General features: G+C 40.6%; 9 protein-coding genes, 1 long non-coding RNA gene and 1 pseudogene across 18 annotated transcripts; 8 read left to right on the top strand and 3 right to left on the bottom strand.

Annotated features, from left to right (window-relative positions):
- Positions 1–340: 340 nt before the first annotated feature.
- On the top strand, positions 341–3,045 carry LOC121784524 (ABC transporter G family member STR-like). Its single transcript, XM_042182679.1, has 4 exons — positions 341–697; positions 782–961; positions 1,036–1,304; positions 1,392–3,045. Exons 1-4 carry the CDS (start codon positions 341–343, stop codon positions 3,043–3,045), a joined length of 2,460 nt encoding a protein of 819 aa, XP_042038613.1.
- A 401-nt stretch (positions 3,046–3,446) lies between these two features.
- Positions 3,447–8,011, bottom strand: LOC121783594 (protein TIFY 6B-like). Of its 4 annotated transcripts, XM_042181718.1 has the most exons (8): positions 7,702–7,718; positions 7,516–7,540; positions 6,577–6,770; positions 5,942–6,144; positions 5,043–5,133; positions 4,636–4,957; positions 4,501–4,561; positions 3,447–3,825 (listed from the first exon to the last, which is right to left on the bottom strand). In XM_042181718.1, the coding sequence occupies exons 3-8, from the start codon at positions 6,748–6,750 to the stop codon at positions 3,702–3,704; spliced, it is 975 nt and encodes a 324-aa protein (XP_042037652.1). In that variant the 5' UTR covers positions 6,751–6,770; positions 7,516–7,540; positions 7,702–7,718; the 3' UTR covers positions 3,447–3,701. The 4 variants fall into 4 exon arrangements, with proteins under 4 accessions (XP_042037652.1, XP_042037648.1, XP_042037649.1 ...); XM_042181714.1 differs by lacking the exon at positions 7,516–7,540 and having other exon boundaries at positions 7,702–8,011; XM_042181715.1 differs by lacking the exon at positions 7,516–7,540 and having other exon boundaries at positions 3,447–3,822; positions 7,702–8,010.
- Positions 5,145–5,792, top strand: LOC121783595. The gene is made up of 2 exons (XR_006046603.1): positions 5,145–5,535; positions 5,636–5,792. It is a non-coding gene; the product is annotated as an uncharacterized LOC121783595 (long non-coding RNA).
- A 16,313-nt stretch (positions 8,012–24,324) lies between the features above and the next one.
- Positions 24,325–29,010, top strand: LOC121783483 (probable NAD(P)H-dependent oxidoreductase 1). 3 transcript variants are annotated; one of them, XM_042181573.1, is made up of 4 exons: positions 24,325–24,508; positions 24,776–24,865; positions 28,346–28,527; positions 28,656–29,010. In XM_042181573.1, the coding sequence occupies exons 3-4, from the start codon at positions 28,363–28,365 to the stop codon at positions 28,893–28,895; spliced, it is 405 nt and encodes a 134-aa protein (XP_042037507.1). In that variant the 5' UTR covers positions 24,325–24,508; positions 24,776–24,865; positions 28,346–28,362; the 3' UTR covers positions 28,896–29,010. The 3 variants fall into 3 exon arrangements, with proteins under 3 accessions (XP_042037507.1, XP_042037505.1, XP_042037506.1); XM_042181571.1 differs by having other exon boundaries at positions 24,776–24,860; XM_042181572.1 differs by lacking the exon at positions 24,325–24,508 and having other exon boundaries at positions 24,584–24,860.
- Positions 25,316–26,155, top strand: LOC121785212 (protein REDOX 2-like). Its single transcript, XM_042183597.1, has 2 exons — positions 25,316–25,536; positions 25,894–26,155. The coding sequence occupies exons 1-2, from the start codon at positions 25,316–25,318 to the stop codon at positions 26,153–26,155; spliced, it is 483 nt and encodes a 160-aa protein (XP_042039531.1).
- A 71-nt stretch (positions 29,011–29,081) lies between the features above and the next one.
- LOC121783482 (probable arabinose 5-phosphate isomerase) lies at positions 29,082–31,968 on the bottom strand. The gene is made up of 3 exons (XM_042181570.1): positions 31,208–31,968; positions 30,580–30,803; positions 29,082–29,629 (listed from the first exon to the last, which is right to left on the bottom strand). Exons 1-3 carry the CDS (start codon positions 31,859–31,861, stop codon positions 29,473–29,475), a joined length of 1,035 nt encoding a protein of 344 aa, XP_042037504.1. The 5' UTR covers positions 31,862–31,968; the 3' UTR covers positions 29,082–29,472.
- A 4,358-nt stretch (positions 31,969–36,326) lies between these two features.
- LOC121783498 lies at positions 36,327–38,788 on the top strand. The gene is made up of 2 exons (XM_042181589.1): positions 36,327–36,706; positions 38,342–38,788. The coding sequence occupies exons 1-2, from the start codon at positions 36,650–36,652 to the stop codon at positions 38,693–38,695; spliced, it is 411 nt and encodes a 136-aa protein (XP_042037523.1). The 5' UTR covers positions 36,327–36,649; the 3' UTR covers positions 38,696–38,788.
- Positions 38,789–40,554: 1,766 nt separating this feature from the next.
- Positions 40,555–46,860, top strand: LOC121784641. Of its 4 annotated transcripts, none has more exons than XM_042182827.1 (9): positions 40,564–40,699; positions 41,134–41,176; positions 41,274–42,551; positions 43,083–44,424; positions 44,626–44,905; positions 45,271–45,378; positions 45,450–45,728; positions 45,833–45,976; positions 46,289–46,860. In XM_042182827.1, the coding sequence occupies exons 3-9, from the start codon at positions 41,333–41,335 to the stop codon at positions 46,475–46,477; spliced, it is 3,561 nt and encodes a 1,186-aa protein (XP_042038761.1). In that variant the 5' UTR covers positions 40,564–40,699; positions 41,134–41,176; positions 41,274–41,332; the 3' UTR covers positions 46,478–46,860. The 4 variants fall into 4 exon arrangements, 3 of the variants coding, with proteins under 3 accessions (XP_042038762.1, XP_042038761.1, XP_042038760.1); XM_042182826.1 differs by having other exon boundaries at positions 41,134–41,169; XM_042182828.1 differs by lacking the exon at positions 41,134–41,176 and having other exon boundaries at positions 40,555–40,699.
- A 529-nt stretch (positions 46,861–47,389) lies between these two features.
- Positions 47,390–49,057, top strand: LOC121783834 (pto-interacting protein 1-like). The gene is made up of 6 exons (XM_042182010.1): positions 47,390–47,651; positions 47,731–47,857; positions 47,930–48,191; positions 48,264–48,378; positions 48,505–48,573; positions 48,660–49,057. Exons 1-6 carry the CDS (start codon positions 47,424–47,426, stop codon positions 48,753–48,755), a joined length of 897 nt encoding a protein of 298 aa, XP_042037944.1. The 5' UTR covers positions 47,390–47,423; the 3' UTR covers positions 48,756–49,057.
- LOC121783833 lies at positions 48,997–51,572 on the bottom strand (annotated as a pseudogene).
- Positions 51,573–59,886: 8,314 nt separating this feature from the next.
- On the top strand, positions 59,887–63,189 carry LOC121784565 (putative late blight resistance protein homolog R1B-16). The gene is made up of 2 exons (XM_042182725.1): positions 59,887–60,276; positions 60,610–63,189. The coding sequence occupies exons 1-2, from the start codon at positions 60,223–60,225 to the stop codon at positions 62,869–62,871; spliced, it is 2,316 nt and encodes a 771-aa protein (XP_042038659.1). The 5' UTR covers positions 59,887–60,222; the 3' UTR covers positions 62,872–63,189.
- Positions 63,190–68,728: the final 5,539 nt, after the last annotated feature.

Consider the following 68,728-nt stretch of genomic DNA (forward strand, 5'->3'; position numbering starts at 1 on the left):
CAGAATATGCCTCAAACTACTTGTTCCATGTCACCAATCACCAAATGCAACTAAAAATAAACTACAGTTGAAACAAGAAGTAACTTAAACACAATAAAAAAAGACAAGCAAAAAAACTGTCTTTAGTTACACAAACAAACAATTCAAAAATGCATCTTCCTGCAACATCAAAGTAGGCCTTCGGAAACTCCAATGTTGTTGCATTGCAATGACAGCCTCACCATTATGCCTTCTCTTGCAACCTTCCAAAAACCATTTCTTTCAATTTCATCGTCCCACTTTCCCACCTCACATTTATATGAGCCCCTCTCTCTCCCCCTCTACCCCTCTCTCTCTCTCTATGGCGAGGTACGCGCGTGCGGACTCGAACAGGAGGCTCGAGACGCTGCTGGACTTGGACAAGACAGCAAAAGGGGGCAAGAACATCGCAAGGCATGCCACACGGAAGCTGGTACCCGGCCACGGCCTCGAGTTCACAAACCTGTCATACAGTGTGTTCAAGAAAATAAAAAAAGATGGGGTGTGGATCACCAAGGAGACCTACCTGCTCAACGACATCTCGGGGCAGGCGATGAAGGGCGAGATCATGGCCATCATGGGGCCCAGCGGGGCGGGGAAGTCGACGTTTCTTGACGCCTTAGCCGGCCGGATCGCGCAGGGCAGCCTCGAAGGCCATGTCAAGATAGATGGGAAAGCAGTAAGCCTCTCAAGATACATGTACATACCTTCACATCAAACACACTTTATACAATGTTGATTGTGTGTGTGTTTTTTTTTGTAGGTGACAGCAAGCTATATGAAGATGATCTCATCCTATGTGATGCAAGATGATCAGCTCTTTCCTATGCTTACTGTTTTTGAGACATTCATGTTTGCTGCAGAAGTGAGGCTTCCACCATCCGTCTCCACAGCTGAGAAGAAGAAGAGAGTTGTTGAGCTTGTTAATCAACTTGGTTTAACAGTGAGTAGTTGCTTCCTTTTGCCTTCACTTTGTCTCTCTGTCCCTTTCTCTCACATCACAACTGTTTATGGTAGAGTGCAATGCATACATACATAGGGAATGAAGGGACAAGAGGGGTTTCTGGTGGGGAGAAGAGAAGGGTGTCTATTGGTGTTGACATAATCCACAAGCCATCACTGCTGTTTCTTGATGAGCCCACCTCCGGCCTCGACTCCACGAGCGCCTACAGCGTCGTGGAGAAGGTGAAGGATATAGCCAGAGGAGGCAGCATAGTGCTCATGACAATCCATCAGCCATCCTTCAGAATCCAGATGCTTCTAGACAGGATCACAGTCCTTGCTAGGTAAAAAAAGACTCCTTTTTTAAAGAATTTGAGCTTTCTTTATTTGAACAAGGAAACAGATTAACTAACCAATGATATATACTACAGGGGGAGGCTAGTATACATGGGGAGCCCAACAGCACTACCTGGCTACCTAGCCGGCTTCCAACGCCCCGTTCCAGAAGGCGAAAACAGCATTGAGTATCTCCTCGATGTGATCAAAGAGTACGACGAATCAACTGTGGGGCTGGACCCTCTTGTGCTGTACCAACGCGATGGGATCAAGCCGGAGCAAGCCGCCACAACCCCACTTCCGAAGAGGATCAAAACACCACAGGCAACCCCGGCCCGTGGGAAGAGCTCGTGGTCGAAGCACATCAGCCTGCAGAGCAGCCAGTTCTCCCACGGAGGAGGCACAGCCATGACTCCTCGATCAGGGCCGTTCGATTACAACAGCAACCACGGTGATGATGACGATGATGATGAAGAAAACTTTGATGCCTCATTGGAGAGAAAGAGCAGAATAATGCCTCAAACACCACTCAACATGAATCAAAGTGGAGCTTATCCAAGGCTGGCCTCACATTTCTACAAAGACTTCTCTGTCTGGATCTACCAGGGCGTCACAGGCACTCCTCGACGCGCTCCCACGTGGACCCCGGCTCGCACCCCTGGCCAAACCCCAGCCAAAACACCACTCTCAAGCACAAGAAACATAAACTACCCACCTCCAAAAACACCTGTTTTCAGCACTTCTTTTGACTCATACACAACTTCTTACCAAGAATTCGACTTGGAGGAGGAGCCAGTCCTTGACGAGCCAGAGCACAGGCGCAAGTTCGCCAACCCATGGCTGCGCGAGGTGGCCGTGCTCTCCTGGCGCACGGCCCTCAACGTGATACGAACACCCGAGCTCTTCCTCTCAAGAGAGATTGTTTTAACAGTGATGGCTCTTGTTCTTGCCTCTCTCTTCAAGAAACTCCACAGCACAGAGTTCCTAACCATCAACCGCCTCCTAAACTTCTACATCTTCGCCATCTGCCTCGTCTTCTTCTCCTCCAACGACGCGGTCCCAACCTTCATCCAAGAGCGGTTCATCTTCATCCGCGAGACCTCCCACAACGCCTACCGCGCCTCCTCCTACGTCATCTCCTCCCTCATCGTCTACCTCCCGTTCTTCGCCATCCAAGGCTTCACATTTGCAGCCATCACCAAATACATCCTCCGCCTCCACGGCAGCATCATCTCCTTCTGGCTGATCCTCTACGCCTCCCTTATCACCACAAACGCCTACGTGATGCTGGTCAGCGCAGTGATGCCGAGCTACATCACTGGCTACGCGGTGGTCATAGCCACCACGGCCCTCTTCTTCCTCACCTGCGGCTTCTTCTTGAAATCTTCACAGATCCCCATCTACTGGAAATGGCTGCACTACATCTCTGCCATCAAGTACCCTTTCGAGGCACTGCTCATCAATGAGTTCAAAGGCACCAGGTGCTACCATGGCTTCGGAGAGGAGCTCCAACCCGGCCCCCTCGGAGAGATCAGGATCAGCGAGCTACACAATGTGACACGAGGGATCAACTGCACGACTCGTGAGAACGAGCTCATGTTGATCGGAGAGGATGTGTTGTTCACTATGGATATTGATCACATTGAGAGCATTTGGACTGATATAGGCATACTGCTCGCGTGGGGCGTGCTGTATCGCCTTTTCTTCTACGTCGTGCTCAGGTTCTACTCCAAGAATGAGAGGAAATGAATGAACTTCAGTTCAAACTTGAAGATCTCCTCATTTGTTTTGCTGTAAACTTTCTATATAAAGCTAATTTTACTTCCTAAAAAGGATGGATAATGTTGGATTTTGGAATCAAGTGTCTTCAATCCTTTAAATGGATACTGAAAACTAAAACGCAAACAACATTGGCTAAGAGATTCTTGATCACTCACTGCAACTGAAGAATCTCCCATCTGAAACAACCATTCAACCTGAACTGTTACAGTAGTTGTTATGGATGAATGTCCATTTTTTCCCTTGATAAAATATGCATGTTTTTAATCATGTATTGTTGTAATGTATCTATATAATTTCAGGTTTGTGGGTCACTGAAGATAATACTCCATAATGAATTTTAGCAAAATCCCCTATCAGACTCAAGGGAGTGTAAAACAATAATAATACTTCTATTCTTGATGCAAAAGTTAATCTTTATATAGTGTGACTACTACATTTTTGCAACAAATTCAACACAAAAATGGACTGCAAGTCTACAACAATGTATAACAGAACAAAAAAGAGGACATACAAATTCATAGTAAACAAAGGTTTACCACAAACTGAAGCTTAGAAATGTTTTTATCTTGCATCTTAATTATCTCTATAACTTATTTGAGGCTTCTGCTAATAAAACCACCCTCTCAGTTTGTTGCTGGAACTGGACAAGTCCCGGGAGACTTCACCGACAAGCTCTTCGTGCCTGTTCCGGCAGCACAGTAATCCCCAGATTGACATTCACCATAAGGTGAAGCACTGATCACCCTGCTATGGTCAGAGCAAGTCTTTTTAGACATAGATAATTTTGCAATATTTGAAACGAAAATTGCGGATTATGAACACTGAGCTGAGCAGAAGAACGCGTCTTATGTCCAGTATGGAGGGGATCTTTTGCAGTTAAATTTCAAAGACGTATGCACAAAGAAAGTACATCTCCAATCATGAAAACGGACTAGTAGAGTTGGACACTGATACAGATTTAAAGGAAAAACGCAGGTTTTGAACAATGATCTATGCACAAGTGTGCTTTATGTTGAGTATGGAATAAAGATTCGAAAGGAATGGAAATTTTGTAGTTAGTATAAAAGGCGTATGCACAAAGTAAGCGCGTCTCCTATCATGAAAACAGAGTAGTAGACTCAGACACTGATACAGATTTCAAAGAAAAATGTGGATTTAGAACATTGAGCTAAGCGGAAAAATGCTATTAAGTTGAGTATGGAATGAAGATGGGAAAGGAATGGAAGTTGTGTAGTTAATATAAAAGACGTATGCACAAAGAAAGCGTGTATTCTATGTGACAACGGACTAGTAGACTTAATCATGGAATACCAAAATCATGGTGTTCTCAAGTAAGATTAAGGTAACATTGCTTGAAGAAGAAATGAAATCTCATTTCAAATGAGGTATGTGTAAAGAAAGTCATAAGAGCTAGAAATTTACCTCTCCTTGCGCTTCTCCAGGAACCGGGCTAGAGATTTTCTGCGAAACTGAGGAACAGTGTCTGACAACAACATGAATGTCTATGAGGAATGTAAAAGTAAGAAAATACAGAAGCAGAAGCAAAAGCAAAAGTACCTGGTGACAGAAAGCTTGCAGATCCTAGAGGAGTAACAGATTTCAGAGGTTCAGCATTGATAGGAGGCGACATACGAGCTCCAGATGGCTTAGCAGCAGTCGTCTCAGTCCTAATACCAGCCCGGCCAGCAGACTGGGAGACGCTAATAGGGGTCATTGGGACAGGGCTAGAACGATGTGGAGTAGCTGCGTAAGGCTGGCTTATGGTTAGCCTGTCGGGAGCTGAAGGTCTAGGCACGGCCACCTGAACCGGAGCTGCAGGAGGCATCGCCTTAGGAGTCACCAAAGGTGCATTTCTGGCTAATAGCATAATAGCCTGAGCCTATATCCATTTGATGAACGGAGTTACAGCAAATGGACTGACACACACTAAGCCTCAATACAAAGAAAACGCGTATATAGTGTACCTTCTCGGGAGAAATGTTGTCGTAGGCACAGACTGAGCCGTTGTAGAAGATAGTTAGCTGTGCGGGCGCGTTGGAGATCTTGGGCGAGCTCCTGCACGACAAGAGTTGATTTTAGCCTCATAGTTAAAATCTATATAACACGGATACTTCACTTTGTTGCCGTATCGCGTATCGGATACGTATCCGATACCGATACGCGACGGATACGCGACGGATACGTATCCTGGGCGTATCCGCGGGATGGGCCGTATTGGGCCGGGAAACCTCAGATTCGATACGTATCTCGGTGGATACGGCCCAGTTTAAAGCCCATCTAAAGGAGCCGGCCCGATAGAATTAACGGGCTGGACCAAAAAGCCCATTTGTGATGTAGCCCATTGCAGCTGGATGAACAAATCTAGCTCTATAAATAATGATGCTCTATACAATATAAGATTCCACACAATTGAGAAAGCCGCAGCTAGGTCAAAAACTCCCCGCCTCCATAGATTCGGTATGTTATAATTCAGTTTTATGTATCTATTTTTGCCATCGCTTTTCTATGTTATAATTCAGTTTTTTGCTCCCCCAATTCAATTCAATTATAATTTCAGCAGTATGGCATCTCCAAATCTGAGTGCTACTGCTGCTAGTTCTATCATGTTATTTTGAGTGTAATAGACCTTTAATGTCTCTATGTTGAATTAGAATATCTATTTTGTAATTTATTTTGCACTATTATTATTTATTAAAAAAAATAGTTAAAACGTATCCGCGTATCGGGTTGTTTGGGAAAGAGCCGTATCCGCGTATCCGTATCCTTCGGATACCGATACGCGTATCCGTATCGGTGCCGCATAGGTTAAAATCATCACTTTTCTTGGGAGGTTTTGAATGACTAATTTTCACAGTATAAAGACCTAAAATCAGTTGTGCCAACGACTGCGGTGTTAGAGGGCTTGGCCATTGGGCCTCCGGCTATGGGAGCAACGTAAGGCGGGTGAGCCACAGCAGGTGAAGGGGTGGTGAGTGCATGACGGATGTTGTGTGCATCTCCGTGCTGATTCGAGTATGTTGTCATCGTATAATGGACCCCGCCTTGCTTCTCGGAAGCATTGCTTTTCTGCACAAATCAAAATGGATAGTTTAAAGGCAGCCTAACACTAGAGAGACACTCAAATCTATCTATTGCTATCAATCCATCTATTAAAATCTATTACAGCAAATCAATCAACACTTGCCACATTCAACTAACCAAAATAAGAAACAACACAGTTAAATAAATGTGTTCTAATTCTTGCAAATCAACAAAAAGGATTCAAACCAATCAATCCAAACATATCACAACAAACAACATACTAATAAGCAATACAGTTAAATAACTGTCATCTAGTTCTTGAAAAGAAACAGAAAGGATCATCAAATCTATTACAACAAATAAATCCAAACTTACCACAGCAAACAACCTACTAACCAATTAAAGAAACAATACAGTAACTGTCATCTACTTCTTGAAAAGCAACAAAAGGGGTCCAAAAATGGGACCATAACCAACCTGTGAGCCAGGAGACTGGCTGAGATTAGATTTGAAAACATCGGTATTTAAGTTAACTGGACCAGATGATGCAAGTGAGTGGAAACCAGTCTTAGGTTGCTTGTCTTCTTGAGCACCTTGAAAAGACAAGAGCTGAGGATGAGCAGAGCCCTTGTTTGAGAATGACCACTGCATTGGTAAGCTTTTCACAGGAGCTGATTAACAAAATCAAAAAATATACTATGAGATGAAAATATGAATCAAGAATGAATCAATATTAGCAATAGATTTTCTTGCTCAGAGACACCTTATTTAAGGACTTAATTAGCTAATGATTAACAACCAATAAGTTAATTTGGTAAAGTGTAGTTCTAAAAAAGCTGCATAAAAAATCACAAACTGCAGTTCTCTTAGTATCTTTAACCATAATCAAATACTAGCTAGGAATCCAAGATAAATTAAATTAAATAATCCAAACTTGTAGCTGTAGAAAAAGGGGTGTGACATTAAATTTAAAAAGAAGTAAAGATTCTTAGAGGCGGCCAGAAATAAAATATTTTAGCATGTGGAGTGGTGACTTGTGACTTCTTGGAGAGCACTGTTTAGTGTATTGTTTTTATTTACATCCTCCATATTGCTGCTTTAAGAGGTGCATGTTAGCATTGTACAAATCCAATACACAATAAACATAGAATATGAATATATAAACATGGGAGATTAACATTTTTTAATATACAAGGAAGACTTGTACAATTAAGTTAACACTGCAACCAATAAAATATTATTCTAATACCCATATTGATGATTTCTCACGAAACGTGAAGAATCCACCTCACACATCATTATAGAAAGAAGAACATTATTTAATTTAAGCTACAGTAAACAGCTGGTGGCATGCCAAAAAAACTCATAAATAAATAATTAATTAATTGCTTTGAACAAAGAAATTTGTCCTTTTACCTTACAAACTGCCATGTTGAACCCTCTTGTGTTGTTTACAATAAAGATATGAAATTAGAAAAATAAAATGTAAATTTCACATGCCAAATTCTCAAACTTACTAAACAGGGAGTACATAAAGTTTCATAAATTCTGAATACAACCATACTATAAATAATTTTTTTAAAAAAAGTTAGAACAAAATACCAGCTTCATTTATTTCATCAGGAAGCTCCTGCTTCACAAACAAGCCCATGAAATCTCTCTCCATTTTCAAACTTGAGCAGAAATAAAGAAAAAATACCACCTTTTTTCAATTTGCAGAGTTTCTTGAGAATCAAACCCGACAAAGAAAAGGGTCCGAATTTTTTTTTTCAGTGAGAAGGTCATCCGCATCCCTATCTCTTAACCGTCTCATCTCTTCATTATTCATGGACCCCACTGTACTTTTTGTGAAAATTACAAATCCGGATTCATATGATCCGATTGAATAACAAAGATCAAAAGAAGAGAGAAATTTTATTTATCAAAATGATCAAAAATCAAAATGTAAAATGTTCTTAGCTAGCTATTTATACTACTACAAGATATTTTCATATGCTAACTAACTCTTAACAACCTTTCTAACTAACTCGGAGCTGACTAGACTCTGACTAGATGATGAGTCAGCTCCAGCTGTTCCACATCAGCCAAGACTCCACGTCCATTTCCTCTCTTGTATGAGCCAGCTTCCTCGTTCTTTATCTCATGCATGCGAGCTTCCTTATTCCTTATTTCATCCATGACTTGCATTTCCATTCTTCAACTTTCACATACCCCTTCAAGATGGATTGTATAAGCTCTCGAAATTCATCTTGTTGAGTATAGAATGGAATGCCATCGGTCCTAAAGGCTTAGTGAAGATGTTTGCAACTTGTAAGTTGTTTCTGATGTGTAGAGGTTTGATGACTCCTTCCAAGAACTTTTCTCTCACAGTATGGCAGTCTATCTCTATATGCTTTGTTCTCTCATGGAAAACCGGATTGGAGCAGATATATATAGCTGATTGATTATCACAATATAAGGGCACAACCTTCTCCACTTTAATCCCAAAGTCAGCAAGTATAGCCACATACCACACTACCTCACATGTGGCTTGTGCCATTGCTCTATACTCAGCCTCTGCTGAGGATCTAGAGATGGTGTTCTGTTTCTTAGCCTTCCAAGATATCAAAGAGCTTCCAAGATACAAGCAATATCATGTCATTGATTTCCTTGTGTCCTGACAAGAAGCCCAATCTGCATCAGAAAATATGCTGAGGTTGAGTTTGCAATTACTTGAGTAGAACAATCCATGACCTGGAGATCCCTTTAGATATCTCAGAACCTTTTCCGCAGCTTTCCAATGTTCATCAGTAGGATTAGATACATATTGACTCAATTTGTGAACAGCAAAAGTCACATCCGGCCTAGTGATGCACAGATACAACAATCTGCCAATGAGCCTCGTATACTTTGATGCATCCTCCAATGGCTTTCCTGAATCCATTCTTATTTTCTTTAATAGATCTGATGTAAATCAAATAATGTTAATTTTACTTCCAAGATTTCTCCTAATTTTTATATTAAATTATATATCAATTAATCATTAAAGTTTAATTATTATTTATTATTTGATATATATACATGTAAATTGGAGATATGTGTAATTTGAGTTTTATTTGTTTGATCAGCAACTATACACGTGGGATTAACAATTAATTAAAAAATAAAGTGATTGAGGATTTGAAGGAGAAGGAGGCGTGACCTACTTAGGAAATCAAAACTATAAAAGGGGAACACACGCCACTGTTTGCGAGGAGCAGATTTTGACAGTGAAGAAAAAGAGAGCAGACGCAACTTGGAGAAAAAAAACGGCAGAAGCTGGGAGGAATTTTTAACGTGAGAAAGAGAGAAGAGAACGGAGAAAATTCCAACCATCATCTACTCCAAATTTACTCCATGGTTTTTAGGGTTTTATCTCCATTTATCATTGTTCTTGGTTTAATTATGTTAGGCTAAGAATCTTGTGTTGCTCCAAACATGTAGTATGACATTTTGATTTCGTGATTTATTCTATGCTCGTTTTTATCTCATGTTCATTATTACTACTTATTTAATTGAATGAATTTATTACTTTAGGTGCATCTTTAGTGATAATTCTATAGTCTTGATTTAATGTCTCTTTAGCTTGAATTGGGATGGATTGTGGTGGTAATGAATTATCAATTGGAATAGTTTAGATGACAACTTGATAATGGATTTTGATCTTAATTACAATTGTACTTTGAATCTCGCGCTTCCGTAGGGTTCTTAGGATTATTGAATTGGTTTAAAGAGTAAGTGTTTAGCTATTCTTTGACTAGTTGATGTTTAGCATGTTTAGTGCTTGCATGTTGATTTATTTTAAATTGTCCCGAACGTATGAGATAGAATTGAATGCATAGGATTAATCCGTGTCTTGTCAGCAAGTGTTTGGAGTAACAATTGTCTCATTTGTGTTCATTTGAATTCAACTTTATTTTTCATTATTTTCATAAAACAAACTTCAAACAAAAACATTCATCTTTACTGTTATTTTTATTTATTTGGAGTTAAACGAACTTACCTTCCCTGTGGATCGACACCTTAAATTACTACACACGAAGCTGTACTCTTGCAGTGAAGTGGTAATATTAGGGATAATTTTGTGAACTTGAGTGCGTATATATTTTGATTTAAAAAGACCTAAAATTACACATCAAGATCCATAGGCACTGCTGAGGGCTTACATCCCAGCATCCCAGTATCTCTCAATAAATCCATGACATACTTTCTTTGAGATATCAGAATTCTCTTTTTATTTCTTGCTATTTCAACTCCAAGAAATTATTTAGGAACACCCAAATCTTTGAATTTAAAGTGTTGTGATATGAAGCTCTTGAAATTCTCTGTCATCTCAGGATTAGTTGTGGCTACTAATATGTCATCCACATACACAACAATGCCAAAAAAACATCTTGATCATTCTTGAAGAAGAATGAATGGTGTGATGCAGACTGTTGCAGACCAAAGCCTTTCAACACTTCTGAAAATTTTAAGTACCACTGCCTAGATGCTTGCTTTAAACCATAGAGAGACTTCTTTAACTTGCAAACTAGTGTTGATTGAGGAGTTGCCCCTTCAACAGTCTGCCAGTCTACTTTGTAGCCTGGTGGAAGAGTCATGCATATATCCTCCTACAGATCTCCATAGAGAAAAGCATTATTGCTGTCAAGGTGAGAGAGTGACCATCCATGTATTGCAACAAGAGCTAATAGAAGCTTAACCGTGGTCAGTTTAGCCACAGGAGAAAAGGTGTCAAGAAAGTCCACACCTTCCAATTGAGTGAAGCCCTTGGCAACAAGCCTTGCTTTATATCTCTCTATTGATGCATCAAGATTAAATTTCACCTTGTATACCCATTTGCAGTCAATAGGCACCTTTCCAAGTGGTAGAACAGTCACAAACCAAGTCTCAGTTCTAGCAAATGCTGAAAGCTCATCTTGCATAGCTTGCTGCCACTCAGGGTATTGTGAGGCTTGGTTGTATGTAGTGGGCTCATAAACAACAGACATGAGGACATTGTATTTGAGATACTCAGGAGAGAGTTTGAAGAGAGTGAAGTAGGCAGAGATTGGATATGGAGAATTGGAACTGCCAGAGTTACAAATAAAGTTAGTGAGATGAGATGGTGGCTTTATGGTTCTTCTAGTTCTAGAAATATTTGAGTTAGAACTGTTATTTCTTGGATTAGAGGAAGATGGGGGAAGATCATTAATTGGTGTGATATGAGGTGGAGTAGATGAGGTCTGAGGTGGAGAAGCTGGGATTTCTAGATTTGTTTATGATAATTTTGGTGTTTCGGGAGAAAAAGGAAAATGAGATGGAGTTAAGTGTGAAAGAGGAAATACATCCCCATGAAAGACTACATCTCTTGTGATAAACTCTTTCATGCTCATCAAGTCCAACAGTTTATAACCTTTGTAATCTGAAGGATATCTAAGCAAAACACACTTAGTTGCTCTAGGAGAGAATTTGTCTCTGCCGTTTTGAATTGTTGAAGCATAGCACAAACATCCTATCACTCTCAAGTGTGAATAAGATGGTGCTTTCTGAAAGAGAATTTCAAAAGGGGTTGAGTTGTTTGGCAGAACGGAAGAGGGAATCATATTTATGAGATAAGAGGCACTAAGAATGCAATCCCCCAGAATTTGATAGGCAAGAAAGACAGAAAGAGAAGGCTTCTAGCAACATTTAATAGGTGTTGATGTTTCCTTTCTACCTGGGCATTTTGCTGAGGGGTTTCAACACATGAATGTTGCAAGATAGTGCCAAAAGAAGTATACAAGGAGGGGATATTGAGCTCAGGTGCATTATCACACCGAAGGGCTTTGATTTTCTTCCCAAATTGAGTGAGAACTGTATTAAAGAATTGATGCTTTTCTGGATCAGAAGTGTCAAGAGTGTATAGATTCCCTATTCGGCTACCCCTTCCAATCACAATTCCCTGAGAAGCTCCCTGAATTTCAAAGGAATCATGAGTGAACACAACGGTGCTTTGAAGAGATGAAGTAAGGGAACTGATAGAAATCAGATTAAAGGTGAAGCTAGGGACACAAAGGACAGATATGAGAGTTATGATGAGTTTAAGATTATGGAGCCAATATGTGTGACAGGGGCAGTTGCATCATTAGGGAGATGCACAGAAGCATTTTTGACCGATGAATAAGTGTCAAACATGGATAAATCACAACAAACATGGTGAGTAGCTCCTGTATCTAGCAACCAATGAGGGTTTGAAGTAATTACTGAAGCAACAAAAGGAATGAATGAGATAGTACCTGTGAATGAGGTACAGTTTGTGGATGGGGGATTATTTGGTGAGGCTGAAGTTGATGATGGAGAGGGAGTGGCAGCAGCAGCAGCAGCAAGTTGAGTCTGCAAAAGCTGAATGAGCTGTTGACACTGCTCAGGAGATGGCACAACAACATTATTGGAGATAGCAGCCTTATCATACTCATCAAAGCTATTCTCCACATAGTTAACAGATTTTGTGAAGTTGTCATCCTTAACATTGAATTTTCCTTTTCCTTTGCCAAAGCTAGGTGGAAATCCATGCAACACGAAGCATCTATCCACTGTATGGTTAGTTTTACCACAATGAGTGCACAACCTGCTTTTGTTATAAGATTGAGTGGCATTGGCAGAGTATGACTGTTCACTCATTGAAGAAGTGACAGATGAATTGTAAGATGTGTTGCCATCAATTGTACGTTGTCTCTCTTCCTGCAAAACAAGGGAGAAAACCTTGGATAAAGAAGGCAAATGAATCATAGATAGAATGCTCGATCGGATCTGTGAGAAACTTGAATTCAGTCCTATCAAAAATTGCATGCTACACTCTTCCTCTTGATATGTCTGCCACTTGGATGCACTATTGCATCTACATGTGCCACAAACAGGCCAAGTAATAGGTTGAGAGTGCCTATATTCATCCCATAGTATTCTCAAATTGGTGAAATAGGTGTTAATATCATCATTCCCCTGCATAAGTGACATGATCTTCTGCTGCAGTTGATAAGCTCTGGCTGTATCCAATTGAGAAAACCTTTCACGTAGACCAGACCAGATTTCATGTGCATTGTCAAGGTACATGATGCTCGAGCAGATCTGAGGTGAAATGGAGCTCCTGATCCATGAAACAACTATACTATTGTATCTAAGCCATGACGGAAATAATAGATCATCCTCGGCCGGTCGAAGAAGATTGCCATTAATGAACGCAAGTTTGTTCTTCGCTAGAAGAGCCATAGTAATGGATCTACTCCAATTGATGTAGTTAGAACCAGTCAGAAGAGCCGTACCGAGTAGTCGTCCTCACCCGGCTGCGACGACTCACCGACCCTCTTACCCTTCCCCTTGCCCTTCTTCTTTGGGGGGGCCCGACCCCGCCCTACTCCCCCCGTTTGATAGAGACAATAATATATTTAAAGAAAAATGTATTTGATACAAGAGACAAATAAATAAGCATTGTATTTTTAAATGTTAGTGTTGTTAAGATAAAAGTAATAATGATAATAAGTGACCATTATTAATAAAATTATTATTTTTATGAATGAAAAACAAAAAATTTATAATTACTCTTAATAAAAGTAGTGTTTAAATAAACAAAAGTTGCCATTTTCTTTTATATCAGATTAGACTCGTTTACTCTGTACGTCAATTAATACTATATAATATCATTAAAACATAAGTAGTAGTACAACAATATCAAAATGCAGTACATGTAAATAGTACATGTGAAATTGTGAATAATATATAAAACCTAAAGTTAAATTTTACAATTTAAAATAAAGAAAGCGGATGATCATGCAATTACAATTGTCAAGTTGCATAATTATTTACATTTTATCTTGGGACAATTGTCTATCTATTCAAATCCATACGTTAAATGCGAGTATTTTATTTGGGAAAATAATTAAATTAGAAATTGGAAGACGAGAGCGACAAGTGGAATAAGAGATAAGAGAGCATGTGATTGGCGTTTGAATATCCAAATTAAAATTCAGATTTTTGTGGTTTGGTCCCCGAACTTCGGCCAGCGAAGGGCCCAATATTATCAAATATTACATTATTAACCCTAATCCATGATGTGACTAGAGATGGATCAGTACAATATACGCTATACAGTACCGAAACAGTCATACCGCATACCATAAAAAAATTAAGTATAATAAAAACCATCCATTTATCTTACCGGAAATTTTTGAATATTGAATTTTTGGTATGGTCAATTTCTATACCGCTACGGTACTGTATTTTCGGTATGTCATACAAAAATTTGGCACGTCATAATTTTATGATATATGCCAAATTTATTACGGTATACCACATCTCCGTTATACTTCTTCTGTCTTTTAAAAGTAGATTCTTTTGAAATCACATATATTTTAATGTATAATTAGCAAAGTAAAAGAGAGATGAAAAGAAAAAGTAATTAAAGTATTATTAGTGGAGAATGAGTCTCACCTCATTAGAGAGAAAAATATTTTCTAAAATAGAAAGTTTATATTAATAAGTGACGAGTCAAAATGAAAATAGTTCTATTTTTAAAGGACTGAGGTAGTACCATTATATATATATATATATATATATATATAGGTATTTGATCAAAACAAGTATTGACTTAAACCAAGAAATGCAGACGGTTTTCTGTCCATTGGATTAGCCAATCTAATCTTAAGATTACATTAATTAACGGCTAGATTTATTGGGTAGATATTAATATTTTAATTACTTATAATCTTAAAAGGTTAATTATGTAAATTGCATTATGTCGTTAGTTATAGTATTTCCTATAATTTTACTCCGTCATCTAATGTTCCTTTTATATGATCATGACCTATATTTTCATCTATTATGACATATTAGAATAAATTAAATTTTTGTGGTATAAAACATAATCCATGTGTTACGACTTGAATGTAATTATATTTTGACTCTATTTTACCATGTTTTTTATTATGACATATAACATTAATTAGTATGACTCAAATATATGTCTATATTTTTGGGTAATTTTTTTTGTCGTGCTTGAATTGTAAAGGCGTTTTTAGTATGGTTATGCCATATAATCCCTGTGTTATGACTTGAATGTAATTATATTTTGACCCTATTTTACCATATTTTTTATTATGACACATAACATTAATTAGTATGACCCAAAGATATGTCTATATTTTTGGGTATTTTTTTTTGTCGTGCTTGAATTGTAAAGGCGTTTTTAGTATGGTTATGCCATATAATCCCTGTGTTATGACTTGAATGTAATTATATTTTGACCCTATTTTACCATATTTTTTATTATGACACATGACATAAATTAGTATGACCCAAAGATATGTCTATATTTTTGGGTAATTTTTTTTTGTCGTGCTTGAATTGTAAAGACGTTTTTAGTATGGTTATGCCATGAGTAAAAACGGAACGTTAGTTTATATTTTTGAGTAATGATCCCATGATTTCCGCGAAGAAAAAACGGAACGTCAGTTTATATTTTTTTTAGTTCCCATATTACCCTTTTATGCCTCAATTCGTTATTATTATGACCTAACAAAATGGTTGACAAGACTAAATCGTGGCCGTTCATAATCAGATCCTCCGTTCCAGATTTGGTCTGTATTTTTGTACTTAAGGGCGTATTTTGATAGATTAAGACCCTATATAGGAAGTTGTATTATATACCAAACTAGTTTAAAACACTAAACGCCAAACACATCATTATATAATAACGCGAAGTTCATTACAACTTTATTTGTAGTTCATTATAGGGAATTCTGAGATTTAAAAACAATGACATCATCATGCATAGTTTAGAAATCTGAAGTTCATTATAAGTTTGTTATTAGTTCATTATAATGAACTCCAGGTTATCATATAATGATGTTGTTCGGCGTTTAAGGTTTAGGAGTGGTTTGATATTGATCACAGTCCTATATATATATATATATATATATATATATATATATATATATATATAGGAAAATGATCAATACAAAACTTGATCTTAATACAAAATCCAGACCAAATCTTGACCATGAGATTTGACAATCCAATGGTCAATAATTAAACAAAAACACGGAGGATCATTGTAAAGCAGTTTTAGGTCATATTATAAATTTTGAGTTTGAGGTCATGTTAAGATCATTTCATGTCATCCTTACTATAATGACGTAAAAATAAGCTTACAATGACCTAAAAATTACTTTTGTATGCTTGGTTCTGCATTTTTGTATTAAGAATGAGTTTGCATAGATCAAAACCCTATATATATATATATATATATATATATATATATATATATATATATATATATATATATAGGGATGTATTCATTTCCTTTTCCTATATTTTCTCCTTTTTCCTTCTTAATATCAGCCATTAGATTAGAGAAATGGACGGTCAAGATCAACATTGGGTAATTAATCCCGTGTTGCATTATTTGTCCTATTTTGTGCATTATGAGGGTACAATAGTAATCTAATAATGGCTGGAAACCGCTACGAATAATGCACCACATGGTCACGAGTAATGCATATAATTGCCTATATAATGCACAATATGTGAACTGCAATTCATACGAACAAGATGTGTTGTGTTATGATGTTTGACACACGTTTCTTGTTTCCCCTAAGGGTTTAATAAGCTTAGGGGCTAGGGTATAGTACGTAGACATGTATGTAATCTTCACATGGTAACGAGTAATGGATATAATTGACTATATAATGCACAATTTGTGAACTGCAATGCATACGAACAAGATGTGATGTGTTATGATGTTTGACACACGTTTCTTGTTTCCCCTAAGGGTTTAATAAGCTGAGGGGCTAGGGTATAGTACGTACGCATTAATAACAAATTATAAAACGATACGAATAATTCACCAAATTGTCAGGAGCAATGGATGTTATTAACTATATAATGCACAATATGTGAACTGCAATGCATACGAATAAGATGTACCATGTTATGATGTTTGGCACACGTTTCTTGTTTCCCCTAAGGGTTTAATAAGCTTAGGGGCTAGGGTATAGTACGTAGACATTACTAAATGCACGTATGTAATCTTCAATCCGTTGATTAACCCATATACACAATACCTCTAATAATGCATAATATACTGAGATAATGACAATTAACAGCTACATAATGCACTACCTAAACCAAATAATGCACATACGTATATTCCAATAACAACAATTTGTTAGTAATGTCTACGTACTATACCCTAGCCCCTAAGCTTATTAAACCCTTAGGGGAAACAAGAAACGTGTGTCAAACATCATAACATGGTACATCTTATTCGTATGCATTGCAGTTCACATATTGTGCATTATATAGTTAATAACATCCATTACTCGTGACAATTTGGTGAATTATTCGTATCGTTTTATAATTTGTTATTAATGCGTACGTACTATACCCTAGCCCCTAAGCTTATTAAACCCTTAGGGGAAACAAGAAACGTGTGTCAAACATCATAACACAGCACATCTTGTTCGTATGCATTGCAGTTCACAAATTATGCATTATATAGTCAATTATATCCATTACTCGTTACCATGTGAAGATTACATACGTGTCTACGTACTATACCCTAGCCCCTAAGCTTATTAAACCCTTAGGGGAAACAAGAAACGTGTGTCCAAACATCATAACATGGTACATCTTATTCGTATGCATTGCAGTTCTCATATTGTGCATTATATAGTCAATTATATGCATTACTCGTGACCATGTGGTGCATTATTCGCAGATACCAAAATGTGGCAGTTACTTTTCCGTCAAATGTCAATAATAACCCTGTAATGCATACAACCACCTTCTATAATGCAACACGGAACCAGTTTTATAGAATCAATCTGATCCGTTGATGCCTTAGATCTAACGCGTAATATTAAGAAGGAAAAAGGATCTAAGATGTGAAAAGGAGAATAACTCTCCCCTATATATATATATATATATATATATATATCAAATACAAACTCTCTAAAATACAAACTATACAAACTATGTCACCGGAGTGTACAAATTCTGTCACCGGAGTGTACAAATTATGTCAACGGACTGTACAAATTCTGTCACCGGGGGTCGATGTCAACGGAATGTACAAATTATGTCACCGGGGGATGTACGGAGTGTACAAATTCTGTCGACGGGGTGTCCAAATTCTGATTTTTCGATGTCAAAATGTTGACATTAGAAAAATCTCTTATATTAACCGTTGATTAATTGTATTAAGTGAGTATGATTAAAGTTTGTATAGTTTGTATTTTAGAGAGTTTGTATTTTATCACACCCCTATATATATATATATATATATATATATATATATATATATATATTGATGTTGATATAAGAACGGTACAGTGTAAATTACGGTATATACTAAAATTTCAGTATGATGCGGTATATGAAAAATCATATCATTATCGTAGCAAAATCTTTCGGTATATCTTAGCAAAAATCACGATATAGCGAAGATTTAAATTTTTGATACAATAAGTTCAGTATTTTAAGCATTTTCCCCATCCTTATCGTCACTAGTGAATAAGCTTCTTTTTTATACTAATAGTTTGTTAACCTATAGATTCATGTCAATCATGTCATTTGATATCCTTAAATGATTTACTAGTAGTATAAGATTTCCTTTTTGGCTATACAACAGATATAGGAAACGAGAGTCGTGTACTAAGAGTGTTCACAATGGTGGCCTTCAAAGGCTATCATTTGTGGCCCGGTCACCAATTGTGGCTCCCATGTGGCCTTTGTAATGGCAAATGTAAAAAAGTCAAATGTAAAATGTTAATTTTTTTTTGCTTTTTTTTAATGTTATTTTTTAATTTAATTTAATGTTATTAAATTTTAGTAGATTAATAATTTGGATAATAAAAATAATTTAATAAAGAGAGAAGTAGAGACAAATTTTCGTCGTACTATTAATAGGGGAAAATTCTACAACGAAAATATTTTAAAAACACAACATAATAATAAAAAGAAAAAAACGCCACCGCTTCCTACTCGGTGGCGTCATCGGAATCCGGCACATCTTCTTCACCTCCTCCACCGCCGCCGACACCGGCCCCACTGCCGCTTGCTTCGCCCGTCGCCGACCCATCGGAGAAGCCCAACTTCGACCTCAACCTAAGAATGAGGTCGTAGTACATCATCTTGGTGATAGGGTCCGTCGACTTCTCGTACAAGGACAAGTTATCCTGGAGTTGCTTCATCATCTGCACCTCCAGTGTTTGAGTCAACGCCGCGGTCGGTGTTGAAGGGTGCGGTGTCGCCGCGCTCGCCCGAGAGACTTGGGAAGCGGATCTAGCTTCCCGGATGGCGGATTGTTGGCCCTGCGGGCGCTGGCGCCTCGACATTGTCGAGGGGGGCTCATCCCTCACATCGTCATTCAGGTCGAATGCACGTGCGTCGGTACCACTGCTGTACGTGCCGTCGGCCCCGATTTTTGTCCGCTTCCCAGTAGGACCGGTCTCATCGTCGCAGATCGCCTTGAATTGAGGGGAGTCTCGGAGAAGCATGTATTCATTCCAGTAGGTGAACTTGGGCCAGCTTTCAGTATTAAACAACTGATATGATAACGCCCGTACGTCGCCTTCGTTGCGGCCGCTTTCGGCATTCTGGAGCTGTCTCTCGTAAATGTTCCTGAACCTCTTCACAGCGCTACTGATCCGGCCGAACTTCTTCCGGATCTGGCCTTCATCACGTCCGGCACTGCCTTCTGGTTTGAAGCCGTTGTACACCGTCAGGACGCGCCTCCCGAAGCAAATGTCAGTCTGATCCGTGCCGATGACCGGATTCGTCGTGACCGCCTCCCAAGCCCGCGCAACAGCGAGGGATTCGTCGTCGTTGTACTTCTCGCCACGCCGATCACCACCGCCTCGGCCACCGCCGGTGGCCGGCTCTCTGTCTCCACCTCGCCCGCCGCCGGTGGGCCCATGCTCTCTGCCGCCTCGCCCCCCACCGTCTCGCCTTCCACCGCCGCTGCCGCCTCGCCTCCCACCGCCGCCGCCTCGCCTCCCACTCCCACCGCCGCCGCCTCGCCTCCCACTCCCACCGCCGCCACCTCGCCCCCGACCACCGCCGGTTCGGCGACCCCCGGTGGGGGCCTCCATCTCCACACTACCGGATGTCGGGGTCTCCGGTGTACCCATCAACTGTTTCCATGTGAATCTATCAGATTCAGACAGAGGAGACGGGGAGTATTGGAATTGGGAGGATTGGAATTGGGAGGATTAGAATTGCTGGGATGGGTTGTTGATCGTGTCCATATTCGGTCGGTAGTCCTCGAACCCCGATGGTTGGCGAACCAAGTTCCTCTGCTGGGATGGCTGGACCCGGAATTGGGGCGAGTGCGGACTCCACGTCTGATTGGGGAAGTTGCCGTATCCCGAGTCTCCATACCCCGGGGAATTACCATCTCCACCTTGCATTTTTTGTAGTGTTTGAGAGTGTAAAATGAAGGGATTTGAAGTGTAGAATGAAGTGAAAAAATGGAAATGAGAGTGTATATTTATAAAAAAATTTCAAAAAAAATAAATAAATTTATATTCCGCGGCCCAGCCGCGATTCGCGGCGCTTGCAATGGGAGGGCCGCGGCTCACACGGCTCAGCCGCGTGAAGGCCGCGGCCGTGGCTCAGCCACGCTTCTCGCCTCTCCGCCCCGGCTCTCGGCCTTTGCAATGGGGGGCCGCGCGCCGAGCCGCGGGCCGCGGCTCCCCCATTGTGGACTCCCTAAAAAAAAGTTGTCGTCGTTGATTTGCTGGTGTCATCTGACAGGAAACATTTTTTTTCTTTATATTGTATCATGCAAAATCTCTCCACTGTTGTGCAATATTCTCTTATAAAGAAGATACTTCGATAGCTATCTGAATTATAATATTTCAGTTTTTATAAAATATGCTTTGATCATGTGATATGTGAAAATATTGGAAATTGGTCAAGTGAAGAACAAAGGGGAACTGATGCCAACCAAATAAAATTAGGCAGATTTATAGTACCGTACTATACTCTTGAATTGATCGACGCAATCCATCTCCATTCTCCACCTAGATAAATACGTCCAATGATTATTAATTACTGAAAATTTCCTAGTACTACTCAAAAGTCAAAACACCAAAATATAGACTGAAAATTTTCCTTAAAGATGTCGTAAAATTAAGATTTGGGAGGACATATATAAGCAATGTCTTTTCCCGCACACAAAATACATTGCTTGAAATTTGATAATTTTCTTCGGAATTTGTTCGATTTAAACTAGTTAATTTGTTCTGAAACTCTTAAACGTGGCTAATCACAAAGAAATTAAATTAAATAATATGATAAATATATTTTGATTATATTTTGTATTGCTGAAACCTTGAACATAAATTTAAAGTCAAGGACTACAAAAATCCAATATTTTAGTAGTTTCTTTTTTTTCTTGCCACTCATGAGGCCATCCACAACGCTGTCTCTATACCGTCTCTTAAACCGTCTCTTAACTACTATTTGAGGGCCCCACTGTCCTTTTTTCCTCCATCTCTTAACTAAGAGACGGAACCTGCAACGCTCCGTCTCTTAACCGTCTCTATACCGTCTCTTAATTACTATTCATTCAATTTAATTTATAATTTTTTTTAAAACCCAATTCAATTTAAACAAACACACTTTATTAAAATTAAAACAATATTACAACTTAACATTAAAAAAAACGAAGACATAATTAAAATTCTAAAAAAATAAAAATGACATAATTTAATCTTCTCCGCCAAAGTTTTCCCAAATGTGCTCAATTAGATCCTCTTGGAGTTGGGTGTGGGCTCTAGAGTCGCGTGTCCTTGCCCGAATAGCCAACCGTTCTTGTATAGATGGATGCGCTCCACTTCGCGGCGGACTACTTGCGGTTGAGCTTCCGGGGGATTCGGGGTCGAACCAATTTCCGGCATCGGGTCCTTCGTCTCGGACAATCATGTTGTGCAAGATTATGCACGTATACATGATGTCGACCATGCTCTCCATGAACCACGAACGAGCCGGGGCTTTGATGATGTTGAAGCGAGCTTGGAGAACCCCAAACGCCCTCTCCACATCCTTGCGCGCAGCCTCCTGCTTCTGCGCAAAAAGAGCATGCTTTGGGTTCGCTGGCCTGCCGCACGTCTTCACGAAGGTCGGCCACTTCGGGTAGATGCCGTCGGCGAGATAGTACCCCATTTTATACCGCCGGTTGTTGGCGATGAAGTTGATGGCCGGCGCTTTACCATCCAAAACTTCGGTAAAGAGGTCGGACTGTTGGAGCACGTTTACGTCGTTGTTCGAGCCAGGGACCCCGAAGTACGCGTGCCAGATCCAAAGTCGGTAGTCGGCAACGGCCTCGAGTACAACGGTTGGGTGGGTGCCTTTGTGGCCGCTCGTGTAGGAACCCCTCCAAGCCACCGGGCAATTCTTCCATTGCCAGTGCATGCAATCGACACTGCCAAGCATCCCGGGGAATCCGTGCACTTGTTCGTGCAGGTTGAGGAGGAACTGACAATCCTCCGTGGTTGGCCTCCGGAGAAATTCGTCACTGAAGGCTGCCCGGACGCCTCTGCAGAAGTTGAGCAAGCACAAGCGCCCAGTGCTGTCTCCGATGTGCAGGTATTCGTCGAATATGTCGGCCGTTTGTCCAGTCGCAAGCTGCCGGATGGCTGCAGTACATTTCTGCAGCGTCGTGTGGCTGGGACGACCGACCGCGTCGAACCCTTCTCGGAAGAACTCCTCCCTGGCCGCCAAAGTATTCGCTATGTGGAGAAATAGCGGTTTCCGCATGCGGAAACGGCGACGGAAATAGGTATCTCCCCAAATCGGGTTATCGCAAAAGTAGTCGCGTACTAACCGTGCGGCGGCTTCCTCCCGGTTCCGATTGATGTACTTCCGGGAGCGTCGTGGGGGTGGTGCGGCTTCCTCCGCCTCTCGTCGTCGATCTTCTTCGAGTGATTGTTCCATTAATTGGCGCATTTGCTCAAAAGGATCCATTTGTTTGAGTTGATTGAAGATGGAAATCGGAGTGATAGAGAGGATTTGAGAGGAATAGATGTGTGTTTGTGTTTGAAATGAGTATGGAATAGAATTATTTATAGAGTAAAAAAATTAAAAATTTAAAAATGAAAATAAATATTTAACGGTAATATTACCGTTTGAAAAAAAAAAAAAATTTTTTATTAAAAATCGATTTTTTTTAAAAAAAAATGAATTATTGCGTCATCAGTGACGACGCCCACTCGCGGCCAGCGAGTGGGCGTCACGCACGCATGGGGACGTGCCACGTGTCCCTGGCGCGTGGCGAGACAGCTCGTCTCGTGTCTCTCCGAGACGAGCTACGCGACGAGACGGTCGCGAGCTGGAGACGAGATGGGCGCTGCAATGCGTCTCGCGGGGGTCTCGTCTCTCCGAGACGAGACGCGAGCCCGGCGCGAGACGCGTTGTGGATGGTCTGAGTGGTCCTCAGTTGGGAAATGTGTATTTTCTATTAATTATTTTTCTAAGATAATTCTACATGTGGTTGGTGATTAAATTGCAACTCTTTTTTTAAATAATGAGGAGCGATTAGGAATTCGATAGAAACAAAGGATGTGTCATTGCCTCTACCATATAATTTTTAAATATTTTGCTCAATTTTTTTAATACTATACATATACTTGTATTTATCTATGATGATTCTCAATTAATCTTTTGACAGCTCGAACACTCTTTTCTTTTTTTTTAATTCAAAATATTTTAAGTGATTGATAACATCAACGCTGTTATGTGTGCATGTTCAATGTCTTGGTTTATTAGTTATTGATAAGACAATTTATTACTAACTTTCTAATATATTTGATTAAAGGTTTTTTTTTTATATTTAGACGCGTGAGTTAGAGATACAAAAAATTTCAATGAAATTCGAACGTGTGACCTGTTTCAGCGTAAATGAATTTTAGCAAACACATGCATGTGTGTCACGATTCCGTCCCTTCATTCCAACTATATCTTCCAAAATGGAAATATTTACTTTTTGTAGGAATAGGTTTAGGTTTAGGTTTAGGTTTAGGTTTAGGTTTGGTTTCCCTTTGTTAGTAACGTAATTTTGGAATTAGGCCTCAATGAATTCAACCATGACACAACATCAACCTATATTTTAAAATTGCATCCGTGAAGTAGCATTTGTTTTGTAAAGTTGTCTTTAATTTGATGTTTGCACATACCTAATGACAAAAACAATTGATGCTCCTTTTCATATGATCTTTTCTTAAAGAATATCATAGGATATGTTCTCGATCTATTCATTAAAATTGACTACTTACTTTAGATTTAGAATTATGAAAATAGATTAGATTTGTTCCGCTTTACCGCGCACACCTTTAACCAGAAAAGTGTTGGGAATAATTGGCTAGCCGGACTTGAGGTCCGTTTCTGATCCCATTATGTGTGGATTGTGTTGTCCATGAAATTACTTTTTGCTTGTATAGACGTTAATAAGCTGACAAAATATTGCATGCCAATATGCCATACATATATACTACATTATTACTCATCGTTTTCCCTTTTCTTTCATTTATCTGATTTATTTATTTATTTGTTTGTTTGTTTCTTTGGCTATCTGATATCTCTCTTTATTCATTATCATCTGATACCTTTCTTCATTCCTAACTAATTAACTCGTGAATCTCAGATCGAAGGTGGCATTTAGATGGACAGTTGAACGAGGTGTAACTCCAAAAATAAATACACACATTGTTACTTCAACATCATATAAGGTAAGGTAACTCCAAAACATTCCTAGGATCCTCCCGATGCCGGCATTAATAGATTTAACCTTTTCGGGTCACTACAAAAAAACCATTAAGTGCTCGGTATAACTGAATATACCGAGCGTTTTAGGTGGTCACTATTTGCTTCGTCGGCATATTTGTCCCTCTACTTTCTGAGCACTTGAAGGTGCTCGGCAAACTGGTCAACACAACCATACGCGATCCTCCAAGTACCTCCCATATGGGTGATTTAAGTGTCAAAGCCTTTTTGTAACTATATATATACATTTATATAAAACCAAATTGTGGGTGATTTGTCAATAATGTCGGCCAAGATTAATAATTAAATAATTTTGATTTTTCTATTACTGCATGCTAGGAGCACATAAATAGGAGTATCAAACAAAAGCTCCCCAAAAACCGTTGACTTGCTCTACCAATAAAAATCATCAAGAAGAGAGATGGTTGTTGGTGAGATAGTGTTGAATTCCGGCTATAAGATGCCGGCGCTGGGATTCGGCACCGGCTGGCAACCATCTCCGCCGGCGCACGAGCTCACCGCCATCATCGTCGACGGCGGATACCGCCACATCGACACCGCCGCCATGTACAGCATGGATGCGGTGGAGCGCGGCCTCATCAAGAGCCGTTGTGAAGTCTTTGTTACGTCGAAGCTCAATGTGTTCGACACTCATCGAGATCTTGTGCTTCCTGCCCTCAAACAAACTCTATCCTCTTTCATATTTTACTTTCTCTTTCTCTTTTACTTTGCTCTCTTCACTTTAACTTTTAATACATCAATTTCTTAAATCTTGTGTCTAAAAGAAATGCATTAACTACCTTGGGACCTTGGGACGGAAGGACTATAAAAATCCAGTTTTAGTTAAAAAAAACAAGTCTTGCTTGTAATCTATTGAGACGTACTTCCACTTAATCAATAAAGTATGTTGTACTTTCGTGCTCTTTGTCAGCTAGTATAATGTTTGAAACAACATTCATTTTAACCTAAGGAAAATATAAAATTTGTACTGATTTGCAGTGATCTAAAGTTAGACTACGTGGATCTCTACCTTATACACTGGCCAATAAGAATGAAGCAAGATGCCAACGTGTCTAATCTAAAAGGAGAAGACTTGCTTCATTTTAATGTTAAAGAGGTTTGGGAGGCCATGGAAGAGTGTTGTAAGCTGGGATTAGCCAAGTCTATTGGTGATACGAGGGTACTCGTATCGGTCCCGGCAGCGCGAGGTCGCTGGAGAAGGGTTAGGTTCGTTCGCGGGATCCTCCCATCAAGCAGCTAGGGTTCTCGGTCAATTAGGGTTTGACGAGATGAACTTGCGGAAAATAAAGTACAATAAAAGATAAAGTAACGATAAAAGATAAACTGAATTGATATTTCTTGAATGAATAATATGAGGGTCTCCTACACATATTTATAATATACAGGGATACAATAATATCCTACCAAAATCTAGTAAATCAAATATAATAATATCCTAAGCAAAAGATATGGAGAATCAATAACTAACTATGGAAAAAATAAGATAAATCAATGCTAAATGAATAATAAGATATGGAGATAATTTAGGAATATGCTTGTATCAACTCCCCCACGGTTAAAATTCACCTTGTCCTCAAGGTGAAAACCACGACAAAACGAAGAGTGTCGCGACCAGAAGCTTTGGCGAGGTATCTCCTCCCGGATCAAACGCACACCGAACAGTAGAGCATCTCCCTTCATCACCTCCATCAAAAATCATCAAAGGATGACCATTGTGGTTGCCAAAATTCATCGTTAAAATGGGAAGCTTGTCCACGCGTCCCAGAATGCTCAAACACGATGTGTCCTTGCGCGGAGGAATCCACCGTGTATCACCGTCAAGCGATGTTGGTCGATGATTCGTTCTTGTAACATCACCATCAATTGGATTCGCGTCATCATTAAAACCTATATCATCCAAATTGTGAAATGTCTGTGGAACTCTACTCTTGCCGAGAGAACAACTAATGCAGTCGCGTTTCACACCCTTTAAATCCTCAATTTTATAGAACCGGGGAAAACAAGAAGTACAAAATGAGTGACCGATGTTGGAATAGTATTGGAGTCGCTCGACTGAGAGATCACGGCTAGTGGGAGTGGGTCATCGTCGTCGCCCTCATCTCCATTGATATTGCGGCTGCACGGAGGAGCTAGCGGGGAGTTTTGCGTTGGTGGCTGCTGCAGGCTGCCTGCGATGTCGGAGTTGATGTGAGGTTACACGGTGTAGGGTGCAGCTGAGTAGTGCGACGCTGAACGGAGGGGCTGGTGGACGCTGAACGCTGGGTCTGGTGGAGGACGCATTGCAGCGCTTGTTTGCATCCATCCGAGAAACCAATTGCTCGACAGTTGCAGTCAAGTGCTCAAGCTGTGAAACCAAGGCAGCCCACTGTAGGTTCGATTCCAAACTCGGCGTCACCGGATCACGTGCCACGCCGAGAGGCTCCATATGGCCGACACTGTTGTGAGGCGGTTGGTAGGGAGGCGATGGTGGCTGGAGGGGCTGGTAAGGCGACTGTGCCACGGTGTATAGCAGATGCCCGTCTGGTGGGTCAGGTTCGGGTCGCGGGTAGAACACCGAAGAGGGCCTTGGCACACTAATGGGAGGCGCTGGAATCGGGCACGCCGGGTCTGGATAGGAGTATCCAAATTGCACGTTCTGGCTCTGGAGGCACCAACACGATGTGGGGCTCGGCATGGGCAGTGGCGAGAGGAACGGTCTATTGAACTGGCGATGGACGTAGTCAGTGTAGATGTATGACATGATGGCGGAAATACCGAGGATGAGCTCTCAATGAAAGCACCAGATGATACGAGGGTACTCGTATCGGTCGCGGCAGCGCGAGGTCGCCGGAGAAGGGTTAGGTTTGTTCGCGGGATCCTCCCGTCAAGCAGCCTAGGGTTCTCGGTCAATTAGGGTTTGACGAGATGAACTTGTGGAAAATAAAGTACAATAAAAGATAAAGTAACAATAAAGGATAAACTGAATTGACATTTCTTGAATGAATAATATGAGGGTCTCCTACACATATTTATAATATGTGGGGATACAATAATATCCTACCAAAATCTAGTAAATCAAATATAATAATATTCTAAGCAAAAGATACGGAGAATCAATAATTAACTGTGGAAAAGATAAGATAAATCAATGCTAAATGAATAATAAGATATGGAGATAATTTAGGAATATGCTCGTATCAATTGGCGTCAGCAACTTCGGCTCTGTTAAACTCTCTAAGCTCTTGGAATTCGCCACCATTCCGCCCGCGGTCCATCACCCCCGAAAATCCTTTGATACTTTTACCGTCGACAATCTTGTCCGTTAGTATCATTGTTGGTGATTCTGCCACGTCCAATTAATTCGGTTATTCAACGGATATTGTTACCTACATGCCCATATTTTTTGTAGTGTTGTATAAATGTGTTACATCTAATTGTTCATTCATCATAGGTGGAGACGAATGTAGCATGGCAGCAACAAAAGTTGGTGAAGTTGTGCAAGGACAAGAACATTCATGTCGCGGCTTGGCCTCCTCTCGGAGCAAACGGTGCGCGTTCTGGGGCACCCTCGCGGTTATGGAAAGTCCTGTTCTCAAAGAAATTGCAGCTTCGAGAAACAAGACTGTGCCACAGGTGAGTTATCCCACATTGAAAATCAGTGTAAAAATAGATCAACTTAAATAACTAGCGAGTCAGTCAGTCCTTGTATCGTCTTTGACTTCCTACCTAGTTAACTCGTGAATCTCGAATTGAATACTAAGGTGGCATTGAGATGGATAATTGAGCAAGGCGTAACTCCAATAGTGAAGAGCTACAACAAGGAGATGATGAAGGCAAATCTTGAAATTTTCAACTGGGAACTAAGTGAGGAAGATATCTGCAAGATCCAAACGATTCCTCAAGCAAAAGCATTCAAAGGAGATAGATTTATTATTCAAGATCATGGGGATTACAACAGTGTTGAAGAACCTCTGGGACGGAGAACTTTAACCAAACATTGATCTTCTCTAACTCGAACATATTCCCATTCGAGCAATTCGATTTTCTTTGTCGTGCACCGAAACTCTTTTTAGCTCAAAATCAGCTGTGACTTTGGTTGCCTATACACACTCTCTTCTGCCATATGTATATTGTAACTATAGTACTAGTAGCTATTTGATCACTATAAAATAATTATTTGCAAAAAATGAAACCATGTCAACAAAATCTTAATAATTTTAGACATTACAAAAGCTAGCAATTAAATGATAAGAAAATGGTTAGCAAAGGGAAGAGGTTGGCTCAATTATAGCACAAAAGCATTCATTTTAACTACATTTTTCAAACCCCTTTTGCTACTTTACTAACACTAGAGATATTACCATACATTACAACATCACAACACTGGCAAATATCTAAACATTATGGCAATCTTTATTTGAACACAATCTCAAGCATCAAGGTTTCAACCAGCACAATCATCGCCATCGCCATTGCCGTCGCAGCACTCTTCTTCATTGGGAAAGAATACAAAGAATAATAATGAATAGGGAGTAATAAATGGAGGAGTTGAAGGTTGATGCCGACTGCCAGGAAGAATCACAGGCCAGCAGAGACCAACCCATGCAACGTAACGATACCGATCACGACATTATCGTCATTAATGACGGGCAAGAACTGCACCGGTGATGGTGGAGACTCCATCTTCTGCATTGCCTCCACAGCCATGGCTTCTGGGCCAATGGTCCTTGGCTTCCTGCAATAAACAGATAGGAGTTGTTGAACTTTCTCAATCAAAAATCAAGAAGAAACGGCATATATATGGTCCTGAGAATATATCTATCACTAGACGGTCAGGACGTCGCAGTTAATAAACCAACCTATCTTGCAATACAAAGTTGAAGTGCTTCTTATAAAGAAAGATGGGAGAAGTTAGAGACGGTTTCTATGCTTCAACGCGGCTTTGCCACATCAGCATGTCAGACTTTGGGAACTAGAAACCTTTTTCTTGAAAATCCAGTTTCTGTTAAACAGTGTGTAAGAGCCAGAAATTGCAAGAAGACTAACAGCAGCACTAGCCTGACCGCCTACCCCTTCTTCCTAGGCCTATTACCAAGTCACTCTCTTTGCCCTTCTGCCAGACATCTAATTTTAAATTCATCCAACAAATTCTAAATATCTCATGTAGGTTTCCAACAAATTCACCAAGCAAGACACAGAAATAACCATATTGGAATCAAACCGAGTTACCTAAATGGTCGAGGAATAAATATGACCAGAAACAGAGCATCATGATCCAAAATAGGTTCAGTTGATTAGGGAGTAACTCAGATAATTGTTTCACCAAGTGTATAGTTTTTATGAGAGTAATCATTAAACGTAGAAACCAACACCAAGATCTTAGTATTACAATAAATCATCAGTTTGCTTCACATAAATCAGGTTTTCGCCAAATCACACGAAAATATAAAACATCATTAGGGAAAGCAGTGGTAGGCTCTTAAAGGATAATATCAGCTTCCTCTAAGAATCTAAGTTTAAGGATCTTGTTAACTGCATGGATTATAATACACGTATACGGATTGGATTCTCAAAATGCACTTTGTCTTTATGTCAAAATCCAAGAGAAGATGCTTTACTTGCAAATGCAGCAACTTAAAAGGCATACACATGAGACAACACTATGGAATCAGGTGAGGAACGCACCTGCTACACGTCTCTCCCACAGTGAGCTTGAAGATCCCCTCGCCACTGGCTTTCAATGTGCGCCGCAAGTCACCATCAGTGAAAGTACCTAGTAGATGATACTCATCGTTTATAACAAGAAGGCACCCACAACCTTTACTGGTCAGCTCTACAAGCAGATCCATGATCAGATCTTGCTCCCTGCACACTGGAAGCTCGTCTTTCTTCTTCATAACATCCTTCACCTACAACCAAAAAGGACTCAAGATAACTTGGGAAATTCACCATTGCGCATGATACCACAGAGAAACAGAGACACAGATAAAAGATCCACCAAAAATGAATCTTCTTCCACCAGTTTTCATAGAAATCATACCCCAACAAACAGATCCCACCAACACTCCTGTAGCATTTATACAATTCTACTCAATTTTCTCCACAATCGAATCCTTATCAAACTAAACCCCAAATTAACAAATCACAGCCATTCAACAAGTGTACAAAGGTAAATCAATTCTCTCAGAATATAACATCTTCTTCACCACATTCATAACAAGCTTCAAAAGCACCGAATTTTCCCTCAAAATCAACATTACAAGCTCACACACAATCCACATAGTAAAAGAGAAGCAGACCAAAAGAAAATCACCTTAAAAATCAAGCTCTTCCCAATCCTCCCAGCAGGATGATTCGACGCATACTCCTCCTTGCTCAAATTCCTGGCCCCCATAAGCGCGATCGCCACCGTATCCCCAAAAACCATCTGGATCGCCGTCGACGTCACCGGCGCCAGATCGAAGGGGCACAATTCCCTCTCCAGCGGCAAATGCACATTCAAATCGCAGAGCCGCGTGAGTCCATTCGGCGTCACCGACGTCACCGAGATCAAATAAACCCTTTTCGCCTTGGCGCAAGGCACCAGCTTCAGCAGCTCCTCCGAATTCCCGCTCTTGCTGAACAAAACGAGCAAATCCACTGCCGACAGAATGCCGATATCGCCGTGGAGCGCGTCGACCGGGGACAGGAACGCCGATTTGATCCCGAGAGAGACCAGCGTCTGCGCGATTTTCTGCGCCACGAAGCCCGATTTCCCGACGCCGGAGAAGAAGATGGTGCCCTCAGCCTTCAATAGAGTCTCCGTGAATGCTAGGGTTTGGGATATGTCGAGATTCTGGAAGAAATGGTTGAGGTAATTTTGTTGGCATTTGAAGAGATTGAGCAAATGGGCATTGTCCAATTTCTGCGAAGATATGTTAATTTCTTGATCTTGCGGGTCGGTGAATGAGAGAGAAAGAGACCCCATTTTTTCCGGATTTCTTTCTCGAGTAATCTGCTGAATCTGTGATTGAACCAACAAATAAACGCGCGGAATTTTTAAGATGATTGCAGATTTGGCACTGATGCAACAAGCTACTGCTATTTATAGTATGATTTCTTACTACTTTGTTCAAGGTTTCAAGTGTTAATTTGGGAATTGCCTTAGGCCACCCGCAACGCGTCACGCGGGTGGCCCGTATTCCGTCACTAAAGAACGAGATGGCGGCGTGACGCATTGCAGCGCCCCGTCTCGTCCCCGGCCCTCTCCGCGTTCCGTCCCGCCGTGACGAACGCGCCGAGGCTACGCGGCTTGCTCCGGCGCCATGCGTGACGCCCATTCGCCGGCTAGCGAGTGGGCATCGTCACGCTGACGCAATAAATTATTTTTTTAAAATTCAAATTAAATAAAAATAAAAATGAAAAATGAAAAACGGTAATATTACCGTTATATTACCGTTTTTTCTTTTTTTTTTTTAATTTTTTTAATTTTTTTTACTATATAAATACTCCTAATTCATTCACATTTCACACAAATACACATCTATTCTTCCCAAATCATCTAATTTCCTCTCCAATTTTCATCTAACCTCTCATCACAAAATGTCCGGCGACGGAAACTCTGGCGGTGGCCGTGGCGGCTCCGGCGGGTTCGACATCAATGCGTTCGGCGACTGGAGGGCACGTACAATGTCCTAGGTAGTGGTTCCGATTCATCGACGCCGGGCACCCAGGGTTCGTCTACGCCGGGGGTACCAACCACCCCATTTTCATGTGGATGCATATGTCCGTCCCTCCGCCCCGAGGTATTCGCAGGGATTATCTCAGATTCGGGAGGATTATTCCGTTGAACCCACTCCGGAAGAAGGCCGAGGCGGTGGAGGAGTCCGAGGCGGAGGCGGACAAGGAGGAGGAGGATCTACCTCTGCATCCGTACAGCCCCAAAGAAACGTTGGCGGTGTACAACGCTTGGATCAGCGTCTCGTACGATCCCATCGTCGGGAATCAACAACCCCGGAAGTGCTTCTGGGAAAAGGCCACCGAGCCCTAGATTAAGCCAAAGGGGTCTGCAGCCGCACATATAAGATCATAGTAAATATTTTTAAGTAAAACATTTAGTTTGTGTTAAATCATAGAAAATTGACAAAAGTTCGTATATTTAAGTGTCAATATTTATACTAGATGAATCTACGGTGCGAAGATCATTTTGTAATATCCGAAAAAAAAAATATTTTGAATATTGTTTTTATTAAGGGATGTTTCTTTTTGTGAATATCTTGTTGTGGATATGATTTTATTTACCTAAGCAACATGTAATTGAAATAATTAATTAAGCTATGAATTAAAATCCTAATTAACAAATTAAACCTCTCTCTCCCTATTTTCGAAACCCCTCCCCCTCACCCCACTATTTTCTCAACCTCCCCACTCCCACATAACCGATACATTATCTCCTTTCCAATCACTCATCGGTTTCTCTCATCTCCCTCTCGCTTTTGTTCTCAACACCGGTAAGGTCTCTCTCTCTCTTCCTCCCTCTCGGTTCTCACCTTTCCCCCACTCACTCCCTCTCATTGATTTCTTGAATTCATCAAGGTATCACACTCTCGCGTACCGATTTGGAGTCGGAGTAGGGAAGGCTTTCGAACTACATTTGAACTCTTCGAGAAGGTAGTCCAAAACCCTATTTCCATACCCGAACCACATGCATTTAGGACGTTTTGAATGTTTTAAATGCTGAATAGGTTTTGTGATCATGTGTTTATGTTGAGTATGTTTTCGGTGGTGACTGACAGTGGGTTCCGACCCCTTTTTGACTGATCAAACGATCTCCTTTTGGTACGAAATTTTAACTGTGTAAACTTGGGTGTGTCTTCTGTGTGGTGTGTAAATTTCAGCTTCATTGGACGTCGGATGATTTTATAATGATTTTTGTAAGTAAACTGCGCAGTTCTGCGAGATGTACGTTTCTGGGTGATGTGTTTTTGTGCAATGGGTGTGAACCTGGGTGTTTTGATATTATGATGTATGTGGGTGTGTTTGGCCAAGGGATGGCTCGGAGGAATCAGCGTTTGGTTCGAGTGTTTTGTGTGTGTTGGCCGAGAGTTTTAGGGTTTGGCCTAGGGTGGTGTTGTGGAGAGTTTTGGAGGGTTGATCTCATGTTTTCGGGTGTGTTTTGGGATGTAGAATGTGTGTTGTGAATGTCGTATAAGGTTTGAGAATCGTTGGTTGGGGGAAAACTGGTGTGCACTTGATCGGGCCAGCGGCCGAGACGCCGAGCCAGATGCCGAGCCAGATGCCGAGACAGGTACCGAGCCAGTGCCGAGAGAGGTGCCGAGACGGGCGCCGAGCCAGATGCCGAGCCAGATGCCGAGACAGGTGCCGAGCCAGTGCCGAGAGAGGTGCCGAGATGGGTGCCGAGCCAGGGCCGAGCCAGACGCCGAGACATGTGCCGAGCCAGACGCCGAGACATGTGCCGAGCCAGGCGGCCGAGACGGTCGGCCGAGGTGCCGAGCCAGGCGGCCGAGACGGTCGGCCGAGGTGCCGAGCCAGGCCGAGACACCGAGCCTTTTCTGAACCTTTTCCGAGCCAAGTGAGCCGTTTGCACAAGGAGGGTATACCGGGAGTACGAGTGTTTCGGGTGTGTGTCGTGTGCGCGTCGTGGGTGCGTGGTATGCGTGTCGGGTGCGTGCGTGGTGTGTTTCGGACGTGTGTTTCTGTGTGCTTGACTTATAGGATGTTGTTAAGTGTGTGTATGTGTAACGTGCTAGATATTGAAGTCATCCACGTAGAAAACATGCATTGTTGACTAAGTCTCGTCTTCCCTGAGTCTAATCATGATTCTCATTTATCTTTCAAAAAGGGTGAACTTTTGCGAGGCAATTGTGGTTGAAGAAGGAAACTGTTTAAAAGCTAAGCAATTGAGGTGGGCTTTTCTACCCTACTATTTTGTGGGTTATCTTTAATACGGACGCTGTTCCGGAAATGTTTATGGAGATGAACTGTTTGTCTTGCCAACTGTTTTGTTTTGAAACCTATCTGAAGTGGTTTACCACATATGTTTAATCGAATTCGGGTCTGTTGGGCTGCGAACCCTCAGGCTAGTGTACACGAGATCGGGAGCCATCTGAGAGCAAGTTGGCCGGTCTAGTTGACCTGGGGTGTGGCCACGCCCCTTGTCACCCGTTGGATCAGATAGTGTATGATGGTGGGAATAAGGGTGGCAATATCTGAAAATGACTGCGCAGTCGAATTTATGAAATATGTTTTAGTGTACTTGGGTTATTTTCTTTACACTTAAAACCCCAAGGTTACACTGTTATGGCATGACAAACTATGATTTTGGCGTGTGTCCACTGAGTGCAATAAGTACTCAGCCCTGCGTGTTGTTTTCTTAATGTGCAGGTTGAGCGACGATGGGGATGACGGATGTTGAGCAATTAAAGTCAAAATTGTGTTTTTACTTTGCCTTTTGCATGGTGTCGTGTCGTCATACCCGGCATTATCTATCTCTTGGTCTGTTCCGCTGCTTTGTAATCCGATACAATGTTTTCATTTAAACTCTGTTTACTTTAACTTTAGAAATGTCGCTACCGTACATTGTTTTGAAGTGAACTTCCTCTAATTAAACGTTTTCGGGTCAAGTATTCTTGTTCTCCCCTTTCTTCCCCGCTTCTTTATTCCTCCCCTAGTCGCGGTCCACCGTACTTCCTATCCTTAGGAAATGCGGGCGTGACACATTTCCATAACGTTGTTCAATTATGGAGGTGTATTTGGAGTTAGTATCATAAAATTATATAAAAAGGGGAAAAGTGTGTGACAAATTAACATAAAATCCATGAGAAATCTATAAAAGATTGTCGGTCAGGCGACATAACAAATTAATAATTCCCAGTCGCATTATAGACATATAGTATCGTCGTAGGACCCAATATTATTTAATTTTGATCTATATAGATATGCTTGTTTAGTAATTGATGTGATGTTGGGTTCACTATTTAAGTGACATGGAATTCTGATTGGCAAAATATCCATATTTGAAGTTTCAACTTTACAAAACTACCACATGCTCAATTTGACCTTCTTGGAGATTTTCTACGTGAATATTGATGGGTTGGAAACATTGTTGAGGAATTTAACATGAACCCAATGGATTTTATCCATTGATTGGGTATGGGTTATATTAATAATGTACCTTTTGTAATTTTCACACGCGACTCCATGATCTTGTGCACAACCTCATGCATAGTTTGGTGGTCAATTTCAAACATTTGGTGAATTCAAGATCTTTTCAAAATAAACAAAAGTGCTCATCAATAAAAAAAAAGATATACATTTGGAACTACTATAAACTACTTTGCGTCTCATTATGGGCTGATTTTAATGGCCCATCAAAGTAAAGCCCATTTATAAAAGGCCAATAAATTTGTCACCACTCTGCTTGGCACCATCCATTGACGGCATACATACTCCTCACCGAGTTGAGCCGAAGCAAATTCCTAGTGAAATTCGTCACTATCCTGAATCCAGATTCCAATTTTGCGAATTCGGCTACTCATATTCTATTTTTAGATATTAATCGGCAACTCGTGTATGTATGCGCATTTGAATGAGGGGGAGATGATGAGCTAAGGGAATACGGCGGAGATACTTTTCCAGTAATTGAAATGGATTGATAATCTGATATCTACACACACGCTGTAAGACTGGATTGTGTTTGATATCACTACTGCTGCTGTTCTTCGTTTCCAGCAAATATGATTGTGTTTGATTGGACATGCTACGGCCGAAGACTGGATTTTTGGGGCATTTGCAGCTTATGCTGGACACGATGGTAAATTATTTTTAGGGCTTTCTTTATATTCTCGGAATAAATAATGGGAAAAGGTGTTGCTGGACATACATGTGTATTATTGTTTGATTTTTAATCAGGAAAGTAAGAACTGAAATAGCTGCATTGCTTCAATGGCCTTTTATCTTGTGGAGATTCGATGATTCAACGCAATATTAACTAAACCGACGGCATAATTGTAAAGAGAAGTTCGATTTATGGTGGATTATAGAGTAAATGTGTGTTTGTTGAGTAGTGCATGGTGTGGATTATAGGAGTGGATATGAATTGGAATGAATGTGTGAACTGAGAAGCTTGTGGTTTAGTAATCACTCCCATTTTGAAATAGTTATTGATGCTAAGCTCTTCATAGTTTGATTTACTCCAAAATTATTCGTGGTTACTAGGTTTCACATGGCTTTGTCTGAGCATATTGTGTTTCAAGTATCACAGCAACTTCAAAACAATTATTTGTTGCCAATCTTGTCATAATTTAATGCTTCACATTCTTGTATGTTCGTAAGGATTGAGGAAAATTTTACATCGTGTGTAGGTTTGCAGAGTCTCAAGTTAACTCTAGTCATCAATCATGTGGAAATAGCATAATGTGGCTGTACATTTGTATATAATGAACTCAATGCATGAACAGCATAATGCGGAGAATTCAAGGTTGATTTAAGATAGTTCTCCCTCCGTCCACGAAAAATAGGGTACTTTGTGAATGGCACGGGTTTTAATGTAGAATTGGTAAGGTAAGAGAGAACGGAAAAAAGTAAAAGAGAAGTAGTGTTAGTGGAATGTGAGGTCCATATTATTAGTAGGAGAGAAGGCAAAAAAGTAAGAGAAGTTGTTGAAAACTTTCCTTTTTTGAATATGCCCTATTGTTCATGGACAACCAAAAATGGTAAATATGCCCTATTTTTCGTGGACGGAGGGAGTACTATTTTCCAAAATTGTTGGGATATATTCTTATGGATTTTGATAGCTTCTCTTGAAATGAATCTGAAATAAAACATAAGATATCCCAATGAGTACTTTTTACGTTTTAAATTATGTTTTGGGACTTTAGGCTTGCTGAAATAAGTTATTGATAGACGATAGTACTATTATGTTAGAAAGCCTATATTCGTTTGGCTAGATATGTACTACTTTGTATGTCCTGTATAGTTTATTGTTTCCCTCAAAATGACAAAAATCTGCATATATGAGAGTACATAATTGTTAACATCTCCTATATTGCATAATTTGCATTAGAAGCCTAGATTCGTTCGGCTAGATATATTCCACTTCATTAGTTCATTTCCTCTGCACATAATTTATTGTTTGACATTGTAGTTGCTTTTTCAAAATGACAAAAATCTGCATATATAAATAAAAGCACATAATTGTTAACATCTCCTGTATTATAATGAAAGACTATTCCTTCCCTTATTATAATCGCAGCAAACCTATTGGTCCATATAATGACCCCTCATTTTATTCGTCCTTCCCTGTCTCTATTTGCGAGTAGTAATCAAGCTCTATTTTCTAAAAAAATTCACCTATATATTCTTGAGGAGTCATTCACAATTAAACATGAGATGCTTTAATTTGTGTTGGGGAGTTGTGGCTATGGCTAAACGTTTCAACGCGTTTCAGATTGACTCTCTCAAGCTGGCATTCGAGGAGTCAGAACACTTGACCAAGGATAGGAAGATGGATCTGGTGAGGGTCACAGGGCTGGATATGGAGCAGGTAACCAGCTGGTTTAACAGGAAAAGGGTGCGCAAACGAGCAAACCTGTCAATCTTGAAGCTGGAAAGGATCAATGCTGAGCTCAAGCAGTTGCTCCAGCAGCGCCATGAGCGAGAAACCAGGCTCGTGAAGGAGCTCGAGGAGAGGAAAATGAGGGAAGCCCAGCTTCAAGATGAAAATCTGCGCCTCAAATGCAGGATTGCTGCAATAATTCCACAGTTTGATCCCACGGTGGATTTTGCTCACGCCTATCCATAGCTGAGGGCGGATTTTTTCGCCTTCAAAGAGCTCTTTTATTTCATTTATAGAACTAATACTGCATTTAGTTAATGTATTGTCTTTCTTATCTTATCTTATTCTTTACAAGGTAAAGGTTAGGTAAGTTCAAATAAAACTCGTGTAACATAACTTAGCAGCGTCGGAGCGATGACACCAAAGCCATATATAGTTATAGTAGCCTCGGCAAAACGTGAAAAACACAAGAAAAACTTTGTATTCTACAAAACATACACAATTACATAAAACAAATGCAAAGTCCAAAATCTATTCACTTGACTTTTATTTATCGTCGTTTATAAAAGGAGACCCGATGCTTTCCAACTTCCAAGAATCCAGCCTCTTAAAGATAAAAGCTATTATCATGGAACTTATCAAAATATAATGAAATAAGCTAAGAATCCTAAGATATTTGTGATTATGTATTCATACATGAGTATGATATAAATAGAGGGCGCAGAATCAAATATCTTAGGATTTCATTTTAGATTGTCGTAGAGGAGGACTAATCATGATTAAGTCTTTCCCCCCACAAAATGGGCTAATGATTATGCCAACGCACATTTTCCAACTCAAAAAGTATACAATTTAAATAGTACTAGTTCATAAAACATACACCTAGACTATCGCTGGCCCATTTGCACACTATATCTATCATTATCATGAATCATTCATCTTATTGGAATATAGTTCCCACTTGAGCCCAATCTTCAGCCAATTATACTTGAGAAGAAAAATCCAAAAGTAATATAGTAAAATTAAATTATTCACACAATCTTAGTATTTTTTCTTTTAGCTTAGTCCAAATTAGAATGTATAGAAATTTAATGCGATAGACCATTTAATATAGTAGTAAGTTAGTAACCTATCCTATGACTTTACATTTATGTTGTCTATATGTGTATGTATTTTCTTGTTTGTTTTGTAAATGAACACGATGCAATTTTAATGATCTATTCACTAAACTATATATAGAGAAAAATTCATGTTTTAATACACACATATTAAACCTCATGATATATATGCCTCCCGCCTCTCGTCGGCCGTGTCTGGATCGCGCATCTCACAGCCCGCCCCTATACCGCCATCCATGACCACTGGTTCCCACGAAGTCTTGAGGGCGAACCTAGATGTACAGTTGATAAAACAACTGCAAGACAACTGCCGTTTCTACGAGACCGCAACCGACCCGATCACCAAGGGTATATACTACAAGCTCATGTGTCGGATCCAGAATCAGCTGGGGTTGTCCGAGGATGCGGCGGGCCGGGGGGGGGGGGGGGAGCGGCAGCGGGGGAGGCGGCGGAGAAGAGGAGGAGGAATCCGATTCCGCCACCGAGTACACGGTGGCTGTGTTTTTATTTTGTAATTTTTTTAAATGTTCGTTGTATAATTTTCTTGGTTCCATAATACAACGAATATTTAGTCCCAATACTTTTTTTACATTTCAGTAATACCTCGGTTTCTAATTATTTACATTCCGATAATTTTAATTACAATGGATTTAAAATAAACGAAAATGGAATAAAATGAAAAGTGGCTAAAAAAGTGGCGGGGCTATTGGAAGTGTTCGGCTAGCTGCGGACACTTTTTTTTGTAGGCGCAGACAAATAAACTGAGGCCGTAGACAAAAAAGTGGCGGGGCTATTGGAAGTGCCCGGCTTACCGTGGACACCGTGAAGGTATTTAAAGTTTTTCAATTTTGCGAATATTATTTTGTTATCCAATCACACCTCATGGTCAGAAATGTTGCAGGGCTTGTTAATTTTATTAATAAATATTTTATATATTTAATTTCCGACATAACAAGAAGATGCCCCACAGATTATGATTTTTATATTCGGATTAACATATTCCTGATAGTTTTGCTTGCTTACAAAAAGTGAAGAAGAGTTTCAAATTTTGTTTACTAAGATTTCTAAATAAGTTTGGGCGATGGATTCAATAGCACCGTTGTTGGCTTCACGAATAGCATCTCGTCGATCTGTAAGCTTCTTTTGCCTCTCATTTCAATCTTAATTCGAATGCTCCCCCATTTCGTTGGGACAATCATTCCCATTTCGCGGAAGTGTTCGTGCTTTCTAGGGTTTCGTTAAAGCGCAGAGCTTTATGAATTATCGTTCAGGTTTTTTCGCTTAATCCCTAGGAAATTTACTACTATTGCGAATGTTGATGGGATTTGCGTATTGGGATCTATGAAAAGGCCATCTTTGATATTTATTTGCGATTGTATTCTTAGCTCTGCTTTTAGGATTGTGTTTTAGTTTGAATTTCTCCCTTTTTGGTTTTGGTTTTGCTTTTGTAAGTTTTGGTATCGTGAAAAATGTCGCCTTTGATATTTTTATACATCTGTTCTTAGCTCTGCTTTTAGAAGTGTGGGCTTAGTTTGAATTTCCCCTTTTTTTGTTTTGCTTTTGTAGGTTTTTGGCTGCAAGCATATGATGAAAATATGAAAAGTCTGCAGTTGGTTTTCTTTTGCTTATCTCTTTCTAAGGGTAGGGAGCTGAAGGTTCGGTTGAATAACAGGTTTATGCTTTATTTGTTTTTCTCATTTTTCCAGGTTTAGGCTAGTGGTGTTTCGAGTACTTGGTGCGGAGTGCTCGAAGTGTGTATTATCGAATGGCTGATTCGGGTTCAGTAGATGTTATACTGGAGTTTCTGAAAAAGAATAAATTTACAAAGGCAGAGGCTGCATTGCGGAGCGAATTGGGTAATAGGCCTGACTTGAATGAGCTTCTTCAAAAGCTTATGCTTGATGATAAGGAGTCGAGTGGATCAGGTAAAGAAGTAAATATGGCTGTTTCAGGAGAAGAAGATAAAAACACAAAAAGTGCTAGACATGGCGTGGAAAGTCTTAAGGGTTCATTTGCCTTGAGTACTGTTGACTCATCTAAGGAGCTGATTGTGAAAGAGGTAGATAGCGGAACCGGAAGAAATGAGTTGGATAAAAAGTGGAAAAATGCTGGCACTACTAAAAAGCAGAGCAAGGCTGGTGAGAATATTGCAGCAAGTGAGAAGAACTTTGTCTTCTCCAATGGTTTGGATGATACTGTGCTTGATTTATATTCGTGGAAGTACGGTACAAGCAATGGTCCAGTTACTCCGTACCAGAATGATGGTGGCAGTGCCGGTGAGAACAATTTTTCGGGATTCCAGGTTCCTGGAAAAGCAAAGATGAATTCAGCTGAGACTCTTGAAAGTGGTCAAGTTCACCACAAATCTGGTGATGATGCCAGTGTTTCTGGTGAAAAGAGAATTACTTGGCCTGGTATTAGCACAGATTTGACATATGAGAAGAAGAGTGATAATAAGGTAGTGGATCAACAAAGACTGCCAAACATCACATGCTCAAATGATGATCTCGTTGATAATCTCTGGTCCAGAAGCGATGTATCTGGTCAACCTTCATCAGAGCCCCAGAAAGAGTGTCATGTGAAAACTGTTTTCCCATCTTCCAGTGGAGATACTTCTACAAGTTATGACAGAGCTATTGCTGTTGTTGATCAACAGGAAGGTAAAAGGAAAGCAGAAGTCAATAACATTAGAGCAGCAATAAAGGAGCAAGTAGATGAGGTGGGTAGAGCTCTTTTCTTTGGGAAGAACCACGGAGCTGAGCCCAAAGAATTCGGTCCATTAGAATTTAATTTTGCACCCGAGAACCAAAGGGAAGAGTTACCAAGGCTACCACCTGTGAGACTCAAGACAGAAGACAAGCCTTTCAATATTCACTGGGAGGAGAAATATGAACGTGATGCACCGAAGATCTTGGATGCCGACAATGCTTTTCTTATTGGGTCATTTCTGGATGTACCTATTGGCCAAGAGATCAGTGCAACAGGTTTTCCCAAATACTTCTAGAATATTTTCTTTCCCACCATGCGAACTATGCTCACAAGTCACTACCATGCTTATATAAGTGTAAACAAGAACGTCGTGGAATTTCTCAAATTGATTATATATGCTAATATGTTTTAATTGGGAATTTACTTGAGAGCACAATTTGATTTTCTTAATCTCATTCTACATATTTTCTTCCTTTGGTAGCCTTGCTATATTTAGGTTCTAAAATAGAGGGGAGAGCTCGAACTATCTGACATTTCTGTCTCTTAGCTGTGTAGAGAAGAACACGGACTATGTGAAATATGGATGATCTTTTCTGCAGTCTCCTTCAATTTTCAATTTGTTTCTTCACTAGATTTCTTTACAATGATTTCTCCTTTTATCCTTCCCGTCAACAACCACATTGTTGGCGAGGCAGCATTTTTATATACATCAACTCTCTCTCCCTATCCTTCCCTAAGAAATTTATTTATTTTGACTGCTGTCTGTTTACTTATTGCATTTCTATTTGGATAATGATGATTCATAGGAAAGAGGCTAGGAGGAGGCAATTGGCTATCTGTGAGTCAGGGTATCACTGAGGATACTTCTGACCTGGTTTCTGGTTTTGCAACTATCGGTGATGGAATGAGTGAATCCATAGACTACCCTAATGAATATTGGGACTCTGATGAATATGAAGATGACGATGATGTTGGCTATATGAGACAACCCATTGAAGATGAGACCTGGTTTCTGGCTCATGAAATCGACTACCCAAGTGACAATGAGAAGGGGACTGGACATGGGAGTGTTCCAGACACTCAAGAACGGAGTCAGCACAAAAATGATGAAGATGACCAGTCATTTACTGAGGAGGATTCTTACTTCTCTGGGGAAAGGTATATCCAGTCGAAAACCGTTAATGCTATTGTGCCTGCAGATGACCATGATGGGCTGTCAGCTACTGAAATTTACAGGAGAGACAGAGATAGTGATATGATTAGGCAATATGGTGGGCAGTTGATGGACGAGGAGGAGCTCAAGTTGATGCGTTCAGAACCTGTTTGGCAGGGGTTTGTGTCTCAGACAAATGAACTCATTATGTTAGGGGATGGAAAAGCTATGAATGAACTGGGAAGGCTGCAACTAGATATCTGCATGGATGATAATCAACACGGTTCAGTTAGATCTATTGGTGTAGGAATCAACAGTGATGCTGCTGATATAGGCAGTGAAGTACGAGAAAGTTTGGTTGGAGACAGCAGTGAAGGTGATGTAGAATACTTTCAGTATCATGATGTTGGTGTTCAAGGGCCTAGACACTCACAACATGACTTGGATAAGAATGCTGGTGAGAGATCTAAAAAAGTTCATAATAGATCAAAGACTCATAATACTGAGAAACATATGATGAGTAATGACAAGAATTCGTATGCAATAGCAAAGTTAGATGGAGGTTTCTCATTTCCTCCTCCTAGAGATGGACAAGTGGTGCAAAAAAGCTCAGGCAAAGCTTTGTGGTCAAACCAGAATAAGACCATTTTGGGCGATGAAGCTTATGATCATGGCATGGCGAATGACAACATGCTTGCATCATGGAGGCCGAAAAGCAACGACTCCTCACCAACTAAGAGTTCAAGGGATGAACATGCTAATGCTGGGGAATCAGCAAATTCAAGTCCGTCATCTCTTTCTAATTATGGCTACATTGATAGGGAACTTGTAAAGAAAGAACAAGATATGAAAACAACAGGCATAACAGAAGAGGATCCAGTTGAGGCCCTCGAGGATGAGGAAGCTGCTGCTGTTCAAGAGCAGGTGAAGCAAATCAAAGCACAAGAGGAGGAATTTGAGACCTTCAATTTGAAAATTGTCCACAGAAAAAACAGGCATGTACCTTGTCCATCTTTTTTTCACAGCATCCTGTGAATAGTCCTTGTTTTGGTTTAGAAGTTTGTGATACTTCTATGGGACTGTGGTTGTAATGACTGATTTTATATAACCTCCACTCTTTTTTACTTTACTACTTCTGTCTGTGGTGTTACTATTAGAAACGATTTCTCAATTGTGCTTCTGTTTTTTGTGTTTAGGACCGGCTTTGAGGAGGACAAGAATTTTCATGTTGTTTTGAACTCAGTCATTGCTGGTCGTTATCATGTCACTGAGTATCTTGGATCAGCTGCATTCAGCAAAGCTATTCAGGCACATGATCTGCATACTGGCATGGATGTATGCGTGAAAATTATAAAGAACAACAAAGATTTTTTTGATCAGAGCCTTGATGAAATAAAGCTGCTCAAGTATGTAAATAAACATGATCCTGGTGACAAGTACCATCTTCTTCGGTTGTATGATTACTTCTACTATCGCGTAAGTAAGCAATTCTTCCATCTGTTTGATTGACGTAGATTGTTCAGCAGTAACTGTTAGCACTTGGCTTGACTCTTCATGGCTAGCTTCTCATTTATGTGCATTGCTTTAGACAACCTTGTCTTAATCTTATCATCATATGAAGGCTATATCAACAGATTCAACACTATACATAACATGATTGAATGAAATACAATTTTTATAATTAAGCTCATAATTTATTTATGAATTATGGCAAGCTACTATCAATCTCTTTTGGATACTAACTGCTGAGAGTTGATGTGAGTATTGCAAGCTTGTGATCATCAATCATAATATGCCTGTGAGTGAAAAGGGACACTACTGACTGTTATTCATATATGCAGGAGCATCTATTGATTGTATGTGAATTGCTCAAAGCAAACCTATATGAGTTCCACAAGTTTAACCGGGAATCTGGAGGAGAAGTGTACTTTACAATGCCAAGACTACAGGTCTTGTCCAAAATTTATTGTCTGCTTGCTTATATAGTATTTGTTGCTGACTATAATTTTGATTGCTGCAGTCAATCACGATTCAATGTTTGGAAGCTCTTCAATTCTTACACAGTCTTGGCCTCATTCATTGTGACCTGAAGCCTGAAAATATCTTGGTCAAAAGCTACAGTAGATGTGAGGTTAAGGTTATCGATCTAGGAAGCAGTTGCTTTGAGACCGACCATCTCTGTTCTTATGTTCAGTCTAGGTCATACCGGGCCCCAGAGGTCATTTTGGGACTTCCATATGGAAAAAAGATTGATATTTGGTCCCTTGGTTGCATCTTGGCAGAACTATGCACATGCAATGTAAGTTATGCTGTTATTTTTTTCTATAATTGAATTACACTGCCATTCAATATAGGCTTCTATATTTTGTCGTTTCTTTGATGATATTATCTGTTCCTTTATAGGTACTCTTTCAAAATGATTCTCCTGCCACCTTACTTGCTCGAGTTATCGGAATCATAGGCTCTATTGAGCAAGGAATGCTTGCCAAAGGACGTGACACATACAAATATTTCACCAAAAATCACATGCTTTACGAAAGGAGCCAGGTACCTCATGTTACTCTCCCCCTTATGCATGTTTAACGTTCTAGTGATTGCATGATAAAACAAGGATGGTTCGTGGCCTTAGAACAACCGTTTTTCTCAGTCTCACTTAACAAATAATAATGTGATGGCATTACCACTAAATGCAAAATTCCAACTTTCTCCACTTAGATGCATCCACAGCTAACATATCTTGCTTTACTACTCTACGGGTGCATTCTCTCTGGTCGTAAATTTACAACCAAAGAGAACGCGCCCTACATATAAATTGTGTACATGCAGAAAATGATGTATTACTTCCTCTCTTCTCCTCAGGATAGTAACAGACTTGAATACCTGATACCCAAAAAGTCATCCTTGAGACATAGATTGCCAATGGGGGACCAAGGCTTCATCGACTTCGTTGCTCATCTGCTAGAAGTGAACCCAGACAAGAGACCTTCTGCATCCGAGGCTCTGAAACACCCTTGGTTACAGTACCCTTATGAACCCATCTCATCATGAGAAAGAAGGATAGTCTTTGATCCGACCTGTCTTCACTGCCCGTTGATCTGCAAATCAGTCTTCAATGCGGCTGTATTGTTGGAGCGCCTGCACAAAATCGGAAGGTGTGATTGGTTTTAACAGATGATCGAATCTTCCTTACCCATTTCCAAAAATTGTATCTTTATTATTACAAAACAGAATCTTCCTCTGTTTTTTTTTGGGGCCTTTGCATTTTGTACTGGTGGGCAGGAAAGGAAGTGATCACTCTTGTTGTAAATGATGTGTGGTAATTCTTTTAGGTGATTTAGTTATAATAGCTTGTGAAAATTAGTATCTTGTCCAATTTTGGTTGTACTCGCTTTCATTAATTTTCGATATTAACTCAATCTTCTCATATTCAATTTTCTTTCTTTTTTATGATTCTTGATCATATAGGTGCATAAATTTGATTGTTTTCGTTTTTTTTTTCAGTCCTTGATCTCATATTGGATTTATTTTATTGTTGCTTTTATTTGGATTCGCTAATTTTTCTTTCATAAAAAGTTTAATGAAAGAAGATGAATATTTTTGCATTTTGATTAATATCTACTGTATTAACACTTGTCACCCTAGTTATTTACGTACTAAACGAAATATAAAATCAATGGCAAAATGACACCAAAGTCCAAACACACCGGATGAGACGTGTTTGTATGACTTTCGCTTTGTTTCCTTTAATATTAATTGACTTTAATTACAAAATAGACATGCATGTTGAATAAATAAAGCTGGAATGGTGCATGGTTTAGTCAACACCATTTAATAATCGTCCCAGTTATACAATTAGATTGAAATTTTCACAATAAAACTCATTCGAAAATAAGTTACTTGTATAATAAACATTTTACATTAAACCATCTGGTAAAAAGGTGCTTTTTTGTTAATGGATGAACCAATTTTCTTGATCTGAGATTATTTAAATGGGATGATCTTTTGGCATAGGAACAACTGTAGGCTTCAAAAAGGTGCCGATCTCTGTTCCTGCAATTCCTTAGATTTTATCAACATCATTACTGATAGTTTTAGCCCAACGCGTTTGATTAATGATGCAATCTGTGAAAAAAGTGTGTATCGCGCAATCCTGGGAAATGGAAAGGATGCAGCAATAGAAAAGGTTTACAACCAGCAGCCACTACAAGAATTTCTTCAACAGGTTGCATTTTATTCTACTATTTTAACAAGATTGGAAACAAATTTATCTGCTTTTGCTTTAGTAAGTTGTTGTGTCTTAGGTTTCAATACTATCTGACCTGAAGCATGAAAATGTGGTTGAGCTACTCGGCTACTGTGTGCACGGTGATAAACGCTTCTTGGCTTATGAATTCTCTCACCAATCCTCCCTTTTTGACATTCTTCATTGTAAGCCATAATTCATACAGTTTTCATGTTTGTGTAGAAGGCAATCCATGTTAATTTCAAACATATGTTTAGGTTGTACAAGTGGTAGGGGCTTGTCATGGGCGCGAAAAGTTAAAATAGCCGTAGGGGCTGCAAAAGGACTAGAATTCATTCACAAGAGAGGACAGGTTCATTGCAACATCCAGTCCAACAACATCTTACTTTTCAATGACAGTAGTGTTGCTAAAATAGCTGGTTTTGATCTATCTATTCTACCCATTGATGTCGAGGCATGTTCTCACGAGACTATAGTGCCTTTCTCTGCTTTCCTCAAACGAGTTTATTCCTCCCCAGAGTATGTCCTTACCCCTCAATATGTATGAATAATGAGTCTGACATAATAACTAACCACCACCGTTGGTGGTAGATATGTGTTGAATGGGCAGCTCAGTAGCAAGACCGACGTTTACAGCTTTGGCGTGGTCATCCTTGAACTGCTAACTGGCCGTAAACCATGGGATATGCAGTGGCTTATGGCGTGGGTATGAGCACTATCCTTTCCATTTGTTTATCAGAAGAGTTTATTTGTACCTTGGTGTAAACATCAAGGGTGTTTTTGACACTCTTTTCTTTATTATATGCAAAAAGATTGAATAATTTATGAACAGGCAAAGCACAAGGACCCTGTTGTTGCTAGGCTCAAGGGAAACAACCTTCCCTTTGCGGGAGCTGCAAAGGTAACAAAATCAGTATTGTAAAGTATGATGGTACTTTTTTATTTCTTGTTTGTGAAATTTTCTTCATCATATCCCTATATATATAGATGGTCGAAGTTGCAGCGTTGTGTTTAAGAGAAGAAGCTGATGATCGCCCTAGCATGAGTGGTGTAGTACAAGCTCTCCAGCCTCTGTTGGAGTAGCTTATATTGCAGTTCTAACGGCGGACTGAAGTTGTGTGTGGTGTGAGAGAGATAAAGAAAATAGAGAAATAATAGTCTTGTGTAGATAAAGAATGTGTAGGATTAATTAATTAGTGAGCCAATTGTGTGTTTTTGAGAATGCATACATTTCATTGGTGTTTGATTTGACACACATTGGTAGTTTCAGCAGGTGAAGAAGCTCAAAAACATCTAAATGGAGTAGTTTTCTTTGTTATTAAATTCATAGATAGAACTTAGTAGTCATTTGATTGTCCCCGGGATTGTTGGCCGACTTTTTGATGGAATAAGATGCTTTCATCGCAATCCCGCATTGTCCATGTTTTCCTTAATCCCGCGTTTTATTCTAACGTAACCTTTCTCGCCCCAATCCACTCCCCACGAGTTCCTCACTATCCAGTACTTGGTTCCATCGACTGTCTTCCCGTACCCTACAATTGCCACCCCGTGGTCCAGGTTCGTGTCACATTTCCCCCCTGTAATCGCATTCCAAAAATATAAATAAATATATTTGCATCAACCAAAAATATGTTCCAACGATTCGAGCTACCTTTGAATAGAACCGGAAATCAAGGCCCCCGGCCACGGAGACAGGCTGGTTAGCTACTGCTTTCAACAGGGCGCCTTCGTCGTTAACGGCCACCCTTTTGTGTCCATCAATGGATACCACCGTAGCATTTTCCTGTAGTAGAAGATTGTAACAACATGTATATACATAATCATGAGTAGTAGTATTTGATTATTTTACCTTTTCCGCATCACATTTTCCATTTTTGTCCTTGTAGGGATATATCTTCGATGTTGTTAATCCTCCATTCATTTCTATGTATTCAAATGCCATATCCATTAGCCCTCCATCACCTCCCTGGTTTAGGCTATTGTCGCAATCAACAAGTTGTTGTTTAGACAGAGACATTAATTTCTTTGTCTTGATGTATTTTATCTCCTCAATTGCAACCACCGCCGAAAATGCCCAACAACTGCCTGTTTTGAACATAAAAAGTCGATCAGTGCTAATTATTCTAAATTTTGACTTTCATATTCCAAAATGACTATTTGAAAAGAAAGTTTTATAATTAAAAAAACCTCTTTTATTTGGTAGGGTTTAACTTTTAAGCATCTTAGCTCCACTAAGTTACGATTTAGAGTAAAAATTTATTTTGGTAGATGCTATATATTCTAAATTTGAGTTCAGAATTTCACGACAATAATTTTTCAATGTTTCTTTGTGATAATAAGTGCTTTTGCATAAACATCCCATAAAATAACTAACATTCGACCATGTTATATTGTATGCTCGCCAAATGTAAGCCCCTGTTCGGTTGCCCCTACTAAATCTCAAGATTAGTTTAATCTTAAGTTTGGTTGGTCATATTCTATCTTAGACTCAATATAAGATTAAGTTGAGGATGGATAGTCCCAAGACAAGTCATCTGAGCCTAACCCCTCTGACAAAATTAATATGCCTCCACAATAGCTTAACTTTTCATATTTACCCTTTTGCTAATTCAGCGAATTATTGACGATATCCTCCATTCCAATTTCCATTTTGTGTTATTTAAAATTGGTGTTTTTATTTAATTTTGTCCATAGTTTGTGCAATGTAGTTATTGATTTGTAATTTTTTATTTAATTTAGTCAATAGGACCTATTTCCTATAATATTTGTAAATCGGTATGGTCAAAAAAAATTTATAATATTTTATTAAAATGTGTATTTTTATCATATATTAATATATTATGCAATATGTCTAATTTAATAAAAATGACAGTTATAATAAGACTTCTTTTATTATTGAAGCATAAGAATAATTACATATTTGATAGAATTGTAGAAATTTATATTTAAAGTTTTGATACTTTAATATTAAACATAAAAATAATAACGTCCTTGCCAGATCATTATTTGAAAATGGAATTTAACATATTTTTGTTTATTTGGAGCAAATTCATATAAGAACGTAAAATATTAGACTCAATAATTGGGAGAAGAATTAGAAGGGTATCATAGTAAATATACAATATATTGACACTATATAATATTTCAAACCAAACATGCTTTAAGGAGTATTAAAATTGACATTCCAACCAAACATCTTTTTTTAGTATAAGATTGAGTCATGGCTTATCCTAGATTATATCTTGCTACTATTTAGTATTGCAAACCGAACACCACCTAAATGTACAATTGTAAAATAGAACAAATTTGTGTTGTTGTGTTTGTCTAGTTATAATGTGACAATTGAGACCAAAGATTGCATGTTCAAGTCCATAATTGACGTCACCTCATCTTTAAAATTGTTTGTTTTTTTGACCTATTAAAAACAAGACCTCGATTCAATGAAATGAATATCTTACTACATTTGCCTTGATCTTTGATGGGGTTGACTGCCCCTTTCTTCCTCCAATCAATAGAGGCCGGAACACTTTGGACATTCTCGTGCATGAAGCTTCCATTCGCCAGTGGGTCCCCTTGGAATATTCATTCATGCTTCACCTTCGAACCGGTGTAGATGCTTCGAAACTCGTGGTTGGTCATGTCGGCAAACTTGTTGAGTTCAAGCTTGTAGGGCTTATCCATCTTGTTGAAATCGTTGATGTAACGTGCATTGGCCTTGAACACGTTGGAATGCTTGTGTTTGTCCTCAAGGCTCCTCGACACTGTGTGGTGGCTCCTCCGCCGCTCGTAGAGGTCCCACAATCGCTCCTCAGTCTCCAGTTCGGCCTCGTGGAAGTCAAAGCCCCCCACGAGACCGGCGATCACAAGAAGCGAGAGTGTCGCTAGAAAGAAAATATTCATTTTTTTTGTTTTTATTTTCAAGAATGTGATTGGGATTTTTGAAATGAGGAAATGTGTTTGGTCGGGGGTTGAAATTCTACGTTAAATAGAACAAAATTGTATGAATTTCTCAAAGAGGCAGCAGTTAAATTTCTCAACCGTATGATGCCAAAAATAACGGCCTCTAATTTTCCAGATTAGAAATGAAACATTGCTTCTCTTAATTATGTATTTTGATTACGTACACACACGCTTACATCCATGGACTACAAAATAGTTGTATCCACGTTACAATCAATGATAAATTTAGTAAACATAGAAACAGTGAGTAGCTCGTGATTGGTGATCGTTGTTTGTTAACAACAGAGATGAACAAAGAATGAAAGTAAATGCTACTACTACAGTATAGTTAAATCTACTGGATTATTCTGACCACATGAAATGAATGGAAAGGATGATGCCCGAGACTTCAATTCTTCCAAGTCAACTCAATTTTAAAATAAAATCATTTCCAGTCACTAATTAACTATTCCAAAATATCACAAGCTCCCTTTCATTTCCACAGAGAGAGTCAACAATGGCGGACGCAGCGGTGGAGTTCCTGCTTGAGAATCTGCAGCAGCTCCTCCTGTACCACCTCAACTTAATCAAGGACGCCAAGGATCATGTGGAGCGCCTCGAGCGTGACCTCCGCCTCTTCAAGTCCTTCCTCAAGGGCTCTGATGGAGTACGTACTAAACAAGCCCAACAGCAGCAAAGCCCAATGGAGTACGTACTAAACAAGCCCAACAGCAGCAAAGCCCATCAGCCTAAAGCCCAAGAAAGAGTATCAGTTCGGCATGACTAAAGAGTTCAGTTCGGCACAACCAAAGAGTTCGGCCCTAGCCTACAGCTCGGTAAAAGCCAACCAATCAAACTCTGCTCTCAGGTCGGCATCAAGCTCTACTCTCAGATCGGCAAAAGCTGCTCGGCAATAATTCAGCAGTTCGGTCTCAGTATTCGACCGAACTAGGAGATAGTGGACTCATGCAGGATTTCCACCTCCACTACACCCACGATCTATTTAGTGGTGTCAAGCAGTCATTAACTCATGCAGGATAGTGGACCCATGCAAGATCGCCACGATCTCCACGACATCCACTACCTAGTAAATGGCTGCATGCCACGATCTAGGTCAATGTATAAATAGAACCTAGATCAGATAGATAGGGTTACGTTCTAAGACTCTCTCGCTTTCTAGAGATCAAATACAAAATAGCAAGTCTGTATTGTAAGCTGTAAGAAAACAGATCAAGCAATACAACTCTGCCCTCATTTCTTCCCGTGGACGTAGATTTACCTCAGTAAATCGAACCACGTAAAATCTGTGTCGTGATCTGCATCTTCCTGCATTCATCACCATCAAAAATTCGCCGATTCATCACTGGCGCCGTCTGTGGGAAACAGAGAACCAAATTTGTGATAAAGCGAATTTTTGACCCTTTTTCCACCCCAAAAAAATGCATACCAGATCACATAACACCCATAATACCGTTCGTGATAACCGTGAGGAAGCTAGTCCAGCTCGCAGGTCTGAAAAACGGCCTCGGGAGACATCTACCTCCGGTTCTCACGAAGAAGGAACAAGCCACTCCAGGAGTCATCGCACCGAGTCTTCCCAGCAGCCCGATTTAAATGAAGCTGTCAAGCTGTTCTTGGCCGAGAAGCAGGAGGAGTTCTTAACCTTCCTGCAGAAGAGCCAACAGCCGGAGAAGACAACGGCGGATTCTCCCTCCTCATCCAGACATGAAAGTCACTACCGCAGTAGTGACGTGTCTTCCAGGAGAAAGAATCCTCAACCCCGACATGTTCCTGTTCCTCCTCGGTACCGGAACCACAGGAGAACTCCATCTCCTCCGTACCGAAGAGATATCGGGTTCGCCATGTACGGATCATTAAAGACTCCGTTCTCGGACGATATCACCCGAACTCCTTTGCCGCGGAACTACCGGACACCGTCAATGACTTATGACGGGCTAGTGGATCCTCATGATTTCTTGGGACGCTATCAATATAACATGGCGAACCAGGGTCTCAACGAGGTCCATATGTGCAAGCTGTTCCCCGAGCTGCTCATCGGGAACGCCAGAAGGTGGTTCGACAGCCTTCCTCAAGGCAGCATTAGATCCTACCGAGATCTAATGGATGCTTTCCACAGGAGGTTCTTTCAGAAAGCGGAAGCCCGGATCACTTCGGCTCAGCTGCTTTCTATACGTCAAGGTCGCGACGAAAAGATCAGCGACTTCCTGACGAGATTCCATAAGGAATGCCTACAAGTAGATAATCTCAATGATCTACTTGTCATTTCGGCATTCCAAAATGGAATCCTGCCCGGAGCTCTCTACAGAAAGCTCGTGGAATGCAGTCCGCAAACAGCTCAAGAGATGTGGGACATTGCGGACCAGTTTTCCCGTGCGGATGAGGCAGACCGTCGAAAACGGTCCTTAGACAGCTCATCCCGAGGAGACGAAAAGAAGCCCGATCATAGCGATCAGAGGTTTCCTCGCCGAACTCCTTTTGAAAGAATTCAAAGGGCACCGGTACAAGGCAGATTGGGACCACGTCTCAATCCTGAGAAGCCGCCCGCTCAGTTCGTACCCTTAAACAAGTCAAGAGCGGAAATTTTCGAACTACATTCCGATATGTTCGAAAAACCAAGGCGGATGACGAAATCGGCCGCGCGGCGACCTCAGGATCAATATTGCTCCTTCCATCAAGCCCACGGACACGATACCGAGGAGTGCCGAGATTTGGCTGCAGGTATTGATGTTCTTGTGAAAACAGGAACGTTAAAAAAATACCAAAGCAAGCAGCCGAAAAAGAACAAAAGACAGAGGGGTGCGAACTGCAATCCTCAGGATCCGAAAAGGCATGAGGATCCCGAAGACGACGACGAGCCGCAATATGATGGAGTAATCCTGACTATTGATGCTCTCCCTGCCGGGAAGACTAAGTCGTCCCTAAAAGCAGAACGCAGAGGTTCCAATCAAGAGGAGCCAACACATAAAAGGCTGAAGAAAGACGAAGTGATTACATTTTCAGATGCCGATCCCGTCCCAGCCATCTCTCCTCACCAAGACGCTATTGTCATTCAAGCCGGAGTGGCAAACAAACTGATCCACAGAGTATTTGTGGATACAGGAGCGTCAGTCAGCATTCTTTTTAAAGAATGTTTCGATAAAATGGAAGTGGATCCAGCTCGGCTCAGTCCGGCTCCGCTTCCTCTGAAAAGTTTCGCCCAGGAGGACACCCGCCCTGAAGGTATTATCAGCCTTCCAATCACGGTGGGAAAAGCGCCTACAAGCTCCAATACGATGATCGAGTTCTTTGTGGTGAAAGCTCGGTCCCCGTACAACATCATCCTGGGGAGAGACTGGCTCAACACAGTTCGGGCCGTTTGCTCTACTTATCACCTCACCATCAAGATCCCCACTAAAGGTGGGATAGCGGTCATCCGAGGTGATCAAAAGAGAGCAAAGGAGTGTCTGCAGATTGCGCTTAAAAGTGCTGAACAATCAGTTCAGCACCATCAAGCATAGCAATCACAGCAACCGGAGTCAGAGGCAAGCGAGATGACCGAAGTCACTTCAGAGCCGAACTCAATGACCGTTTAGTTATACGAAGATGATCCATCCAGAACGGTCAAGATCGGCTTCGCGGGAACGCCCCTACTTCGGGAAAAAACCATCCAGCTCCTCAAGGAGTATAAAGACGTCTTTGCATGGTCTCCGTTGGACATGACCGGAGTGCCCCCCGAGGTAATCACTCATCGGTTAAATATTGATCCTTCGGTCCGGCCGATAAAACAGAAGCAAAGACTCTTTGCGGCAGAACGAAGTCAAGTCATCCATGACGAAGTCCGTCAATTATTGAAGGCGGATGTGTTATTCGAAGTGAAGTATCCTTCGTGGGTGGCCAATCCTGTCATGATCAAGAAAAAGGAAGGAGGATGGCGGATGTGCATAGATTTCACCGATCTAAACAAGCACTGTCCTAAAGATTGCTATCCCCTTCCGAATATAGATAAAAAAGTAGAAGCTTTGATCGGCTTCGAAATTTTCTGTTTTCTTGATTTATACAAAGGATATCACCAAGTATTGATGGATGAGAGTGACGCTCCGAAAACAGCTTTCATTACCGATTTCGGCATTTTCGCTTATAAAAAGATGCCATTCGGTTTAAAGAATGCCGGAGCAACTTATCAAAGGATGGTAGACAAGCTTTTTCGGCACCTAATCGGAAAGCAGGTTGAAGTGTATGTTGACGATATAGTCGTCAAAAGCAAAAGCACTTCGGAGTACGAGCTCAACCTCCAGTCCACTCTCAACGTGCTCAAGAAAGCCAACCTCAAACTTAATCCCCAAAAGTGTACCTTTTTGGTAGATTCGGGAAAGTTTCTGGGTTGTTGGGTTTCAAAGGACGGACTCAAGGCAAACCCCTCAAAAGTTCAAGTCGTTCAGAACATGGCAATGCCGAAGTCCATACATGACGTGCAAAGGCTAACCGGATGTCTAGCCGCACTGAATCGATTCCTTTCCCAAGCAGCCGAAAAGCAACTGCCGTTCTTCAAGGTGTTGAAAAAGGCACCAAAGTTCGAGTGGGGAGCCGAGCAGAAAAAGGCCTTTGACGAGCTCAAAAGTTATCTAGCCGAGCTTCCTATTCTCTCTGCTCCAACCGAAGCCGAAGTAATATTCTTATACTTAGCGGCATCAGATCAAACCATCAGCGCGGTGCTTGTACGAGAAGAAGGCCTAAAGCAGTTTCCCATCTACTTTACAAGCCGAGCATTAAGAGGTCCAGAAACAAGGTATCAACCTCTGGAAAAAATTGCTCTGGCATTAGTAAATGCAGCAAGGAGACTGCGGCCATACTTCTATGCTCACAAGGTATGCGTCTTAACCGATCTGCCTCTTCGGCAAGTTTTGACCAAGCCAGAAGCATCAGGCAGAATCGCCAAATGGGCCATAGAGCTAGGAGAACACTCAATCGAGTACCTACCTCGAAAAGCCATCAAGGGACAAGCCTTGGCAGATTTTCTTGCAGAGGCCAAGTTCGATCAAGCAATCCCTGTCATTGCCGAACAGAAAAATTCTGCCAATGCCGAACTAGCACAGCCCTTGGAATCCGAAGTAGAGCCGCCAGACTGCTGGAGCGGATTCGTAGATGGAGCTTCAAACAAGATGGGAAGTGGAGCTGGTATTATACTCATCGCTCCCGACGGACACGAGGTAACCTACTCACTTCGGTTCCTATTCCCCACTACTAATAATGAAGCCGAGTACGAAGCCCTCCTTGCCGGACTCCAGTTAGCGCAAAGTCTGCTCGTCAAATCTCTCAAAGTCCATTGTGATTCACAAGTCATAGTAAATCACATGTTGGGTACAAGTGAAGCTCGTGACGAGAGAATGAAGAAGTATTTGGACAAAGCGCAAAGCATCAGCCGAAGTTTCTACTATTTTCGGATAATCCGCATTCCCAGAGCGGAAAATAGCCGAGCAGATACCTTAAGTAAGTTGGCCTCAGATCCGAGCTCAAAGGTGGAAGAATTAATGCATCGAAGCATTGATGAAGCCGAGGTACATTCAGTATCCAGCTCGCCGAACTGGATGACGCCGATCTTGCAGTATCTGGATCAAGGACAATTGCCCGAGGATAAGAGAGAAGCTCGGAAGATTACGTGCCGAGCACTTCGGTACGAACTTCATGAAGGAGTCCTCTTTAGAAAGTCTTACCTCCAGCCGTTATTGCGGTGCGTAGGACCAGAAGAGACGGACTACATCCTCAGAGAAGTTCATGAAGGATCGTGCGGCAGCCACATCGGAGCTAGAGCTTTAGCTAAAAAAGTTCTAAGATGGGGATATTATTGGCCAACCTTGGTACAAGAAGCAGTGCAGCTCGTCAAGACCTGCCCGAAGTGCCAAATCCATGCAAATATCCCAAGGATGCCACAGACCGATCTATCCACTATGCAGAGCCCTTGGCCTTTCATGCAATGGGGCATAGACATAGTGGGACCACTTCCTCAAGCTCCTCGGCAAATGAAATTCCTAATCGTTGCCGTGGACTACTTTACGAAGTGGGTGGAAGCTGAACCATTAGCTACGATAACGAGCTCGAAGGCATTGGATTTCGTCTGGAAGAACATAGTGTGCCGATTTGGCATACCCCATATCCTCATCTCGGATAACGGGACTCAGTTTACCGACAAGACATTCAAGAATTGGTGCCAAGAGCTGAATATTCAACAGCGGTTCACTTCGGTCTCTCATCCACAAGCAAACGGACAAACGGAGGTAACAAATCGTATCCTGGTGAAAGGGTTAAAAGCTCAGTTAGAACAAGCCAAAGGACAATGGGTAGAAAATCTCCCTCAAGTCCTATGGTCCTACCGAACTACACCCACAACCTCCAACGGTGAAACTCCGTACAGTCTGGTGTACGGCACTGAAGCCGTGATTCCGGTGGAGATCGGCGTACCCAGTCCCCGAACTCTAAATTTCTCCTCAGAAATGAATGACGACGGACTGAGAGCCGAGCTAGATCTTGCCGAAGAAAGAAGAGAATTGGCATGCATAAAAGCAGCCAAGTACAAGGAGCAAGTAGCCCGGTATTACAACCAAAGGGTGAAGAAGCTGCAATTTCAAGTGGGAGATCTCGTCTTGAGAAACAACGAAGTAAGCCGAGCAGAAAAGCTGGGCAAACTCGAACCCACATGGGAAGGTCCGTATCGGGTGTCAGAAGTCCTCGGCAAAGGGTCTTACAAATTGGCTCACATGTCAGGAGAACAGGTACCCCGAACATGGCACATTTCCAACCTCAAAAAGTTCCATTTGTAAGAGACAGTCCGGTCAGTCAGTCTTGAGTCCTGTTCAGTCAATGTGCTTTATTTGGTTTACTTGGTCTTTATTTGTCTCTATGTGCTTTTTATTTGTCTATATGTGTTTTGTCTGTCTCTGTGCGTGTCGTCTCTTACAAATGTTACTGAGGTATCTTGTTCTTCGAAGGCTGATCCCCTTCTAAGAACATATACAAGCCAACGATTGTGAGTCAAAGCTTCTACAGAAGATACAAGACCACAATTCAGCTTAAACAAGCAGTTCGTCTGAAACGAGCTGCAACAAGCCAACGATTGTGAGTCAAAGCTTCTACAGAAGATACAAGACCACAATTCAGCTTAAACAAGCAGTTCGTCTGAAACGAACTGCAATAAGCCAACGATTGTGAAGTCCAAGCTTCTAAAGAGGATACAAGACCACAATTCGGCTTAAAAATCAAGCACTTCGTCTGAAACGAACTGCAACAAAAGTCCGATTCTCGCGATAAAACTTGCCTGAATTAGGACAAGGGAAAGTCCGATCCACGCGATAAAACTCGCCGAATTAGGACAAGGGAAAGTCCGATCCCCAAATTAGGACAACGGAAAGTCCGATCCGAGCGATAAAACTCGCCAAATTAGGACCAAAGACGAGTCCGGTCAAAGATGTTTATTTCATCAGCCCAAAGACGAGTCCGGTCAAAGATGTTTATTTCATCAGACCAAAGCCAAGTCCGGTCAAAGAAGAGTTCACTTCATCAGACCGAGGACAAACATCAACTTACCCCGTACCTTTATCCAGAATGCCGAAGTGATTCACTTCACTTTTCGGGGGCAGAATGCCGAAGTGATTCACTTCACTTTTCGGGGGGGGGTAGTGATGGAGTACGTACTAAACAAGCCCAACAGCAGCAAAGCCCAATGGAGTACGTACTAAACAAGCCCAACAGCAGCAAAGCCCATCAGCCTAAAGCCCAAGAAAGAGTATCAGTTCGGCATGACTAAAGAGTTCAGTTCGGCACAACCAAAGAGTTCGGCCCTAGCCTACAGCTCGGTAAAAGCCAACCAATCAAACTCTGCTCTCAGGTCGGCATCAAGCTCTACTCTCAGATCGGCAAAAGCTGCTCGGCAATAATTCAGCAGTTCGGTCTCAGTATTCGACCGAACTAGGAGATAGTGGACTCATGCAGGATTTCCACCTCCACTACACCCACGATCTATTTAGTGGTGTCAAGCAGTCATTAACTCATGCAGGATAGTGGACCCATGCAAGATCGCCACGATCTCCACGACATCCACTACCTAGTAAATGGCTGCATGCCACGATCTAGGTCAATGTATAAATAGAACCTAGATCAGATAGATAGGGTTACGTTCTAAGACTCTCTCGCTTTCTAGAGATCAAATACAAAATAGCAAGTCTGTATTGTAAGCTGTAAGAAAACAGATCAAGCAATACAACTCTGCCCTCATTTCTTCCCGTGGACGTAGATTTACCTCAGTAAATCGAACCACGTAAAATCTGTGTCGTGATCTGCATCTTCCTGCATTCATCACCATCAAAAATTCGCCGATTCATCAGGCTCCACCAAGAAGCGCCGCCGCGAGGAGGACAGCCTCCGCGAGCTCGTCCGCCAGATCCGTGACGTCGTCTACGAGGCCGAGGAGGTCATCGACGCCTTCGTCACCCAGGCCACCGAGTCCTCCTCCCGCAACCGCATCGCCCGAGCTTTCCAGACCCCTGTCAAGCTCCTCTCCATCGCCAAGGAGGTCGAGAAGGTCGGCGCCAAGGTCAGAGACATCTATGGCGACAGAGGCATGCTCGACTTTGCAACCCTCAACCTTGCTGATGGAGGCCCTGAAGAATCTCAGGTCTTCATTCATTACTTTATCATCAATTTTCTCTTCATTTTGATGCTTACATCTTTAAATTGGATTGTTGGATTTAGGATTTCATGGCGTTGACTGATTCTTGAAATTGGGAATTTCATGATTTTAAATGAGGATAATGAATCTAGTAAATGACCCTAGACAGTAATAACAAAAAGAAAAGTTGTTGAAAGATTTTGAAGCCCCTAAATCATGTAAAGATGTGAGATGTAAAGTTTAGTAACTCATTTTTGATGTAATGCAGTAGTTAGCTTTGTCTTGTGTGAAGAGATTTTGTAACTTTGGTTCTAAAAAGGGTGGTGTACTTGCTAACAGGCGCCCATTCCCCGACAAGATGGTGTGGTGGGTTTTGAGGACGAAGCTGAGAAGATAATAGGATTCGTCAAGGAAGAAAAAGATAATCTTGATGTCATCTCCATCATTGGTATGCCCGGCCTTGGGAAGACAACGCTCGCGTGGAAGATCTATAATGATCCAGACATTCAATACAAATTCCCCACTCGTGTTTGGGTGTATGTGTCTCAGGAGTTCACTAAAAAGGATGTCTTTCTTTCTATGTTGAAACAGCTCATGAGGAACACTGAGAACATGTATCAGAAAAATGATCAGGAGTTGGCCCAATTGGTTGCTGAGCATCTGCAGAGAGGGAAGTTCTTGATAGTGATGGATGACGTGTGGACGAGTGAGGATTGGGATAAGCTCATAGTTGCCCTACCTAGATGCAATAAGTTGGGTAAGGTGTTGATCACTAGTCGTCACAAGGAAGTGGCTTGGCATGTCAATCACAACAGGGGGCCCTGCAATCTGCGTTTCTTGACTACTGAGGAGAGTTGGTTGCTGCTCCAGCTTGAGGTTTTTGGTAAGCCCGAATGGCCTTCTACTCAGATAGAAGTTCTTGGAAAAGTAATCGTGAGGCAATGTGGCGGCCTCCCACTTGCGATTGTGGTCATAGGAGGCATCCTTGCCAAGAAGTATTCGGCTTCACATGAAATGAGTGCAAAGGTGAAAGCCTGGGATAAGGTGTCCGAGAGCGTGAGTAAATATCTCACCGAGGAGGATCCACAAAGACGTATGGAAAAAATTATAGCTTTGAGTTATGATAAGTTGCCATTTCACCTGAGAGCATGCTTTCTCTATTTTGGGATGTTCCCTGAGGATTTTAAGATCTCGGCTTGGAAGTTGATCCGGATGTGGATTGCAGAAGGATTCATACAACCAAAAACCGGTCTGAATTTGGAGGAAACTGCTGAAAGCTATTTGGAGGAGCTTATCAATAGGAACTTGGTGAGGGTTGACAAGAGGAAGCCTTGTGGAAAAGTTAAAACGTGCCGCATTCATGACATGTTGCGCGATTTCTGCAAATCCGAAGGTGGCAAAGAAAAGGAGAATTTCCTTCAAGAAATGAAGAAGACTGATGAAGGAGATTTTTGGCCTCCCATTGCTAATGTACTAACCTGTCGTCGTCTGTGTATTCACTCGAATGTCTCAAGATTTGTTTCTTCAAAACCTTCTGGTCCACATGTCCGCTCGTTTGTCTGTTTCTCGAGAGAAGATATCAACTTACCTGCGGAGAGCTGGTCAACCATACCTGCAAATTTCAAATTGCTCCGAGTTTTAGAAGTCAAGCCCATCAAAATGACTAAAATTCCTAATGATTTGTACCATTTGGTTCATCTGCGTTACATCACTCTGTCTATCACTCTAGCTATTCTTCCCACGGCCTTCTCCAAGCTTTGGAACCTTCAAACCCTCGTTGTCGACACAACATCCCGTACCCTGGATGTTAAAGCCGATATTTGGAAGTTGCTTCAGTTAAGGCACTTGAAGACCAATGCTTGCACTGTTTTGCCTAAGACGGGTAAAGCTAGTAAAGAAGGCGAAAAGTTTCAAACGCTCAGCACTATTTCACCTCAAAACTGCACTGAAGATGTTTTGGACAAATGCTGCAATTTGAAGAAGTTAGGCATTCGTGGGCGCCTATCTCTTCTCGTGGAAGGAAAGAGTGGATCATTTGAGAGTGTGGGGAGATTGCGTAATCTTGAAAGGTTGAAGCTAGTGAATGACACGTTTCCCAACCCGCCTTCAGAAGGCCAGTTGAGCCGCCTTCCTCCTACCTACCAATTCCCTCCGAAACTAAGGATCCTAACATTAGCCGACACCTTTCTTGATTGGTGTCGCATGTCCACCCTAGGATTGCTCGAGAACTTGGAGGTGCTCAAGTTGAACGACAATGCATTCAACGGGAAGAACTGGACAGCAGTGGATGGGCATTTCCGAAACCTTGAAGTCCTGCATATAGGGCGCACGGATTTAGTGATATGGGAAGCTTCAGCTCATCACTTCCCAAACCTCAGGTGCGTTCTGCTGAGCAACTGCGAGAAACTTCAGTACATTCCAATCGGGCTTGCAGATATACCGAGCTTGCAGCTGCTGGACTTGCACCGTACTGAATGTGCAGCTGCCTCCGCCTTGAAAATTAACGAGAAGAAGGTCCTAGATGCAAGTACAAGGCAGGAGGGGGACGAGCAAACCATCACAGCCGCGTTCAAGCTAACCATTTTTCCTCCTGCTGTATGATCAATGATCGCCGTTAATGTTTGAATTTTCAATGGCAACACATTGAACCCTCGGAAGCATCTACCATTTGCAGAAGTGGGAGAAAGGGTGCGTGGTGGTCGAGATCTTTTCTGTTCAACAGAATGCCTTCGATGAATAAGTGTTACCCTTGGATTCATTTCTTTGTGCTGAACTAAGTGTTGCTGCTATGTGATTTATTCAATTTGCCGAGAAAATATTGTAATAAATGTATTGCACTTGGATGCTGTTCATTGAGTGTTCCACTGAATTTGCTCATTATTATGAAAATTTATTGAATAGATATGTTTCTAGTTTGGAGATTTTAGGTAATGGATGATGGAACTGATAAAACTAGTAGAAGGAAGTTGATCAGGACAAAATGTTACTGTACAAGACAACTTTAAATCCACAGTTTTGATCTTGTATTTTTTTTTCATTATCAATGATGCCATATTTTACTCTGTTAACAAAGTAGGTATATGCAAGAAAAAGTTGCTTTATAAAGTTGAGTGGGTGACTTGAATTGACTCTTCACGTTGAATTGTTTCTAGATTATTCCTATTTAAGAAAGGGATGACTAATTCGAAAAGGAAATATGACTTTGGTAAAAATAGACTACTTGGCTTTATTGGTTAATTTTAAAAATTGCTTAGGTTGTTGTCTTTCAACCATACAAAAAAACGATAAAAAACTCTCTTATCTTTACCTTTGGCTTAAAGAAGAGGTATATAAACATAGTCAAAATTAAAGAAGGTTGAAGAATACCTTCGCAAATGGTTGAATTTATTTTGGGTTTTACATAAATCCTATTTGAGTTAAGGAGCAATTATGTGTCGACTTCTTTGGTTCGGAATTTATCATGCAAATCTTTTAATAAAGCTCATATTTCTATTGTGTACCAAAGCTAATTAGATTAAAAAACTAATAAAAGTTAACATTATTCCATCCATGAAAATAGCCATTATTTTTTCTTTCTAGTTTAGATAGTTTATCATTTTTTTTATTTGTTTTAACTTTGGATATATAGATGAAAAACTATTGGTGGTTTTTAGTGGTTGGTTTTAAAAATAATAAGTATATGGATTAAAAAGCTAATAATAAAAGTTAACATTATTCCATCCATGAAAATAGCCATTATTTTTCCTTTCAGTTTAGATAGTTCATCATGTTTAACTTTGGATATATAGATGAAAAAACTATCGGGTTTTAGTGGTTGATTTTAAAAATATTAAGTACATGGTTAAAATGTCAAGTTACTTAAACAACATTGATCAATTACAATAAATTAAAACACAGAGACTTTATACCACGTCAATATATTTAAAGTAATGTTAATCATTTAAAAAACACACCCCGTCCCAAACAAGTCGACTACTTGCACGAGGAATCCACGTATTTTGAGTTAGTTTTATGCTATGAATCTTAGACTTTGACTTAGAAGTAGAAACTGTTGAAAATCTAACATTTAAACATAAAACTATATTAAAATACCTCATAGTTTCATCATAAGATCGAAACAAATTTAATTTGTCATTTCAAATTTTCCTAATGCCTTTAAGAGCATCCACAACGGCAAGCAGGACCGTGTCCGTCCATCCGTCCGTGCCAGCGGTACAGAGACGATGTCCGCTGCTCGATGCATCGAGCACGTCCGTGCCAGTGACTTTTTCTACCCACTTTTAATTTATTTTTCAATTTTTCCCCCCAAAAATACACATTTTCATCTATAAATACCCCCACTTGCACACCAAAAATTCACACCACACTACACAATTATCATCCAAATTCTCTCATTTTCATTCTCAATTCTCATCCAATCTTTCATTCACTCTTACTCTTACAACAAAACAATGTCCGGCCACGGCGATCACCCCTGGGCTCCCACGGTTGGAACCCCGATTGGTTCGGTTCACAACCGTTTCCTAGTAGGGAAACGGAATATTCGGTCCCTCCTCAAACCCAAGGTTCAGAAGTTCCGGGTGGCTACCGGCCTTACCCGATCGACGACCAAGATGCCCCCGAAGGGCAATACGGGTGGACACCCGAGCCTAGAGCGAGGTCGAGCGGCCCCTCCCAAACTCGGACTCCTCCTACTCGCGGTGTCCGCACACCGTACAATTCGGTGGAGATGGAGCAATATTCAAAGCGTTCTTGCCAATCTCCGAAGATCCGGAGATTGGCACGAACCAATCCGGCGATCATTATTGGTGGCGCATTTATCGCTGGTACAATGAAAATCGGCTAGCTGGAACAATCGAGTGCAACGAAAGTATGGTGCGCAACACCATATACAGAGCCAACGAAGAAATCCAAAAGTTTCAGGGGTATGACCCCCGAGCAACTTCTATCACATGTTGCGATGATACGGAGTCTCCAAAGAACGTTGGGGGTATTGCCGGATGATGATTAGTCTTCACCGGGGACATTTTTTACGCTTAAATTGTGTAATTTTTATTTTTTAGTAGTTTAATTATGTAATTTTCATTTTTTAGGATTTTATTTATGTAATTTTTATTTTTATAAATTTAATTATATAATTTTTAATTTTATTATAATTTGTATTATTCTGGTTATTTTTAATGAATTTTAATTTTGTGGAAATGTCTTTATTTAAATTGAATAATAGAATGGTGAGACTCTTGTGCTCGTCCTTGCGGAAGAGTACGGATGTGGGTGTTGTGCTATTGCCTAAGAACAAGCAGAAAAAGTGGAACCGTGCTCGATGACAAGAGCACGGACGTGGAGGCTCTAAAATAATAATCTAATAATAATAATAATAATAATAATAATAATAATAATCTCTCTGTCCATAATAATTTGTCATTATTTGATCGGTATGGATTTTTAAAAATAAATAGAAAGTGAATTGATAAAGTTAAAGGGACTTGGATCATACTTGTATATAATAGTTTTATAATAAAATGTGAGGGCAAATGAGTTGCTGGAATGTGACGTCCACTACAAAAAATAATGAAAGTGAAATGTGACAAATTTTTGGAGACGTACAAAAATTGAAATAAGTGACAAATTTTCAAGAACAGATGGAGTAATAATTAATACGCGTATAATTTATTTTTAATAACAATATTATTTTTTATCAATAAACATTTAAAAATATAAATTATACCGATCACATTATAAAAATATTGCATAAATGTAATTATTAAATTAATTATAATTATTTAACAAAAATTATAAAGAATGACATTCTTCTTATATATCAACTTCATTATTGACTTTGAACTTGTTGTCTTCAAATTATTCATCATCAATACTACTACTATTAAAATAAAATATACTCTAATTGATAATCTAAAAGTATATAGATAGTATATATAGAAAGTAAAAGACAGATAAATTTTTAGGGATGGGAGAAAATGAAAATAAGTGACAAATTTTCAAGAAGGGAGAAAATAATACATAAAATACCTAGGGTCCCATAGAGACCTAAGGCACCTAGGGTCTAAGAGAATCCACAACCGTGCTCTTGCCAGCGGCACGGTTGTGGGCCCGGGCGGTACTATTCATGTCTGCTCTCTGGCAAGAGCACAACACCCACAACTGTGCTCTTCCGCAAGGACGAGCACAATTAATATAAAATTCAATTACACAAAAACATTTCCATAATATTAAAATTCATTTAAAACCCACAATAAATATTACAAATGACAAATAAAATTAAACATTGCATAATTAAAATCCTAAAAATTAAAAATTACATAATTAAAATCCTAAAAATTAAAAATTACATAATTAAAATCCTAAAAATTAAAAATGACACTACTCGTTGCCGAATTTCGCCCACATGTGGTTGATTAGGTCTTCTTGTAGTTGATTGTGGATTCGAGTATCGCGCATTGTGTGTCTTGTCTCGATCCTCTGGCCTAGACATGCCCACCGGTTCCGGTTCCGGCGGTTAACCGCCGAACCGGAACCGGCGGTTCCGGAACCGGAACCGGAACCGGCGCAATATTCCCGAACCGGAACCGGCGCAATTCGGTTCGCGGTCCGGTTCAGGTTCAAGATATTTCGAACCGGAACCGTCACCGAACCGGCGGTTCGGGACGGTTCGGAACCGGCGGTTAACCGTGGAACCGCCGGTTCCGGCGCTGAAATCGAGGCAGGGGGATGAGGGCCGGTGGTGATCTTCAAAAACGGTCGAAACCGCCGGTTTTTCGGCGGTTAACCGGCGGTTAACCGGAAAAAACCGGCGGTTAACTGCCGGTTTAGTGACTTTCGAGGCGGCGCGGAGCACGAGGCGACAATGGAGCAGCTTTTGCAGACGGTTCGTTGACCGAACCGGCGGTTTTATTTCGGAAACCGGCGGTTTTGGCCCGGAAACCGGCGGTTCCGCCGGTTCCGGCGGTTTTCCGCCAAAACCGCCGGTTTTGTGAAAATTCAAATTTTTTTTTTTTTTTAAATTTCAAATTCGAATTCTTCCATTTTCCCCCTCATTTTTTTCTATAAATACCCCCCTCTATCCTCATTTACATTCACCCCACTCTTGTGTTAATAAGAGTTTCTCTCTTCAATCTCTCAATTCTCTCTCTTTGTCTCCAATTTCTCATTTGTGCTATTGTGCTTCCATTTAATTACGCAATTGCTACTCTTATTACGCATTGTTATACACTTATACAGTTATACTTGTTCTCGTAGTTCTATAAGTTGTCTTTCTTTCTCAATTACTAAAACAAAAAAAAATATATTATTCCATATTTCTACATTTCTACATACCATTCCAATATGTCTTCATCCCGAGAAGGTCGTGTTGATAAGGGAAAGGGAAAGGCCAAGAGGCCATCTCGGAGATCCGTTATTGATGAAATTTCTCAAATGAACATGGATGAGTGGCAGGTTAATATTTATTATCTACTAATTTCATTAATTTTGAATTACATTTCATTATTGTTCATAATTTTATTTTGTATTTACAATACAAATATTATTTTGTAGGCTCGAGAAGAGCAAGATGTGGCACATGCTATTGCTCTCTCTCGCTCTCAATACCAAGGCGATGCTTATGTTGGTACCGGTAGTGGTGCTCCCGGTCGCGGTGCCTATTCCCAACAAAGTCCAACCCCCGTGAATGTTGATGAAGACGATGATGATGATGATGATGACGACGAGGAGGAGGGGGAGGAGGTAGAAGAGGTTCAAGAAATGCCACCACCACCACCACCAAGGAGTCGGCGTGGTCGTGGTGGTCGTGGACGTGGACAACCTCCTCAACCTCCTAGACCAGCTGAAAGGTCTTTAACCTCAAACATCTTCGTGAAACATTTCAAGAGGGTACAAGATAGTAACGATCCAAACACTTATAATGTGTATTGCAACTATTGCGAAAACGTATACACATTCCGAAAGGGTGGAGGGTACGGTACATTTACCCGTCACCTGGAGAAAGCGCATCCGGTCGAGTTTGGTATCGCTCCAACCCAAACTCAACTCAACTTTCAACATGGAGTCGGAAGTGGGACGACGGGTTCATCCCAAACATCAGGTATGTGTAGCAATACTCTTTTGAAATATGATCACAAAAATGCTCTTAATGTGATGTCTAGATTTGCCGTTATGAAACATTTTCCATTCAATGCTTTTGATAACGATGCTTTTGAGTCGAGTATGCGGCAAGTATATAATGCCGCTGCAAGAAAATTGAGTCGAACTTCAATGACGCGAGCCGTTGTTCGACAATGCATGGAAAAGAAGGCGCAATTAGGTACGTTTATTATTAACTTAGGGCATAAAGTTTCTATTTGTTCTGATGTGTGGACTGATTGTTTTTGTAAAAATTCGTATATGGGCATCACGGTGCATTTCGTTGATCACAGTTGGACTTTAAACAAACGTTTGATTG

This window comes from Salvia splendens, chromosome 21, assembly GCF_004379255.2.
Source record: "Salvia splendens isolate huo1 chromosome 21, SspV2, whole genome shotgun sequence".
Classification (NCBI taxonomy): Eukaryota; Viridiplantae; Streptophyta; class Magnoliopsida; order Lamiales; family Lamiaceae; genus Salvia; species Salvia splendens.

Bases quoted from the DNA above. Each gene is read 5' to 3' on its own strand.
- LOC121784524 (XM_042182679.1), top strand. From the start codon at position 341: ATGGCGAGGTACGCGCGTGCGGACTCGAACAGGAGGCTCGAGACGCTG. The intron at 698-781 runs GTAAGCCTCTCA...TTTTTTTTGTAG, and splicing joins TCAAGATAGATGGGAAAGCA to GTGACAGCAAGCTATATGAA. The intron at 962-1,035 runs GTGAGTAGTTGC...TGTTTATGGTAG, and splicing joins TTAATCAACTTGGTTTAACA to AGTGCAATGCATACATACAT.
- LOC121783594 (XM_042181714.1), bottom strand. From the start codon at position 7,765: ATGGAGAGAGATTTCATGGGCTTGTTTGTGAAGCAGGAGCTTCCTGAT. The intron at 4,958-5,042 runs GTACACTATATA...AAATGGATATAG, and splicing joins ACAACATTTCTCCCGAGAAG to GCTCAGGCTATTATGCTATT. The intron at 3,826-4,500 runs GTAAATTTCTAG...CTCTGACCATAG, and splicing joins CTGGAGAAGCGCAAGGAGAG to CAGGGTGATCAGTGCTTCAC.
- LOC121785212 (XM_042183597.1), top strand. From the start codon at position 25,316: ATGGTTGTTGGTGAGATAGTGTTGAATTCCGGCTATAAGATGCCGGCG. The intron at 25,537-25,893 runs GTTCGACACTCA...ACTGATTTGCAG, and splicing joins GTTACGTCGAAGCTCAATGT to TGATCTAAAGTTAGACTACG.
- LOC121783483 (XM_042181573.1), top strand. From the start codon at position 28,363: ATGGCAGCAACAAAAGTTGGTGAAGTTGTGCAAGGACAAGAACATTCA. The intron at 28,528-28,655 runs GTGAGTTATCCC...TTGAATACTAAG, and splicing joins GAAACAAGACTGTGCCACAG to GTGGCATTGAGATGGATAAT.
- LOC121783482 (XM_042181570.1), bottom strand. From the start codon at position 31,861: ATGGGGTCTCTTTCTCTCTCATTCACCGACCCGCAAGATCAAGAAATT. The intron at 30,804-31,207 runs GTGATTTTCTTT...TTTTGGTTGTAG, and splicing joins GGAAGAGCTTGATTTTTAAG to GTGAAGGATGTTATGAAGAA. The intron at 29,630-30,579 runs GTGCGTTCCTCA...TGTTTATTGCAG, and splicing joins GTGGGAGAGACGTGTAGCAG to GAAGCCAAGGACCATTGGCC.
- LOC121783498 (XM_042181589.1), top strand. From the start codon at position 36,650: ATGCTACGGCCGAAGACTGGATTTTTGGGGCATTTGCAGCTTATGCTG. The intron at 36,707-38,341 runs GTAAATTATTTT...AACGCGTTTCAG, and splicing joins AGCTTATGCTGGACACGATG to ATTGACTCTCTCAAGCTGGC.
- LOC121784641 (XM_042182828.1), top strand. From the start codon at position 41,333: ATGGCTGATTCGGGTTCAGTAGATGTTATACTGGAGTTTCTGAAAAAG. The intron at 42,552-43,082 runs GTTTTCCCAAAT...GATGATTCATAG, and splicing joins CCAAGAGATCAGTGCAACAG to GAAAGAGGCTAGGAGGAGGC. The intron at 45,379-45,449 runs GTCTTGTCCAAA...TGATTGCTGCAG, and splicing joins TTACAATGCCAAGACTACAG to TCAATCACGATTCAATGTTT.
- LOC121783834 (XM_042182010.1), top strand. From the start codon at position 47,424: ATGATCTTTTGGCATAGGAACAACTGTAGGCTTCAAAAAGGTGCCGAT. The intron at 47,858-47,929 runs GTAAGCCATAAT...ACATATGTTTAG, and splicing joins CCTTTTTGACATTCTTCATT to GTTGTACAAGTGGTAGGGGC. The intron at 48,574-48,659 runs GTAACAAAATCA...CTATATATATAG, and splicing joins CCTTTGCGGGAGCTGCAAAG to ATGGTCGAAGTTGCAGCGTT.
- LOC121784565 (XM_042182725.1), top strand. From the start codon at position 60,223: ATGCTCGACTTTGCAACCCTCAACCTTGCTGATGGAGGCCCTGAAGAA. The intron at 60,277-60,609 runs GTCTTCATTCAT...ACTTGCTAACAG, and splicing joins GAGGCCCTGAAGAATCTCAG to GCGCCCATTCCCCGACAAGA.